General features: G+C 36.4%; 2 protein-coding genes and 3 pseudogenes across 2 annotated transcripts; 2 read left to right on the top strand and 3 right to left on the bottom strand.

Moving 5' to 3' along the window:
• Positions 1-6258: 6258 nt before the first annotated feature.
• Positions 6259-6780, top strand: LOC143576978 (uncharacterized). The gene has a single exon (XM_077060942.1). The coding sequence runs from the start codon at positions 6259-6261 to the stop codon at positions 6778-6780; it is 522 nt and encodes a 173-aa protein (XP_076917057.1).
• Positions 6781-26104: 19324 nt separating this feature from the next.
• Positions 26105-27766, bottom strand: LOC143576983 (actin-7-like; annotated as a pseudogene).
• A 3936-nt stretch (positions 27767-31702) lies between these two features.
• LOC143576977 (actin-103-like) lies at positions 31703-33429 on the bottom strand. The gene is made up of 2 exons (XM_077060941.1): positions 32631-33429; positions 31703-32493 (listed from the first exon to the last, which is right to left on the bottom strand). Exons 1-2 carry the CDS (start codon positions 32947-32949, stop codon positions 31703-31705), a joined length of 1110 nt encoding a protein of 369 aa, XP_076917056.1. The 5' UTR covers positions 32950-33429.
• Positions 33430-43223: 9794 nt separating this feature from the next.
• LOC143576975 (actin-100-like) lies at positions 43224-45052 on the bottom strand (annotated as a pseudogene).
• An 11704-nt stretch (positions 45053-56756) lies between these two features.
• On the top strand, positions 56757-58619 carry LOC143576982 (actin-7-like; annotated as a pseudogene).
• Positions 58620-72089: the final 13470 nt, after the last annotated feature.

Here is a 72089-nt window from a genome sequence, read left to right as displayed (position 1 = left end):
TCAAACCAGATCAGGTGAAGTTGGTCTTGGGCAAACTCATTCCAGGAGAAAGTTCGCTTGGGGCCCAAACTCAAGACTTGCGTATGGCTTGATATTGCAAGAACTGAAGACTACAAACAAAAAGTTGCAAAATAAATTAGATTATTTAATTAGGAGGTCATTAGTGTTTGTCAACAAACGGACCATCTCTTCATTTTGGCTTGTGAATATGAAAGCCCTATAAAAATATAGAGATTAAAATTTGAATTTGAATTGTCTGGTTTTTCAATTCCACGTCTTGAGCCTTCGATTTTATTCGGAATCAAGCCAGAAACCGTTTAATGCAAAAAATGAGAACCAGAAAATTATAAGATAACACACTTTGATGGTTACGATACACTAGTTCGGTGTCGATTACTCAGTTTTGCGGTAAAGAATTGTTTCTTGCTCATTCCTACTCCTCACATGGTATGTGTTAACCAGAGGCGGATGTTGGGTATTAAAAAGGTGCGCACATGCCCACTGTCCGGCTCGTATTCATAGTGTAATTGATATTTCAATTTTTTTTGTTCTATTCCAAGAGCCCACCCTCTAAAACTCAAAGTCAATGCTCAAACCAATCAAAATCTGATTGTAATAATTTTGAATGCATCGTGAAGACGTGAATGTTTTCAGAAACGCCTTCTGCCTCCGAGACATTACCCGTTTTCTTCAATTCTGCCTCCTCCCATTGTACCCTGCTATCTACTGCCGCCTATTGCCCGCTACAACCTCCGGTCGCCACATTAGCCTCCCATTTGTGTGCGGTAAATATAGTTTAGCTAGGACCTAATATTAAATTTGGGTACATGTGCCTTTCTTTTATTTTTTTTATAAATGATTAAATATAATTTAGCTATTTTTATTTGGGTAATTTGGATGACCTATACATGTCTAACTTTTTTTTTTACATAATTTTGTGTAGATCCTTTTGCTCATTTAGAGAATTGATGATTTGATAGTTTACTCATTTATTGAATTTGTAATGTCTATAAATAAAGTAAAAACAATGTGATTATTTTTTCCTCTGTTATATAGTTGTTATAAAATTGTGTTAATAGTTTTGTTTGTGTAAATCTGTTTATATCTGTTATTCATCTAGGGACACTTTAAAACTTGACAATTGATAAAAAAATGTTTCATTTTCAAGTGAAATTTCATCTAGTAGTAATGATAGTCCGAGATCTATCTCTACTCCAGCTATGCCTAAATTGGTTATTTTATCATTCTCTCTTTTTGTTAACTTATTTATAGGCGATTAGTATATGCCCGATATAATGTTTTCTGCATCCACATCTAATAACCGGCTTTCAAAGAACGGCCATTAATAGTTGGGAGAGAGAAAATATTCTTCAACGATAAATAGGAAGAATACTTTCAAAACTAATAAATAACAAATTGTTGATATTTTATTAAAATTTTTGTCAACGACAACAAAGTAGGTACCATATTTAAAACTGATCACATATTATGATCCCCCAATGGTGAGATTAGCCATTTAAATATGTGCCATTTACATATATCACATTCCGATTGATAATTACATATTTTTCTGGAAAAAAATAATTATATATCCCCTCCTTCCTAAATACCATTAGTTACATATTTTTTCAAATCAAAAAGTCAATTACATATTTCCTCTTCATAACACATATAAATTGCATATTTATCCATTTCACTAAAAACATATTAAATAACTATTTTACCCTTTGTTTTAACAAATTACATATACCCGGCCATCCCTAAAACGTATATATTACACATTTACCCATTTTATTAATATTAACATGCACCGAACGAGCAACCGGTCTCGAATCAGTAACTAATGTCGGACGCTTAACTAGTTATCGATATTAGATGTGTAACCGGCTTTAGACACATTAATCGGCATCGGGCGGGTAGCCGGTTACTGTGTCAAACATGTAGCCGACACTTGATGCATCCAAATTGGTTATTGCGTTTACGTATCTGACACTAGTAATGCGTCCATTATTGGTGAATGTGGCCTACTTCGGTAAATATATTTTAGTAACAGTAAGGGTAAAATAGTAAATAAATAGGTTTTTTTGAATAAAATGGATAACTACGTAATATATGTGTTTTAGAAAGAGAAAAGACGTAAAAACTTATTATTAAAACAATTTTTTAATTAATTACTTTTAATGAAATGGATAAGTATGTAATATAAATTGTTTAAGGAAGTAGAAATATGTAATTGATTTTTTGGTTTGGGGAAATATATTATTAATTGTCTTTAATAAAGAGAAATATGTAAATCTTCAGGATATGCATATGTTGATAAAAACTTGTTAAGGGGCTTAATCGACCTTCCACTATAAATGGAAGAAGATGATAGTCTGGGAACTGAGTTTGTAAAATTCATCAAAGACTCATCGATCCATGATAAGATTATCAACATAAGAAAATGGAGCAAAGAATAAATGGTTTTGGCATCATCAGTTCAAGGGGAGATTGTTGAACCTAGCAAAGAACTGATGGCCAAACACCGAACAACTAATGACACAAACATCAGTTGTTCTTCATTATGTTTTGACAAACTGCTGCTCCAAACATCTGATCTTACAAACTGCTAATATGAAAGAACTAAGGAGTCAATACTGATAAAGCAAACTATTGAAGATCCAAACAAACAACTGAAGACTAATAACTTGTGTTACTTAACCTTCTTATCCATATGTTAGTGTTCATATATGTGGATATGCATACCATACTTAACATGTTGCTATGTGCATAACTTACTTAACATCCTTAGCACCGTCTCTTTCACGATATGTATCCGGCCCATCGACCTTCTGCATATTAATTGTTAAGCGATAGGTATAAAGTCCATAACTTTCCATTATATCGACTCTTACTCTTTCACGATACGTGAAATGCCCATTGACCTTCCATATACCGACTCTTGCACTTTCATGTATATATTATGTAAAAGGCTCATAGTCCTTCCCTAGACTAAAGCACTCTCTTTTAAGACACACGTAAGATCCATAGATCATCCAAGCACATACATGATCTTGCAAAAGAGTTCAGTCTCGTAAAATTGATTCATTACATAAAAGATGTTCATCTCGTAAAATAGCCTAGCTCATAGAAAGGCTTCACGCAATTTAGGGGTTTACGCAAAAACGCCCTTTCACGCGATCAACTCACGTTTATGTGATCAAGTCTTTCACCTTTGCGTGTTCCTCTTCAGAACCCTTTCGCGTGATCGGTAAAAAGGTTGTTTGTGTGATCTATCTATGACCCATTTGTACAAGATCCAGTCTTAGAGGTGTATAAAAAAGCCGAACCGAAACCAGGCCCGATAAAAATCTGGAACTAGGTTTTTCTATTACTCGATTTTTCTACTCCAACCCGTACCCGACCTTACATGTAGGGTACGGATAAACTATGTATTTTAATAACAAAACTCGTACCCAGAACTAGAACCGATTTGTACCCGATAATACCAAAACTAAAACATGTTTCATAACTTGAATCGGGATTTTTCAATACCCAAAACCGGGGTTTTCAATGTGTCATTCGTGACAAAATCAGGTATATCCTAACTGTTATGCAATGATTAATCGATTAACCGTACACTACTGTTTATGACTCGGATGAATCACGGGGAAAAATGTAAACTAACATAATGATATTGAAGCCTTAGAATGTAGAAAACTAGTTAAACGTAAATATTTCCGGTTAACAGTACGCTATCGTATTAAACACAAACGCTTGTACCAACACAAACATTGTATCATCCGTCAAGCCAAAAACGACTTATGAAATACTTATTTAAGATGTATTAAGCAAGTTATAATAGGATTTTGAGGTTTTTACAGTAAGATGGTGCGTTTTCTTTAACTAGCAAAATTTAGGCAAAAAACGTCCGTTTTTGCGTTGTTTGCCACACATGGGCTATATTTTTAGCCAAAAACCAAACCCGCGCCTAAAATAGACTCGAGATTGGTTGTACTTGCACGCAAAACAAAAAAAGAAGAAAAGGGCGGCTAGGGCCCCACAAGTAATTCCTATCATAACAAGGGGGATCCCCATCCTTTGTTTTCTTCTCTTTTAAGTATTCCCAAAACCACATATACTCATTTTTCCATGTTCTTATCCTTGATCCAGCTTTCTCTCTACAAATTTCAACCAAAACCAAGGTAAAAACTTGATTTTAAATTGTTTTAATCATGTTTTTTTATGGTAAAAATCAAGGTTTGATGCAAGAAATTGATTTTGACCATTAAAAACCTTTCAAACTGGAACAAAAGTAGTTTTGGAAGCTTAACATGTGTACAAGACTTAACTATAAACTTTTTTTTTTATGAAAAACACGAATTCGAAGGATTTAAACCGCGTTTTACGGTTCGAAAACGCAATTTGAAACCCTAATCGAAACCGTATTATACAAGGCTTGATTACAGATGTTGCATGCTTTGTTTTGTTGTACACGACTTGTAGGTATATTATATAGTTAGTCATAACCCAAGAAACACAAAAACAAAATGGCTTAAACAAGCAAAAAAACGCAAAGATATTAAACAAAAAGCTCGTTTAGGGGTTGTTTGGGTCTACAATCTGACTTGCTTAATGGTAACTAATGTAAATTTACAGGGACATCGGTTACTATATTTGAGAATTTTTCGACAAACTAAGAATTTCTGGAAATATTATTACTATTTATTGGTTTTTTATTATGAAAAATAGCAAACAAGTTGAAAACATCTGCAAATTTTTGGAGAAATCAGGTGAGCCATTGTAAGGTCACACAAAAAATTTAGGGTCTATTGGATAATCGTAGCTATGATTTTGGAATTCCTGTTTAATCGAGTTTAACGATTGTTTGTTGCTCAAAAACTTATGTTAGCTATATAGTTTGGTTCTGAACTGTAAGTCCCGGTTTTGTTTAATTAAGTCTTTCGTATTTGTATCATTTTAGTTTTCGTTTATGTTCGTTTTCGCTTATATGTATTGGGCCCGAGGCCTTGTATACTTGGTGCCTATTGGGCTTGTTATTAAAGAAATGGTGTATAACATACCACACTATATAATGTGTGTGTATGGAATACACCAAACAACTCTTGCATTATCATTCTTCCAAGTAACATACAAAGTAAACAAAACTCTCTCAACTTCCTAACCCCACTCTCTCACTTTCGGCCTCCATTAACCCCACCACAAGATCCAAGATCTCGGTCCTTACTAGCTGTTTCCGCCAACTAGTGAAGAGGTTGATCCAAGACAACTAGTTCTTAGGTTGTTGTGTTGTTTGATCCGGTTTCGGGACCTACAATTGGTATCAAAGCTTTCGGGCTCTACTAGTTGTAGATCTTGGGTCACAACCTTTGATTTTGGTCTTGTATGTGAAAAGACGGATTGTTTTCAAGAAAATAAGTAATTTCGAGTTCATAAGTTCTTCAAGCTTCAAGAAAATAATTTGTTCATGCTAAAGAATTTTAAAAGTTTGTGAAAAGGTGTATTATCATGGTGTAAAGTCTCAAAGATTTGGTGTTTGTGTTGGTGTTTGTGTAGAGTCAAAAGTGTTTACTACAAAAGTTGTGATAAACATGCATATGTGTGTATTTGAGAAAGATGTTGGAAAGTGAGTTGGTGACTTTCCTTATTTGGACTTGATCACATACTTGTTGCAATACATTGAATATTTAGATCACAATTGTAATCTAAACTTTTACATCGCAATTGTAATCCAAACTTTTGATCACAATTGTAATCCTAATATTTTCGATCACATTTGTAATCTAAATATTTTGATCACAATCATTTTCGATTACAATTGTAATCTAACATTTTCGATCACATTTGTAATCTAAATATTTCAATCACAATTGTAATCTAAATTTTTAGATCACAATTGTAATCTAAATTTTTCGATCACAATCATTTTCGATCACAATTGTAATCTAAAATTTTCGATCACATTTGTAATCTAAATATTTCGATCACAATTGTAATCTAAATTTTTAGATCACAATTGTAATCTAAATTTTTCGATCACAATTGTAATCTAAACTGTTCGATCACAATTGTAATCTAAACTCGATTACATCAGACTTAGTTTTTGAACAAGATCTTAAGAAATGGCAAATCCCAATCCCACAATCCCACTGTTGCAAGTGCTGAAGCTGTTCAATGCATGTTGTTCAAGAACATGGCTGGTACGACATCCAAGCCTCCAAAGTTGATGAAATGGGACAACGAATTTGACGAGTTCCAATGAATTTTAAAAACTATCTCAGAATCATTGATCACAATCTCATTAGACCGTTTGAACAAGGGCCACATCGTCCTGTAACCACTAATGCTGATGGTGAAGTTCCTAAAGCTGTGACTGAATATGACGATGATGATCGAAGGATGCTTGCCGAAGATCAAAAGGCTTTTGGTGTACTAACTATCTGTCTCTCACATGAAATAGCCCTAACTTTAAGAGAACACACCACTGCCAAAACCCTTTGGGATGCATTGGTTGCTAAGTTTGAAGGAAACTTGGAGATGAAAAACAGTAGAAAAGGGATGCTGAAAGGTGAGTTCAACATGTTTAACTACATTCAAGGAGAGACCATTGCTAGTCTTATCTCAAGATTTGAAACGTTGATCACTAAAATCAACAGTGCTGGAATTGATTATGATCAAATTGAGATTAATGACAAGTTGCTCAACTCACTTCCCTACTCATGGAGCAGTAGTGTCATCACTATTAAAAGAACCACAAACCTTCAAATTACCCATTCTTAGTGACTTAATCATCAAGTCATTTGAAATGGATGACAAGCTAAGAATGGGTAATCATGTTAGTTCTCTCTCTAAGGCTGGTATGTCAACTGGAACTTGTAAGTTCTGCATTCATAAGCCAAACCAACTCCATTGCTCAGAATTCAAGTTCAACCTTCAAGAATGCTGATTCATCTCATGTTTCATCTAGTTCAAGTTCAATCTCCATTCAATCCGTTGTTGATCAAGCTGTGGCTCAAGCACTTAAAGCTCATGGAATCAAGTCTACTTCAAACACTCCAACCTACACTACTTTAAAGCTGATCTCTACTGATGACTCTACTGTGGCTTTGATTCATGCTTTTCTATCAAGTCATGAGGAGTTGTTACAAGGAAAGCTGCTTCCTCCGTCATTTGAACAAGGAGGTCTTCCCGAGATCAACAAGTATGATCTCAAGAAAATGGATATCAAATATCAGATGGCCATGGCTGTTCATCGGGCCACAAACTTTATGAAGAAGTATGGGAAGAATAGTTTCAGAGACGGGAAGAATTTGGGTTTTGAAAAGGACAAGCTTCGTTGTTACAATTGTGGGGAACCAGGTCACTTTGCTCGTGAATGCACTAATCCGCCAATGGTTATGGGAGACATCAAGATCACCGAAATGTCTGACAATGAGAGCAGCAAGAGGCCAGATAAGAGAATCATCCCAAACTACTCCTCTAAGTCAAGGATTCCCAAAATCAATCATGGAAGCACATCAAAAGGGAACTTGGAGTCAAGCTCAAAGGAGATGATTGCTAGGAATGTCGAGTCAAATGTACATGATTGGGAAGAGGATTAATTTGAAGAATTAAAGAATCCTCTAAACTTTGCTGGGATGGCATTCATTGATCAAGCTGGCACTTCCTCAAGCGCCTCCGATGGGATTCCTACACCTTCCTCGCTCATTCCCGAGGTACACAAACTTTGCACTCAAGAATGTATAGATAAAGTTCTTCATTATAGAAATCACAATGCTAAAATTCTTGAACAAATTCGTAGCATTCAAGTTCATAATGATGATCTTAAGAAAGCTGCAAAGATTTATACCACTAGGATTAACACTCATGGTAACGATATGGAAAAACTTAGGGAAAAGGTCACTATAGCGAAATATTTAGCTCAACATCATGAAAAACATATAGATGAACTAAATGCTAAAATTTCCAAGTTAGAAATTGAATTATCTCAAAAGAAAATTGCCATAGAAAACTTTGAGTTACCTTCTGAAAAGTTGAATAAACTAATTGGGTCCCAAATGGAGTTAAGATTAAAGACTGGAATAGGCTATGATAGTTCGGCTGTTCCACCGCCTTTTAATGATAACTATACTAGCCTTCCTCACTTTGATTTTAATTCTCCTCCTGAGGAAGAAATGGTCTATGGTATTGGTCATGTACCCATATCAAAGACATTTGTTCCTGCAGCTCCCAAGATTGTTATTTCAGCTAATTCCTCAGTTAATTCTGATAGTGATTCATCTTATGTAGCAGGTTGTGTAGAAGAAAATGGGTGTATGGAAACAAACACGGGTTATGGAGATAAAAATTTCCTTTTTGGTTCATCTATTATCAAACCTGTCTGTAATAATTTTGTCTCCAAAAACATTTTGAACAATGATGTATGTGGCGGGATGTTCATGTTGGCACCTCTATTGAAAATGAAAATGATGCTTCTATTTCCGAAAGTGATTGTGAAACTGTTTTTATGAAACCGTTGTTGATAAAACTGTGCATGAAACCGTATCTGTGAATATTAACTTACCTAGTTGTTCATCAAATGATTGTAAAGTGGAGGAACCTAAATCTAATGAAAATCATTTTGAAAAGGAAAAGGTAAGTACTTCTAGTAAATATATGTGCCACCACATAGAAACAATTTTTATCAATCCACAAATCAATATTATCAACCTCAACTGTACAATCAATTTGATAATAGCTACTATAGTTACTATCCATAAGATCATGTTGATTCTTTCTATACAAATGTTTTTGATGATCGAGGTCATAGATCTGACAGGCTGTTTGTTCCCGTACAACCATCTCCTTACTTACCACAACCCATGTATTATCATTCTGACGGTTTCTATAGGGAAGATAGAAGAAAATTGTGTTTTGTGTGTGGCAACCCTTCTCACCTTGCAAAACATTGCAAGAACTGGCATGATATGAAAAGGAAAACTAACAGTCGGTTTAATCAATTTAGATCCAGAGCTAAACCAAGCTCAAGGAATAGAAATGATCAACCTGACAGTTCTGCAAGTGAAATGGACGTGAGATCCAAAAATAAAAGAAATGACAAACCTCCTTTTTGGATAACCAAGAAGGAGAGAGCAAAAAGGAATTCAAAGACTGAAAAGTTTGAGAATTCATCAAAAAGAAAGCAGAAAAGACATCCAAAGATTGAAAGATCTGAGGATGTTGTTTTAAAACCAAGAAGGAGACAGTCTCAAAAATCGTTTAAAAACAGGAAACCTGCTCGTGCATGGAATCCTAAAGACTGTTCTTCTGATTCAGACACGCCCCACAACTTCATAAACAACAATGAGAAAAGGACATTTGACCCTCCCGAGACAACTAAGTCTCGAGAACCTGTATCTAATTAAACTGCTAATGTGTAGGGTCAGCCAAGACGTTCTGTAAATAGTATATGGTATTTAGATAGCGGCTCTACCCGACACATGACAGGAGACGAATCCTTGCTGTTTGACATTAAACCGTTCGATGGCAGATACGTTTTGCTGGAGACATGGGTGGAAATATTTCAAAATAAGGAAAAGTGTCAAATGGAGTCCTGACATTTGAAGATGTCAACTTGGTGGAACAATTGAACCACAATCTTCTCAGCGTTTCTCAAATCTGCGACAAACAGTACTCCACACTATTCACCGAGAATGAATGCTTGATTCTCAAACCAGGTTTTAAGGTCCTAGAAGAATGGATTATGATGCGTACTTCGAGGCACAATGACTCTTATGTGATAGACATGAATAGTTCTTACTCACGTAAGGCTGCCTCTTGTTTATTATCTAAGGCCTCGGAGAACGACTCATATCTATGGCATCGTCGTCTAGGTCATGTTAACTTTAAGAATCTAAACAAACTGGTTAAAGGAGAACATGTGAGGGGATTTCCTGTTAAATCTTTCTCTTGCATTGAAAAATGTCTTTCATGCTCTAAATGCAAACAACACAAGCTCCCTCACAAACCCAAGACGATAAGTTCCATAGATTCCATTCTTCAACTGTTACACATGGATTTATTTGGTCCGATTACTCCTATGGAAATCGGCCGAAAAGCCCATTGCCTTGTGATTACTGATGATTTTTCCCGTTTCAGTTGGACTTTCCTTTTAGGGCTTAAGGATGAAACCACACAGTTTTTGATCAAGTTCATCACTTTGGGGGAGAGACAAACAGACAAGAAGGTGAAATGTATACGAAGCGACAACGGAACTGAGTTCTGCAACCGATCTATAGATGACTTCTGTAGCTCAAATGGAATAGAACGCCAATTCAGTGCACCTTACACTCCTCAACAAAATGGAGTTGCTGAAAGACGAAACCGAACACTGATTGAAGCTGCACGAACAATGCTGTCTGATTCCAAATTACCTCTCTTCTTTTGGGGTGAGGCCATCAACACGGCCTGCTTCATCCAAAACCGTGTGATTATCAACAAGCGTCGGAAGAAAACTCCGTATGAAGTTTACTACAAAACAAAGCCGTTGGTCAACTATTTCAAAACCTTTGGATGTCCTTGCACCTTACTCCATACTGGTGCTCAGCATGATCCTAAGTTTGCTGAAAATGCTGATGAGTGTTATTTTGTTGGGTATGCCTCTAACAAAGCTGATCCTGGAATCCTACAATGTTGACTGGCAAGAGAAAAATCCTACTAACGCTCACACGGGACCAGATTGGTTGTTTGACTATGACAGTCTGTTTAATCAGTTTCGAGGCATGTCTATTCCACATCCTGCTAGTACTTAAGTTCCATCTTCATCACAAGACCCTTTGTTGATGCAAACACTGGTCAGTAGTTTGTTAGAAGTGGATATGTCTGTAATGCCCCCATTGCCTGCACCACCTGTTTTTCAACCTCCTCCTCAAGTAAATAATCAAGCTGTAAATCAAGCTGCTCCACAAGCAGTTCCTCAAGCTGCCCCTCTAGCCGCACCTCAACATGCTCCTCAAGCTGCATCACAAGCTGCTGTTTCGACTAAGATGGTGGTAGTTGAAGATGTGTCTGATTCTGACTCAGATGATTTCTTCCAGTCTGCTGACAATGTTGACCAACATCAGACTGAAGCAGTAGCCGATCCTCAAGTAGCTCCAAGTGTGGTGGAATCTGTTGCCACACCTCCCTCTGCAAATGAAACTGTTGAAATAGCTACTCATGTTGAACCTGCTACTGTTGATTCTGATAACACTGCTTCGACTCCAATCAACACAATCATTGTTCCTTATGGTGAGGAACTTTGGGACGAACCGATAAATCAAGAAAACAGTGTTGATCAAACCGACTCTATTCAATCAATTGCTGATGTTCTGGAAGGTGCACCTCATATCTTTCATCCCATTGATAGTCTCACCGTAAACCTTCAAGCCGAACCAGTGACCATTGTCGAAGACATCCCTCAGACACTCATTCACAGACGTCATCCATCTGAGAACATCATCGGTTCTCAATCTGCCGGAATCCAAACAAGAAGCAAATCCGGTACTATTAACAGATGTTTGTTTGCTTGTTTTATTTCACAGGTTGAACCAAAGGACTACAGGATGGCCCTAAGGGAAAACTCGTGGGTTGAAGCAATGCAGGAAGAACTATTACAATTTAAGAAGCTTCAAGTTTGGAGATTGGTTAAGATGCCGCCAAACAAGAAACCGATTGGTACCAAGTGGGTGTTTAGAAATAAGAAAGATGATAAAGGGGTTATTACAAGAAATAAGGCAAGATTGGTAGTTCAAGGTTTCTCTCAACGTGAAGGCATTGATTATGATGAAACTTATGCACCGGTGGCTAGGTTGGAAGCAATTCGTCTATTTCTATCCTATGCCTTGTACATGAATTTCAAGGTCTATCAGATGGATGTAAAGACTGCATTCTTGTATAGAAAGGTCAAAGAGGAGATATATGTGAAGCAACCACCAGGTTTTGAGGATCCTCATCATCCTGATCATGTTTACCGTCTTGACAAAGCTCTGTATGGCCTGCACCAAGCACCTCGTGCATGGTACGCAACATTAGCAAACCACTTGCTTAAGAATGGCTACAGAAGGGGTGTAATCGATCAAACACTCTTCATCAAGAAGGTAAAGGACGATCAGATCCTCGTCCAAGTCTATGTTGATGACATTATCTTTGGATCTACTTCTGATAAACTGTGTAGAGAGTTCGCCGAGGTTATGCAGAATCGGTTTGAGATGAGTTCGTTGGGAGAAATGAGTTTATTCTTGGGTTTTCAGGTTGAACAAAAGGATGATGGTATATTGATTCATCAAGAGAAATATGTTCGGGACATCGTTCAGAAATTTGGGTTCAAAGACTCATCTCCCTTTCTCACTCCGATCGCTACCCGACCTGTGCTTGCTCCAGATCCATCAGGAACTCCTATTGATCAACATCTTTATAGATCCATGATCGGCTCCCTGATGTATCTCACTACCAGCAGACCGGCCATCATGTTCCCTGTCTGTCAATGTGCCAGATATCAGAGTAATCCAAAAGAGTCTCACTTAATTGCTGTTAAGCGTATCTTCCGGTACCTCAAATGAAAGCCTTGCTTAGGTCTTTGGTATCCCAGAGACTCTCCTTTGGTACTTCACGCTTACACCGACAGTGATTATGCGGGATGCAATCTGGATCGAAAGTCAACATCAGGTGGATGTCAGTTCCTGGGTGACAGATTGATTTCCTGGCAATGCAAGAAACAAGTCACCGTGTCCACCTCCACTGCTGAAGCGGAATACATTGCTGCCTCCGCTTGCTGTTCTCAAGTCATTTGGATCCAACATCAGCTATTGGATTACGGTTTGAATTTCTTAAACACCCCGATTAAATGTGACAATGATGCAGCTGTGTGTATTGTGAAAAACCCGACCCAGCACTCTAAGAAAAGCACACTGACATCCAAATTCACTTTATTTGTGATTGTTATGACCGAAAGCTTGTCACAGTAGAACAGGTCAAAACTGATTACAACTTTGCCGACCTATTTACCAAAGCTTTTGATCATGCCCGATTTTTATTTCTTGTTGAGTCTCTTGGCATGATCTCTTTTGAACAAAATTAAGTTTTATATTTTTTTCTTTTTACTTTAAAATTATTTTAAGTTTAACTTGTTTTATTTTATCTTAGTTTATTTGCTATTTTATCTTAAAAAATTTTTAAAACTTTAAACTTTGGTTTTTATTTTATCTTTATTTTTAATTTTCTTTTTAATTTTCTTTGGTTTTTATTTTATCTTTAATTGACAAATGAGTAAGTTTCATAGTGATATAAACTTAAACATCTGCCTATGCTAGTGGTTACACTCTTATGAAGCGGTTGCCGGCTCCAAATAAGTCATATTAATGAAGGCAGAAATCTTAATAGTCAGTCACACATTGATTGGTCACAATGAAAATTATTTCTTGCTTTAGCTTCAAATATTTAAAAATATCAAAAGTTATTGAAAAAGCAGAAAAACTGCAAAATACTCAAAAAGTATTCAAAAATCAACAACAAAAATGTTGATAATTTTATCAAACAAAAAGGGGTATGTTAGAACCACGTAACGTGGGGTAAACAAGTAAGTCCTAAACACTTTATATGAAGGCATAAGTCAACAAGGCTAGTAAGTCCATGGTTCAACCTTTACATATTATTTGAAAGAAAAGTTTGCAAAAAGTCTATAGAAGCTCAAAATGATTTGATCAATCATTAGGGGGTCGGAGTCAATTCGGGGTGATACTGATGAACACAAAGTATGCACGAGGTATGATGGAGTTTGTAACATGTCAGATTAACAGGGGACCACACAAGTATTGTGCCAAATTGTACCTTAATGTATCATGATGAAATCAAAATACTTGTTAAGTTTAAAGTGGACCAATATATCTACAATCGACTTTGGGTTCTTAGCATAATAATATCTACAATCGACTTTGGGTGAACATATTTCGGTTTCTAAAATGAAAACTTTTTCAAAGATCGGGGTCGGAAGTGAAAATTTATTATAAATTAGGGTAGAAAAGTTTTACCCGTTCATTTTTCATTTCTTTCTCTTTCAAAACCCTATCCTTATCTTCTTCTTTCTCTTTCTGCCTCCCACTCTTTACACAAACCCTAAATCGTTTTTTTAAACATCACAGATCTGATCCATTTCGTCACACTTAATCATCTTCACCATAGATAACTTTCCAACGGTAGGGTTCTTCTTGTCAAGATTTCTTTCGGTTTGTGTCAGGGTTTCTTAAAAACCCAGATCGTCTTCTTTGGTGATTCGATTACAATTCCGGAAGGCTTAATTCGCTTACAATCTGTATCGATTATAAATTGTTATCGATTACAATAGTAATCTCGATTACAAATTGTAAGCGACTTACAAGATGATTGTGATGACTGAGTTACGGGTTTTGAAATTGTAATCGAGTTGTTTGTTAGTTTGTAATCGAGTTCTTTATTTTGATTGTAATCGAATTCTGTTTTTAAATGTAATCGAGTCTGAGAATTTGTTTCCATTGTTTTCGAGTCTGCTCTGTTAACTTTCGTATTCTTTTTCAGATTGTAAGATTGTATTCGAGTCTATAGGGATTCAAAATTGTATTCGAGTCCCTGTGTAATCGAGTCCCAATGTATTCGATTTTCAAATTGTAATCGAGTCTTACTTCTATTTTTATTTGTAATCCAGTTATTGGATCTAAATGTAATCGAGTCTGTTCAGCTTGTAATCGAGTCTGCGTTAAAATGTAATCGAGTTACAGCTTAAATATATGTTATTGTAATCGAGTCTGTCTTCCATTTCATATTGTAATCGAGTTCTGTATTTCAGCTTGTAATCGAGTTCTGTGTGATTTTTTTTCGAGTCTGTGTGAACTGGATTGAGACTTCATTTTTGTAACAGATCTTTACATTCTAACTTGAAGCTGAATTCAATTGACCATTGTATTTGAATGATTGTACTGAGATTAAAATGTAAACGAATCTAATTCAAAGGTCAACTGAGCTGGTTGGGTAATCGGGTTCATAAGGTCTTAAAGGTGGTTTCAATGAGTGATCAAAATTGGTTTTGAGATTGATCTTAAATATGTTTTGTGGACAGTGTATTCGAGTTAGATCAAGATGTGTTTTCTGTTGAGTATAATTGGAGATCTTGTGAAATTGGCCAAGTATAAAGATCTTGTGAAAATTGGCCAAGTATAATGTAGTCTATTTCATTGGAATGTGTATGGTTTATATGAGTTTATTCAAGTAAAAAGTAATCTAAATATTCAAATGGACTTGTGAAAATTCTAAGTTCAAAGTAATCTAATTCACTTGCTTTCAAATATAATGATCTTCAAAATGACAATGTGTACTCAAAGGAGTTGTATTCAAATGCTTTGAATAGAATACTTTTAACTTAGAATTTTTCTTCTAAATTATACTTAGACATTTTTCTAGTCATTAGAATAATTCATACTTAGACATTTTTCTATCCATTAGAATACTTTATACTTAGAAATATTTTTATTTATTAGAATACTTTATACTTTGGAAAATTTTCTAGTCTTGAGTCATTTTTGTAAATAACTTTTGTTAATCAAGTCCCTTTGTTGCAACAAGGCTGTGGTTGTGATGGTGATGACGAGGATGATGATGAGGGAAATGATGACGAGGATGATGATCACGAGCACGATAGTTATGATTAACCTCGTGATGGTGGAAACAATGATGAAATGGAGGTGGTAGTGGTAGTGGTAGTGGTAGTGGTGATGCCACTGAAAATAAGGCGTCTGATGCTGGGGCTGTTAAAGGAGGCTAAGAAAAACGAGGGAAACGGAAACTATGGTGGAGGCCGAGCTCGCCTTTTTATTTAACATTTGTTCTTTTGCAGGAACCGTTCCTTCAGTTTAGAAAGCCGTGGAAGGAAATATAGATGATGATGACGGCATCAACTATTCTCCCGAACCCGACACATCACCAATTGGGAAGAATGTTGAGCCAACCGTTGACAAGCATGATGTCGCTCCTGTTGCCGATCCTGCTAAAGGTCGGTCAAGAAGAGGAATCAAATACTACAGCATGAGCATATTGGGAAACATGCAAGCAAGGTCAAAGTCAAAAACAAATTCGATGATGTCATCATGCATTTCACTCGCAGTCACGAGCTCACGTTCTTTGATGAGCACGAATTAACTGGATTTGGACTCCGCAACCTCAGGAAGCTAATTGAGTTGCCTCTATGTACAGTCGAAGATGTCCGTCGTGACTACACGGACGCCATTGTTGGAAATTTCAACAAGTTTGTCAGATTGAAAAGCAACCTTTTGAAGAAGATCCAGATGGTATATTTGACTTCTAGTCCGAATGCGAGTGGTGAGAAGGAAATAAGACAAATACCAAAAGACTAGAGGGAGATTGTAAGGCCCGGTTTTGTTTAATTAAGTATTTCGTATTTGTATCATTTTAGTTTTCGTTTATGTTCGTTTTCGCTTATATGTATTGGGCCCGAGGCCTTGTGTACTTTTGGTGCCTATTGGGCTTGTTATTAAGGAAATGGTGTATAACATACCACACTATATAATGTGTGTGTATGGAATACACCAAACAACTCTTGCATTATCATTCTTCCAAGTAACATACAAAGTAAACAAAACTCTCTCAACTCCCTGACCCCACTCTCTCACTTTCGGCCTCCACTAACCCCACCACAAGTTCCGAGATCTCGGTCCTTACTAGTTGTTTCCGCCAACTAGTGAAGAGGTTGATCCACGACAACTAGTTCTTAGGTTGTTGTGTTGTTTGATCCGGTTTCGGGACCTACATGAACACGTTTACTCAATTATGCGTGATATTACCTATTTTTGAAACGCTTAAACCAACAAGTTTGCTCGACACATAAATAGTGAAACTGAGCTGAAACCGATTTTGAACTTTAGACATTATACAACGTCACAATCTGAGACTGTTATTGATATGTTTCAGGGTAAACAACTATACCCAGACTAGATATATAAACCAATTTAGTTTAGAAGTTATATTAGTATTAATTGTATAATACCGATCTAAGGAATCATATTAAGGACAAGATACACCAGTTGTTAAAAGCATAGCGTAGACTGTATTTGCTATAATGTAAGTTTCATGACCCCTCTTTCTTTAAAATGTTATCAAATGAATACTTTGAGTGAAAAGCATGTTTACACATATACTTATTGGAACGCACCGGAATGCTTTATAATGTGAATTATCAAAGTTGCGCTAACACACGAAAATTCCACACAAACACAAGTGATTTTCCAATATTTGAACGGTATGGTTTTTAGAGACAATGCCCGGACCGGGCCTAGGAATTGCCATTACACGATTTTCCAATACCTGGTCATACCCAAAACCAGTTCGTTACTGTAACCGGGTATTAGAAGAACTCGATTTGAGCCCCTCTAGCTAGTCTATCATAACTACGTGATCTACTCTATCATAACTACGTGATTCTGTCCATCTAAAACACGTGAACCAGTTATACTACATATTGCATGAGATATGGTCCATCCAATATTACGGGTTTAATTTTCAAAGTTCAGATTATGTCAAGTTTGTTATTTTAGGTAGTGCTTGATATGTAGGAATAGGAGATGGAATGAAATATTACAAAGGAATAAAAAAAATAGTGTTTGGTTGACCAAGGGAATGGAATCATCTATTACTTTGACCACTCCATTCCCTCTAAAATACCCCAAATTCATTTCATCCACCCCTTTTTTTTCTTATTACATCCCATCTTTTACCCTAATTCACCTCCATTATCCTTCCATGACCATTACCACTATCGCTGCCACCAACCACCGTCGCCCACCATAGTCGCCTTGTGCCCACCACCACTCGCCACCGCTAACACCTACCACATCCACAACCCCTGACCCCTTCATTATTACCACTACTGGCGCTACCACCATCACCAACCGCCTCCCACCACCACTACTACCCAATCGCCTGTGGCTCACTAGGGCTGTCACTTTTACCCGAAACCTGAAACCCAACCCTAGAAAACACGTACCCGAACCCGAACTAACCCAACCTGAAAAACCCGAACCCCTGAGAAAAGACTAACACGAACTCGAACTGAAGTAATTCGGGTTGGTTCTCGGGTTTTGATTTATAAGTTTCGGGTCAACCGACTAAACCTTTAGTTTTGAAATTAAATATATTTTTAGGTATAATAGACTTAGTATTAGCCACTAACATTATCAGAATCTGGTCCTGATCGATTGTTATCGTTACAACTTTTGTATATCGATCGTTTATTGTTAATTAATGTTTTCCGTTTGTTACTAATAAAACCATAATCGAACAACCAAATCACGTCCGATTGAAGACGATTATAGTTCAAGTTAGTTTTACTCTTATTTTGGATTGTTATATCAAGTTATGCTGGTTTATTAGTTGATTATTTTCTTACGAGCAAAGAATAATATGTTGTTTTAATTATAGCATTGTAGTTTTTTTTTTAAAAATTGTCTTTTGTATTGTTTTTTAGGATACACGAAACCCGATTAACCCAACCTGAAAAAACCGAACCCGAAAAACCCATGAGAGATTTGGGTTGGGTATCGGGTCAAGATTTATAACTTTATTGCATTAGAAAAGACTATACTATGACTATGTTATTGACCCCTATTTAGTTTTAGTAAATTATTTCAACGCAAGGTTTCATATTTGTTCTATTATGTTGGTAATAATGGAATTATTTTGTTCGTAGGAACAAATAGCAGTATATTTATTCTATACTCAATAAGTACCAATACGCAATGGGGAAGTGAATGTCATTTTATATGAGTGAATGTGCCCATACATGTTCATCATTAGATGACACTATTCGTAAAAATTTTCCCCTTTTTTTTTGCTTTCTTTTTAAAATTTTAATAAATTATGAATAAAATCTTACGAATTGAATAATTTGAAACCCGAAGAACCCGACCCGAAAAACCCAAAACCCGAAAAACGAACCCGAAGAACACCCCTATCACCCACCACTATCTCAGCCACCATCACCGACCACCACTGCCCATCATCGCTACCACCACCGCCACCAACCATTACCCCACCCACCACCATCATCGCTGCTTACCACCAATTTTATTATATTCCTTCATTTTTCTTGCCTACTTGACAATATTAAGTAATAATCCATTTTATTCCTATTACTACATAGTAACTAAACAAGACAATGGAATAATAATAAATCTAAACAACTCGATCTATCTTACTATAGCTTTGCAATCAAAGGTCTAACATAAAAACATCCAAGATCTAACATTAAAACATGACCTTTAATCACATTAAAACATGACCTTTAATCCGAAACATATCTTGAATATTGTTCTTGAACTTAAAACCAAAGAAGATTAATGGTAGATCTTGATTCTTGTGTACTTTTTGTACAAAAGCTTGGTGAGATCTTAACTTTTGCAATACGACTCAGAGAGATTTGGTTTGTGTAGATGTAGATGTAAATGGTGATAGAAATGATTTATGAAGCATGTATCTTAATATTTTTGTTAAGGGTTAAGCCCATTTTTCATAAGCCTGTGCTTATATAACAGTGACTTAATAAATACGGAGTAATCCTTTTATGTATTGTTTTATAGTTATTTTAAGGGATGTTACCAATAATTAATAAAGCGTAATTATTATAAATGTGTTATAAATATAATAATATTATGGTTATCAACACCAAATATAGATTAGCTTTCTCCTCAAGTTTTCCTATCCTATATATATACATCTCTTTATCATATGTTCGGGTATTAGGCTTGTTTCATAACACGTTATCAGTATGAATTGCTTGTGAAGCTGGATCGCATATCATGCACATCCTCAATTTGACCTTCATCCATTGAGGTAAGGGTTTACAACGTTTTATTTCAACTTAATTAGTTTGTACATATTTGCACATCTTGAATAAATTAGTATTACAATTGTGAATGAGAATTTGTTACCGTTAAGTTTTCTCACCGAAAAAAAACCCTATCATACATGATCGATTATTAAAGGACTTAGTAAAAAGTTTAATTGGAGTTAAATGGATATTGATTGCATTCATGAGTCTCACCGCTCACGGTTATTTTTTTTAACATGGATTAGTTAGTTTCAATTTTATTTCAGTCTTTTAAATCTAAACTATTTAGTGTTTCAAATATTTTATTTTATAATTTTATTGCTTTAATTATATTATTGGTTTGGTGATTAATATGAATAAGTCTGTAAGCACAAAAAAGATTTTTATATATTTTGGGTTAGTTAATGTTAATATCACATGCATATATATAGTAATATATAATAGTTATAGATCATCAGTAAATTTAAATTTATTTAGTTTGATTTCTATTTTATTGGTTTGATCGTATTTTTACCATGATGATGAATATTCTTGAAGATAGTATTGTAAGCATCCTCATATGTAAACTTCCAAGTTGTATAAGATTTGAACATGTGAAGGAATTAAGTGAAAAGCATGTGTAGTAAAGATATTTTATAAATGAAATTTTTATATACATTCCCCTTCACAAATCATAAGTGATCTATGTGTTATTAAGTGAATAATAAATTAATGCCGATATTTGTTTATATTTCAAAGTAAATTAAAAAAATTGGGTAGATAGAATATACTTATGGTTGATAGGTAACACTTAAAGACCATGATATAATACAATTTATTTTGTAGCTCCAGGTTTATAAACAATGATTCTTTTAAATTATGATAAGAGTTAGAGGTTTTGGAGATTTGTTTATCATGAATGTGTATTTAACGGCTTTACCGATAGTTGTTTTAAACCAATTACAACATTATTAGTTTAAATATACAGATGTTGATCAAATTTTAAAGATATGTTTCTTTTTATCTTGTTGAATATTAAATCTTGACTATAATTTTTATATGAATATTAGTGAAATTTATTGGGGTGTTGGTAATTAATTATTTTTTCTGATCTTCAAATTCAGTATATATACTTGGGTTGCCTTCATTCCAAATATATATGGGAATTTTAATTGATCCAAATATATATGGGAATTTTAATTGATCTGAGATTCTACATGCATCAAGCTAAAATATGGTTTACTTTTATAATGGATGCAATATTAAATATTTATTAATATAAATTGTGTCCTTGATTTAACGAATAATTATTATTTTGCATGTTGGTTATATTGTTAGATCGATCGAAAAACAAAGTTGCTTAAATCGTTATCAATTTTATATGTTTTAAATTTTATGTGTTTTAATTAATATCCCGATACATGCTTATATTTATATGCGGTAGTTCTCATTGCATACTGTAACTTGAGATGGATTTTAAACTTAACATACAACTTCTACGATCTTAGCATGATAAATCTTTTCATGACTCATTCATGTAATTACTTCTCATTACTTGTTATATGAATAGAAGATTAATTATGAGGAAAAACCGGATAAGACCATTTTCATTTGTCAAACCTCAAATATGCTCCTGAAGTAGCGGGTTTGAAGTGATTTTGTATCTATATCCGAGAAAATTATGAATAAACCATGAAAAGTGTTTGGTTTGATATCATTCCCCGAAGTGAATGTGAATACGCACTGATTGTTGCGATAACGGACATAATAGAATATTGTAAGAATGGTTATATTAATAATGAGATCTGCTATCGAAATTATAATGTTTTTCATGCTAATAATGAGATCGACCACCGCATGTGGCAAATATATTGATCATATATGAAAACAAATTATGGAAATATAAAAGTGAAATCACATGATCACTTGATAAGATGATACAAAATTCTCTCATAAATATAATCTTGTACTAAAGAAGCATGATACATATACGATCATAAACTGAAGTTTATGGATCATGGCGTGACCGGTTAGACCACACCAGGTCAATGATGTGAAATTTATTGAGGAACCAAAAGATTCTTTATAATAATTATACATGTAATATTGCTCTCAAGGAAAATAATTTATTTACCAACTAAAGGAGGGTGTGAATCCCTAGATGTTATGGAATTGAGAAAGGGATAACATGATACCATTTAGTGTTTTTAAAATCGATGCATCGTCTAAATGGTTATCAAGATCGCAACTTCATGTTTGTATGATCTATGGCTTAGCTAATAAGATAGCAAGCATATTATTCCAGATTGGTATATTTACATTCGATTATAATAATGAATTTGATTCCGAAGTTAATAATGATCATTGGAATAAGTGTTGAAGTTAATAACAGATTGTGTTCTTCATAAATTGTTTTGTTAAAGACGACTACTCAACGTCTATAATTGGTTGCAAAGGCAATTATCACAACAACAAATGTTTATGTTTTTATTTGAGTAAATATGATTTTACATGTCTTAAAAACTAATCCACATCAAGCGAACAAGTTATGATACTTCATTCCCATTGTAATTGGTTTTTTGTCAGTAACCAAGGATTTCTTATCTAATGTGTGTTATATACTGAAATTAATCCACCACAAAACACAAAGATAAGGCCACAAAGGAAGTTGGGAATTTATGTCAATTTAGAGTCATTAATGTGATATAAGTTTATATCTTATTAGTTTTCACTTTAGTGAATCAGCATTCCGGAGCATTAGGGGGAGATATAAAGCAGTTGAAAAACGAATTTAGTTGGAATAAATTATCACTAATCCTCAAACTAAATTATCTGAACTAAAAGTTTAAAGGATAATTCATGTATAAAGATTAACGGATCATCTACCAGGCGATTCATTGACCAAAAGAGAGTGTCTAACTAAGACACTTATAAGAACTGCTAATGCTCCAATTAATAAATGTCCCAAAAGGACAAACACGTATTAATAATAAGTCTAACGCACGCATGTAGCGTGGTAGACTGATCGGTTCCAAAGGTAAAATTTCTTCGAAAATTGGAGCAAGAAGTAATGAAGATGGTCAAGTCAAGGTGCAGTAAAAGGTCTCTTGAAAGAGATTAGACATGATGGTTCTTGAAGAACCTTAGGTTCTTGAAAACAAAGAGCTCTCAATAAACTATATTGTATCATGTCTACAAAGATATATGGAATCGAAATAAAGTCGACGTCGCGATACTTATATATATATATAATTAGCGCTTGAAATGATGATGATGAGGATCAAGATTTTAAAATCAGACTATGAAAAATGATTGGCCAAAGCGAAAAGACGCAAACATGGCAGAGTTTAATTCTCGAAATAGAGGAAAGTGTTGGACCAGCACTCCGTACAACTAAAGTTGTAAAATGTGTTAGATACAAACGGGTCTTGTATATGAGTTATAAAAATTCATCAGGTGATATAAGGCAAAATTGATGACATAAGGATTTTGCAAAGACCCATGATTAATTATGAGGAGACACATTCTCTAATGGTGGAATCTATGACTTTCCGATAACAAAACAGTCTGGTAATATAAAGACAGAATTGATATGCGTTTAATAAATATTGTTATTAAGTTGATATTGAAAGTTTACAAGAAAATCTATAAAGGATTTGAATTATCAAATCATGTAAAGTAAGTTCTCGAGAACATAATGATTGTTGTGTATAGAGTCATATTTGAATACGTTACGATTATTGAATATGTTGAACATAAATGGAACACCTGAAGAGTTTCCTAAGGTTGTTGTATACTTGGAAGATTACTTGATACATATTAATGATGAAATTCTTGTGCATCAATAAACATACACATAAAAGAGAATGCACATGATGAGTACAATATCTCAATAAACAAAGAAATTGTACAAAATGGATTTTTGATATGTGACACAAAATTATGTGTTAATGAGCAAGTTTATGCAGCAAAAATCCTGGAAAAGTGAATGTGTATGTATAATTTGTCAAGTTGACAAGAAGTCCGTGATGGATTGTTGAATGCATGGATTTACGCTTATTACGTATGGACTAAATTATTCGAATTGATTTTGGCACAAATCAAGAGATATTTTGATAAATGGGGAGATACTTTGGATATAATTAGTCATACTTTTATCAAAATTTCACTCTTAAAAGGTCATTATAATCACAGTTTACAATGATTTCATTGTACATATCACTAAGAGAAACTTATGAGCTTTTAAAGAGATGTTTCTTTTTGAAAGACATTGACACAGTGTGATTATTGTTCGACTTATAGTTCGAGTATATGTGCAATTATATGTTTATAAATCCATCAAAGTGCATCTAGAAAATGGTGAGACATTTTACCATGGACAAATTTAATCGTTTTAGCATGTTAAAGGATGTCTAACAATGACTCTATATTGGTTCGAAAATACCATAATTAAATGCATATGTGCATTATATCGTGTTAGCTATATATGATTATTATTTTGTTTATTTGTAGTTATCGACATGTGTCCTGCTAAGAGATATCAAAATGTGTTAAAACATATATTTCAGGTATGAAAGATATGTGTTTATATTTTACTAACCCATCAAAACAAGTTTGGTTAGTCTTGTTGATGTAGAGAAACACAACATGATCATAGTGTTTACCAGATGAAGCAATAGAAGTTTTCATGTGAAGATAATACAACATTATTCAACTTAAGGATTCAAATGTCACGGGACGAATACGCAAATAATTGAGTATAAAGTTTTTTTTTGATAGCTTTCACAGAAGATCGATATCTACCATTTTAATGGATATATAAATCAGGGGGAAACAATACGTGCTGCACTCTTTTTCCCTTAGCTATGGTTTTATCCCACTTGGTTTTCTAAGCAGGGTTTTTATGAGACAGCAACTCTAAGCGTGTTAAGTTGATAACCAAGGGGGAGTGTTATAAATATAATAATATTATGGTTATCAACACCAAATATAGATTAGCTTTCTCCTCAAGTTTTCCTATCCTATATATACATCTCATTGTACCTCTTTGTAATACACACCTAATCAATGAAATCTTTCATCTTTCTCCCTACATCTTTTTGTCATATGTTCAGCTATTAGGCATGTTTCATAACAAAATGATTAATATTATGGTTATCTAACCTTCTCCAATACACCTAATTTATGGGTTACTTAGTTAATGTTTCATTACCTACCTGACTATGACGTAACATAACTATTTATTAACTAACCACCATTGACAAGATATAGTCTAAGAACTAACATAATTAAAGCATTTGGTTCATAAATTGGTTGTGGCTCAATGGTAGAGCACTCACTTTACTAGTGAGAGGTAGAAGGTTCAAACCTCACTATCACCAATTTATATGGGAGATATGAGGGCTGACCCTGCAGGGTTCGAGTCCTGATCTCACCCGGTTTTACCGGCTCCTCGCTGTCGTGTCGTTTGGCGAGCGTGAAGGTTGGGTTTTATCCGGGGAATCCCTCAATAGGTGGACCGCTAGGGGCTCTGTCCGTCCGGACTCGTGTCCGGCTCGGGCTACCTTTAGCCAATGAGGGCCGCGTACAGAGTACCCGGCGCTACTTAGTTGGTCGTTGAAAAAAAAAGCATTTGGTTCACATGTTCAAACCCAAAAAACATATGAAATTATACATGAAGTAAATACATTTATCAATAAATCAAAGAAGCTCATTCCTTGGTGAATCACCATCTAAAGTGTATTAACAACTCCAACATAACATGAAAATAAATTATGATTTAATCAAAAACAGTACTCTAGAAAGTCAAAACCCAATATATCTGCTTTAAAATGGGTTCTTGTTGATGATGGATGCACCGTATTCATCATATTTTTCCTTGGTAATCCATTGCTGATTAATACAAATTTAAAAAAAATAAAATAAACAAGGACTCTAAATTTACAAAAAGCTTATATATGTTCTTATACTAAAAAAACAGAAAGCTGATGATTATATAACCTCCTAAATTTATAATTAAAAAATCATAATATACTTTGACTAAGTATTTAGGGTGTATTTGAGATTGCTCATTTAAGTTAAAATGTACTTTTTGTAAAAAGGACATTAATTTATGTGGTGGGAAAAACTAAATTGACCAAAAAGTACAATCTTTTTTTAAAAAGAAGTGTAATGGGTTTTGAACATTTGAGGGGTATAATAGACTAATAGTTTGAGGGGTGTAAATCAACCACAAGTTAATTAGTTACACTTTCCCAACTTATCAAAAGCTCCTTACTTTGCCTTGTTGATAAGTTAAAACCCATAAGTCCTTTTGGTTTGTCAAACAATTTATATAACTCATTAATTGTTTGAAAAGTTAATTAGTTATAAGAATACTCAAATAAGCAATCCCAAACACCGCCTTATTAAAAAGCTTAATTCTTTTGAGCAAAAGTAGTTGGATCGGTAGCAAAGGTCAAGTGTTTTGATCCAAACTAGATCATAAGCTGGTTTTGATCCAAACTCATAACCTGCCCAATTTACCAAATGATAATTACTAAATTACACAAAGAGTTTACCTCTTCGAAGCTGCTGAGATGCGCCAGGATAGATCCTCCTATCCAGGCAGATTGTTTCCGCTCAGGTGGAGTAACCACTTCGATCTTCATGGAGCTAGGGGCAAGAGCCCTAATTTCTCTGCTCATACGGTCGGCAAAACCAGGGAACATGGTTGAACCACCACTGAGCACGATGTTTCGATAAAGATCCCTCCGGACATTAACATCGCATTTCATGACTGACTCGTAGCCAATCTAATGAATACCATCTATTTCCATTCCGATCAAATAAGGGTTGAACAGAACCTCTGCGCAATGGAATCTCTCTGCTCCAACTGTGATCAATTCTCCGTCGGGTAATGTATAATTCTTTTCAACATCCAAGCTCCTTTGAAGCTCTTGCTGAAAGTCTAGAGCCACATATGCAAGGGTTTCTTTCATGGAACATATAATTTCACGGTCAGCCATGGTGGTGAACATGTAACCTCTTTGAGTCAAGATCTTCATTAAGAAATCCGTAATATCACGCCCTCCAAGATCAACACGACGGATGGCATGTCCAAAACTATAACCTTCATAAATTGGGACTACCTGTGTGACACCGTCACCAGATTCCAAAACGATACCTGAGATAATAATAATAATAATAATAATAATAATAATAATAATAATAATAATAATAATATGATTAATTACATGATGCAAAATAAATAAAGTTACAATCAAAAGACATAAGACTAACCAGTTGTACGACCACTACCATACAATGAGAGCAGAGGCTGGGAGGCAGCCTGCATGGCAAGAACATTGAAGGTCTCAAGCATGATTTCTGCCATCTTTTCCCTATGTTCCTTGGCATTTAACACGGTGTCAGTAAGAAGAACGCGATGCTCTTCAGGAGCAACCCCAAGTTCGTTACGGAAAGTATGACGCCAAATTGCTTCCATGTCATCCCAGTTGCGGACGATGCCACGCTCAATAGGATATTTCAAATTCAGAAGACCTCTTCTGCACAGGGCTTCCTTTCCCACATAGGCATCCTTACGTCCACTGCCTATCATAACAGAAGTGTGACGTGGCTTACCTAAAACTGTAGGAAAGACTTCCTTAGGTGCGTCGTCACCAGCGAACCCAGCCTGTAGATTTTACCCGAGAAAATAGTATCAAATGTATTAATCCGCATAAAGTTAGAGATAAAAACCAACCTTTATGATAGCGGTTCCATTGTCAAAGACCACGGTCGGAATTTCCTCAGAGTCCATTTTTACAAAATTAGGTTCACCACACGCATCCAAGTTCAATCAGATTGCAGCTGTAGATTAAACATACTTGTCAAAATGGACCGAATCTAAGATAAACAGATCTAAGTAGGTCAAATTAAAAATCTAAAAGAAGAAAAAACCAAACTCTTTCATATGTCAACCTCGGATACAACGAATATCATATATTTATATTATTATAGAGAACCTCCGATATATACGGATCTAATCCAAAAAAGTAATACAATTAAAAAAACAAATAAATAAAAGACGTTTGAAGTCAATGGAGAATTTGCAGCGGCTTTAGAATTCAACGAGGTTAATTTCAATTTCGTGGGTTTGTATAGATTGGTAATTTTCAGCCTAATTATTATATATAACAAATAAAAAGTTTGGTGCCACAAGCGCCTTATTTGGGTCATTTGGCGGCATTGAACTGATCTGCAAAATTTGTTTATATCTCTTTAGTTCAGACATCGTAAAGAACGTAACGAGAACCAAGCGAACACCAAATTTTTTTTGTGTTTTTTTTGTTTTAGTTCCGGAATCGACAACGATCGGCATTTACCAACGCTCGAGTTTTACCGACTGACGCCACCATTTTGGTCCACATCAACTTTTATACTTTTTTGTTTTGTATTTGGTTTTAATTCCGATACAATAACACACACGTCACCGAAACCGATCGAATTCACCGAACTGATCAGCGAATTTGTTTTTATTTCTTTAGTTCACACATCGTAACAAAAACAGAGCGAACCAATAAAACTGGTCTAGGAGACATTCAAATGTTTCAACAACCATCGAACCAACAAAACTTCATTGATTGTCGATGCCATAGCCCGATACTCAGCTTCAACGGAAGTCCTGGATATAACAGATTGCCTTTTTGATTCCTAAGAAATAGGAGCACCTCCATGAAGCAAAACATAACTAGGTCGTAATCGTCTTGTATCTTGACACCCAAGCCAATCAGAATCGGTATAGCCAACGAGATTCACCCCACCACTCTTTGGAAGTAAAATACCATGACTAGGAGTGGACTTCAAGTATCTAAGGACTCTTATAGTTGTTTCCATATGATTTTGTCGAGAATTAGCAATGAAATGACTAAGAATGTTGACATAATAAGTAATGTCGGGCCTAGTGGCTTGTAAATAGAGAAGTCAACCCGTTAATCGTTTATACTTTCCAGCATACACACACACTTCTTATTCATTACCGCCAACCACTACCAACGCCACTCTCCACACCACTTGCCACCACCAACCACTATCACCGATCGCCTCTAACTACCGCCAACCACCATCACCAACCACCTCCCACCATCACTACCACCCACCATCGCCTGTCACCCACCACTACTACCACTACCTTCAGCCACCATCACCGACCACCACTGCCCACCACTACCGCCACCACCACAGCCACCAACCATTACCACCACCTACCACCAATTTTATTTTGATCTTTCGTTTTTCCTGCCTACTTAACAATATAAAGTAATAATCCATTTTATTTCTTAGTCTTACATGATAATCAAATAAGACAATAGAATAATAATAAATCAAAACAACTGGATCTATCTTACTTTAGCTTTGCAATCAAAGATCTAACATAAAAGCATCCAAGATCTAACATTAAAGCATGACCTTTAATCCGAAATATATCTTAAATATTGTTCTTTAACTTAAACCCGATGAAGATTAATGGTAGATCTTGGTTCTTGTGTACTTCTTGTACAAAAGCTTGGTGAGATCTTAACTCTAGTAATACGACTTTTCAAAGAGATTTGGTATGGGTAGATGTAGGTGTAAATGGTGATGAAATGGTTTATGAAGCATGTTTCTTTGAATGTATATTAAGGTTTCGAGTGAGTCCTCACCAAGCCCATTTTTCATTTTTTTTAATGGCCAACAAACATAGAATGACTAGGTACTCTGTACTAGGTGACCTAATAGCAAAAGGTCACCGCCAGCTGGCCTAACCAGCCGAACGGAGCCCTTAAACGACTTCAAGTTATCTCCAGTTCCGGGGAAAATCGACCCGCCCTAAGGCCCACTGATAGTAAAACCCGGCCACCCTTAGGATCGAACTGGAGATGATCTCAGTCTTCCTTCATTGAGCCACTCATGTCCCACTAAAATGTTGTAAGTGTGGTTTGAACTTGGGTCTCCATTGAGAAACACATGCTCTCTACCACTACGCCACAATGAGAAGGACCAAACCCAATTTTCATAAGCCCGTACTTATGTTCTTTAACAATAACTTAATAAAATACTCTTTTTATTTATTGTTTTAGAGTTATTTTAAGTTATTAATTCTTTTATTTATTGTTTTACAACTATTTTAAAGGATGTTACAAAATTAATAAAACATTATTATTATAAATGATTAATATCTTGGTTAACTAACACCCATTCAATACACATAATTTATGGGTTAATTAATTTCTTAATACCTACCTGACAATGTTATTTCATATCTATTATACCCCCTTCGTCCATTATAAGTGTCCTAGTATGATTTTTTAAGTCTTTCTTGTTTAACTTTGATCGAAAATATTTTTGTTTGTGTTATATAATACTTGATGTAAAATATATGAATGGATTGGGTTTTAAATGTATTTTACATTGATATAATTTTCATCTATGACATGAACAAAAATATTTACGGTCAAGGTTGCAAAAGATAGACTTGAAGGTCAAACTAGGACATTTATAATGGGAAGGAGGGGGTAGTTAATTTTAAGTTATTAATCCTTTTATTTATTGTTTTATAGTTATTTAAAGATATTAATTCTTTTATTTATTCTTTTATAGTAATTTTAAGGGATGTTACAAATAATTATAAAACATTATTATTATAAATAATTAATATCTTGGTTAACTAATCCCATCCAATATACATAATTTATGTGTTAATTGATTTCTTATTACCTATCTGACAATGATATAACATAACTATGTATTAGAGCATTCTCAGCATATCTTTTATTCTTATCTCTATAATTATATTAAAAAAAAACTCTACATCTCTTTATCATGTTTAATTAAATAATATTTTTATACTTTTATCATTACAGTTTTTTTTTTGCTTCTTTACTCACAAACAATTCAACAAATATTAAAAATTTATAAGGACAAACTACGTTTTTCCAAATTTACAAAAAATCACTACATTTTCTCTCTTTACCATATAATTTACACTCACAACCACTCAAAACCTCATCATATAATTTGCAAACCCCCTCACATAATTTTGAAGGATAGAATAAGAATGCTCTTAACTGACCATCATTCACAACATATAGTCTAAGAACTAACATAATTAAATCATTTGGTTCACAGGTTCAAACCCAAAAAAAACACATCAAATTATACATGAAGTAAATACTTCTATCAACAAATCAAAGAAGCTCATTCCTTGGTGAATCACCATGTAAAGCTTATTAACCACTCCAAAAGCAGCACTCTAGTCTCCAGATCCCAAAAATCTGTTTTTAAAATGGGCTCCTGTTGATGATGGATGAACCGTATTCCTCATATTTTTCCTTGGTAATCCAATCCTGATTCATACGTACAAATTTAAAAAACAAACCAAAAAACAAACAAACAAACATGAACTCTAATTTATTTTAAACTAGAGATGGCAAAAAAACAGAAAGCTTATGTTCTTATATTATATAACCTCCTAAATTTACAATTAAAAAATTATAATATATTTTGACTAACTATTTAGGGTGTGTCTAGGATTGCTTATTTAAGTGAAAAAGAACTTATTAACTTATGTGGTGTGAAAAGCTAAATTGACCAAAAAGGACACTCTATATAAAAAGTTAAAAAAAAGTGTAATAGGTTTTTAAATGGATTTGAGGGGTGTCATAGGTAATTAAACACAGTAAGTTAATAAGTTACACTTTTCCATCTTATCAAAATCTCCTTATTTTGCCTTGTTGATAAGTTTCATAATCTTTTTTGTTTGTCAAGGAATTTATATAACTTATTATTTTTTTTAAAAGGTAATAAGTTATAGGAGACTCAAATAATGAATCCGCAACACCACCTTATTAAAAAGCTTAATTCTTTTGAGCAAAAGTAGTTGGATCGGTAGCAAAAGTGAAGTGTTTTGATCCAAACTAGCTCATAACCTGGTTTTGATCCAAACTCATAACCTGCCCAATTTACCAAATGATAATTACTATATATATTACACAAAGAATTTACCTCTTCGAAGCGGCTGAGATACGCCATGACTGATCCTCCGATCCGGACACAGTGTTTCCGCTCAGGCAGAGCAACCGCTTTGATCTTCATGCCGCTAGGGGCAAGAGCCGTAATTTCCCTGCTTAAACGGTCAGCAATACCAGGGAACATGGTTGAACCACCACCGAGAACAATGTCTGTATAAAGTTCTTTCCGGATATTAACATCACATTTCATGATTGACTCGTAGACAATCTCATGAATACCATCTATTTCCATTCCGATCAAAGAAGGGTTGAACAAAGCCTCTGCGCAACGGAATCTCTCTGCTCCAATTGTGATCAATTCTCTGTCGGGTAATGTATAATTCTTTTCAACATCCAAGCTCCTTTGAAGCTCTTGTTGAAAGTCTAGAGCCACATATGCAAGGCTTTCTTTCATGGAACAGATAATTTCACGGTCAGCCATGGTGGTGAACATGTAACCTCTTTGAGTCAAGATCTTCATTAGGGAATCTGTAATATCACGCCCTCCAAGATCAACACGACGGATGGCATGGCCAAAACTATAACCTTCATAAATTGGGACTACCTGTGTGACACCGTCACCAGATTCCAAAACGATACCTGAGATGATGATAATAATAATAATAATAATAATAATAATAATAATAATAATAATAATAATAATAATAATAATAATAGTACGATTAATAATATGATGCAAAATAAATAAAGTTACAATCAAAAGACATAAGACTAACCAGTTGTACGACCACTACCATACAATGAGAGCAGAGGCTGGGAGGCAGCCTGCATGGCAAGAACATTGAAGGTCTCAAGCATGATTTCTGCCATCTTTTCCCTATGTTCCTTGGCATTTAACACGGTGTCAGTAAGAAGAACGCGATGCTCTTCAGGAGCAACCCCAAGTTCGTTACGGAAAGTATGACGCCAAATTGCTTCCATGTCATCCCAGTTGCGGACGATGCCACGCTCAATAGGATATTTCAAATTCAGAAGACCTCTTCTGCACAGGGCTTCCTTTCCCACATAGGCATCCTTCTGTCCACTGCCCATCATAAAAGAAGTGTGACGTGGCTTACCTAAAACACTAGGAATGACTGCCTTAGGTTAGTCGTCACCAGCAAACCCAGCCTGTAGATTTTACCCAAGATAATAGTTTCAAATGTATTAATCCGCATAAAGCTAGAGATAAGAACAAACCTTTATCGTAGCTGTTCCATTGTCAAACACCAGGGTCGGAATACCCTCATAGTCTTCCATTCTTTTGGAATCTTTTATGCTTCAAAAGAGCTTCAAACTAGGTCTACCACACACATCCAAGTTCAATCAGATTGCAGCTGTAGATCAAACAACCTTGTCAAATCAAAAATATCATTACGTGCAATTTACCAGATCGATCAAATAATCAGACAAAACCAAACACTTTCACAAGTCAAACTGGGATACAGCGAATATCATATATTCATATTATTATAGAGAACCTCCTATATATACGGATCTAATCCAAAAAAGTAATGGAATTTAAAAAAAAAACAAGTCAATGGCTTTAGAATTCAACGAGTTTATTTTATTTATTATTATTATTATTATTATTATTATTATTATTATTATTATTATTATTATTATATAATATAATAATAATTAAGAAGTTTGGCGACGCAATCATGTGATTGGTCGCCAAACATCTTATTTGTTTTTAATTTGATTTCCGTTTTCAAATTCGTGCCGGGTTGCTACCGTAAAATACGAGTTTTTTCTTTATCGTTGATACCGTCAAATGATTCACGCCAAATTTGCGTTGGCTCACAGTCGCAACTCTAGGTTTTTTTTTCCTGTGAGTTATTTTAGTCCATTGATTCTGGACGAACCCGCGTCAGGTCAAGGCCACAACTCGTCTAGAGTTTTGGTTTTCACCACTGTCTTTTTTATGCAAATACGTTAATTTGTTGTACCTTGACTATGGACGAATTAACTTATTGCTTTAATTACGTAATCGTAACCTGATACCAACCGAACCTGTGTCGGTTCACCACCAAAAAACATGGTTTTCTATGTACGATTTAGTCTCGACAACGTCGATACTAAATTCATGTTATTTCACAAACGCAACGGGTAGGTTTTTTATCACTTTTTTTGCCCATCGATTCCATAATCAACGAATTTGTATCAGCTCACCACTGGAACGTGTGTGATTTTTTTTGTTCGCCACATATATGTTAAATTGTTGTATTTAAGAGTGGACAAATTTATGTTAGTTTTATTTTATGGGTCGTAACAAGATATCAACAAAAGTGTCATTGGGTTGTAATCGCAACACGTGTTTTGTTATGTTAATTTATTGTATATTTGCGTTAACGAGATTTTTTTTGGGGGGGGGGTGTTAATTACTGGTTTCGTAACCTGGAACCCATCGAATTCACCTCGAATCGCAAACGCAGTGCACAATTTGATAAGTTGTACGAGTACGACTGTCAATACATCAACCCGGCGCGACGCGGAGGGAATCGTCCTAGTTATATATAAATGGAAAGTTTTGTGACGCTAAGCAGCCATTGGGCCACTTGGTGACACCTTACTTGCCCATATCATTTTGTTTTTTTTCTTGGTTTTTTTTTCCGTACTGTTATCGTAACGAACATAACGGAAGCTTACTGATTGACAATTTTGTTTCTTCTTTTGTTTGTTTTAATTCCGATATCATAACGAACATGATGAAAACCGACTTAATTCGCAAAGACTCAACGCCTGAACAGTTAGGACCGACAACGCCCGAGTTTACCGACTGACATCACCCACTGAGTTCTTATATTTTTTTTACGATGTGATGTCTATATCGTAAAGAAAGAACGTAAACTGTACTAACTGAATTCGCGTCAACTCACCGATGCAACGCATGGGCTTTACCAACGCTCGTAGTTATTGCCAACACCCATGTTTCAACATTAGGATTGCCAACACCCATGTTTCAACGTTAGGATTTAACCAATTACCCAGGCGCAACGCGCCGGGTGAAAATATAGTTTATAAAGCCGGGTGAAAATATAGTTTATAAATAAACAAAATTTCATTTTTAACGGTTTGATCAAATTTGGTGTATACTGTCCAAACATATATATGTGTGCGTGTGTGTGAAAACAAGTGTTTTGTTAATCAATGGAATGAAATCAACCATATTTAAGAAATCTCATTCTATCAAAACTATTTCATTCCACAGTGTCTCTAAACAACGCCACCTAACGACCACCATCACCACTGTTGCTACCATGTGACTACCGGGACCATCGCTGCCACTGCCATACCGTCGCCACCACCTGGCTGCCACCACCGATGCTTCAACCACCAACACCATCACCGCAACCGCCGCAACCACCCCGATGCCACCACTATCAACTCCACCACTGTCATTGCCACAACTCACTACAAAAAAGGTTATCCCTTGACATGCACCCAATGACACGTGTCGATTTATGACGCGCAATGGCAGTTTATTAAATGGAAGTCATAATTTTTTAAAATTAGAATATTTACGACACCATTTTTGTGTGTCATTGCACAAGTGTCATAAATCATAAAAAAAGTATGGGTTATATATGCGAGTCATCTTTCACTCAAAATAAAAAAAAATACAATCCCCGCCATATATGTGTCATATATCATGCCCCAATATTATATTTGACCTAAAACTGCCCTACTTCATCTATATCTCGAAATATCATACCCCCTACTTCTCTCTAAACCCAAAACTATCGGCCATCGTCACCACGAACGCCAACACCACCACGTACGCCATCACCACCACGGTACTCCGACACCACCACATGCAAATGCCATAACGACCACGAAATTCAGACACCACGACCAGATTTTTGAAGGATTGAAGCAAGAATTTTGAGTGTATTTAATGACTTTTTTGAAGGATTTCAACTTCTTTGAGGTATATGCCTTCAATTTTACCTTACTTTTAATTGGCTAGGGTTTAATGGAGTGTTATATAATCTGAACGTAATTGAATAGTTATATAATAATAATAATACTTGATCTATTATATAATAATCTGTTATATATTGTGAACATAAATGAACTGTTATTTCTTACAAAAACCTGAAACGATAGAACAGTTATATATTAATAATAATCTCAAACATTAATGAACTGTTATATAATAATAATAATTTGAACTGACCTACCAAAATGTTTTAAGTTTTTTAATCGAATCGATAAAAAAATCAAGACGAGCTGACGCCGAGCTTCAAATAAAGCTTATTTACTTATCGAGCTCGAGCTAAATGGGAAGCTCGCCGAGGGCTTAACGAGCCATGTATTAACTATTGAGCTCGAGCCGAGCTTTCGCTTGTTTACAGTACTACACAAGCTCGAGCCAAGATTAGGCTCGTTTATGTTTTTCTCAAAATATATAAAATTAATTGAAAACGTATATTATATAAATCAATTACTAAATAATAAATGACACATATTATATAAATTAATCACTAAATAATAAAGGACCCGGGCCCGAGCTTGAAAAAACAACTAACGAGCCGAGATCGAGCATATTTGAGCTCGAGCTCTAGTAAGTCCAAACGAATTGAACTGTTATATATTAATAATAATCTGAAACATTATTGAACTGTTATATAATAATAATAATAATAATAATAATAATAATAATAAAATAATAATAATAATAATTTGAACTGACCTACCGAAACTTTTTAAGTATTTTAATCGAATCGATGCCGAGCTTCAAATAAAGCTTATTTACTTATCGAGCTTGAGCTAAATGGGAAGCTCGCCGAGCCTCTTAACGAGCCATGTATTAACTATTGAGCTCGAGCCGAGCTTTTTCTTGTTTACGGTACTACACAAGCTCGAGCCGAGATTAGGCTCGTTTATGTTTTTCTCAAAATATATAAAATTAATTCAAAACGTATATTATATAAATCAATTACTAAATAATAAATGACATATATTATATAAATTAATTACTAAATAATAAATAACCCGGGCCCGAGCTTGAAAAAACACTCACGAGCCGAGATTGAGCATATTTGAGCTCGAGCTCTTGTAATTCCAAACGAGTAGCACCCGAGCTCGGTTCGACTTGTTTACCCCTAAGCTTATATCATTCGGCTGTACCACACATTTGTTTCAGTATTGGCAACTTATAAAGTAAACTTGCAAATTTATAAAGTTGTAAATAGTAACAATAATAACAATTCTTTTACCAACAACAAACATAATAATAATAATAATAATAATAATAATAATAATAATAATAATACAACTACTTGACTAAACAAAATAATAATCAACTACTTAGGAATAAATTTTGATTTCGTTTTCTGTCATGGTGTCGAAGTAGAACCAAATGGGCATCAAATAATGGATTTCATCTAATTGAGTTTGCGCGAAGCAATAATCCAATATCAAATGTGATACCATGTATTTGTGTAAAATTTATCAATTTGTGTCATCACTCTATTATTGTTGTCTGTTATGTTCTGTTTGCCCACTGTTTCAACAAAATTTACAAGGTTTCGTCTTTCCACCGACAAAATCTTCAAATAAATCAAGGCCTCCGGACTTTAATTATAATTATAAAAGTGATTATGATTATACAAAGGAAATGCTACATGATGCCTTTGCTTATATGTACCAAGCACCTAATTCATTGAATTTAGTTCTTGAAGAATGTGATAAGCCACTTTCTGTAGGTTCAAAGTATAATGCACTTAGTGGATGCCTGAGATTACGACATTTAAAGGGTCAATATGGATGGTCTGATTCTAGCTTTGATGCATGTCGGGCTCCTTAAAAGATGTTTTACCATTAGATAATACAATCGCTAGCTCAATATATGAGGCCAACTAAAAGGGGTAGGTCTACAATATGAAAAGATTCATGCATGTGCAAACGGTTGTGTTTTATTTTGGAAATAACATAAGGATGCTTCTCAGTGTCCAACTTGTGGTGCATCCCGTTGGAAGAATAATACCAAAAATGTTCCTTCAAAAGTTTTATGGTATTTTCCATTCATAACCCGAAATCGCACATGACTTAACTTGGCATGCACGAGGCCGGGTAATAATGGTAAGCTAACTCATCCTCATGCAGTTTCTTCATAATCACATAAGAGATGAACCTAGTGATTTTATAAGTTGTAATTGTAATGGAATAACAAATTCTAACAAAAGATGATTAAATGCTACATTATAAATGACATAAAAAGATAACATCATATATAAAATTAGCATGACTAAAACACGCTTTTGTATTAAAGATTTGAAAGAGATGGATGAGAACTCAATGGAACCATGGAGGTTTAATGAATACGTGAGAATAAAATTACTATTTATTCATAATTTCTTTTTGTTTTTATCTTCTTAGGCCTAAAAATATCGTTCATTAACTTTTACCACATTCATAACCTACACTAAAAAGTGTTTATATATTGATTAATATAACAAAAGCTCGATATGATTTCATTAAAAATATAAATGCTATTATTATACTGACATAAATACCCGCATATTTTTAATCTCTTTAATTTAGATAATTAGTTATTCGATTAAATAATGGATTGATATATTTTGATTACAACAACGTATTAAGTTTTCATTAAAAATAGGAAAATAGTTTGAGCGGGTAATTTTGGCTAAGAACAAATGTTCAAGTTATACGTGTTTCTAGTTATTTTTCTTTATTATAATAGATAGATTGGAATGAGAATGTAGGCAAGGAATCAAACAAATAATATATTTTGACTGTAGGCCCACGACTTAAGTTTGTTCCATCTTCATATACACGTTTAATTAACCAACTCTAGTTTTATTTATGTTCAACATAACGAATTTTATAACTATTTTTATAATATATAATAGAAAGCACGGACCCAAAAATATTTGGAAAAGGGCCACAATGGTTGAGCCGCCCCTATTATTTGCATTAACACCAAAAAATAAAAATCACTATGTGTTCATCGTGTTCAACTATATACATCTCCATATCGAAATGGAATTAAACATTAAACAATAGTACATCGTGAGTATTTAAAAGAAGTGGATGTTTCCGCTCAATGAGTTACCTCTGCATTATCGTTCTAAATCCCATAAATAAGACAATTACAAGTAGTTAAAAACAACCTCCATATTTGATGCTAAAATCAAGTAATGTGCAACAAGTGAATAAAAAACTGAATACATAAAATATTATAAGAAATTACAAATTACAAGGAAGTGTGAATGTAGAAAAAAACCAGGCCATGTGATGCAGCGGTAAAACGATAACGAAGACCGAATCTCGTTGATTCAAAGAATACCCGTGATGAACTTCCCAAAACCCCCAATTCCCACCCAAAGGTCAAGGAAAATAAAGAGAAAATACTTTATTGATAATATTTAAGTATGTCTATTCACATTACATAAACCCTAAAAAACGAAATGAACCCAAAAAAGACCATAGGCCAAACACAAACCCTAAAATAAAAACGTAAAAACTGACGAAAAAACATAAAATGGCCCATAAACTTATTTATGAGGTGTTTTTGGGCTTCAGACAGGGGACAAACCGCCGTAGGCGTTTGCCACAATGTACTCCTCGTCTCAAGCTTCGATTTGACTGGTCTAGGGCCTGAAACGGAGCTTCGTAGGCTAAGTTATGCCCGTTTTTGTGGGTCACCTTTGGAAGCACGATCATCGGCCTCTTGCAAACTTTTCAATACTTGGGCCTCATCATTCCCTCCTGGATAGACAAAATTCGACCTCGAATATGCAGTGAGCTCATCATTAGACGAATCCCCATGAAACGGTAGCAAGTGTTTGACATTGAAAACATCTGAACAACGAATATGGCTTGGTAACTTCAGACGGAAAGTGTTAGAATTTATTTTCTGCACAATCTCCACTGGCCCGATTTTCTTGGCTAACAATTTATTATATTCCCTAACTGGAAAACGATCATTAGTCAAAACGGCCCAAACAAAGTCACCCACTTCAAAATCAACTTGGTCTACAGCTTGCTTGTACTTTGAATTAGCGTGGGGTAAGTTTTCCTGCACAGCTGCATGAACTTCATGCAACCCCATCACAAACTCTTGTACCTTCTTGGGAGCAGAACCTGGGACAGGAAGTGACATCAAATCGAGAGGACCCCGGGGCTTAGTAGAATAGACCACCTCAAACGGGCTAAAGCCAGTACTACGATTAACAACATGATTATGAGCAAACTCCGCCTGACATAACTTTTGATCCCAAGACTTCACATGATCACCCACAAGACATCGTAAGAGATTACAAAATGATCGATTAACAAACTCTGTTTGCCCATCCGTTTGAGGGTGGTAGGCACTACTGAAGTTAAGCTGAGTGTTCACCATTTTTCATAGGATGCACCAAAAGTGACTCAAGAAACGAGCGTCCCGATCATAAACAATTGAAGATATATAGTAAACCATGCAAATGATAGAAATCTCGAAAAAATAACTGAGCCACATTAACTGCATCTATCGTCTTCTTGCAAGGAATAAAGTGCACCATTTTAGAGAACCGATGAACAACAACAAAGATCGAATGTTACCCCTCTGAGTCCATGGTAACCCAACACAAAATCCATACTAATATTAGTCCAAGGCTAATATAAAGACCTGCATTAGTAGCTGCGCCCTTTGAAACTTGGCAAATTCGGCACCTTTTAACATAACGATTTACCTCTTTCCTCATAGTAGGCCGGAAATAAGAGACCGTACCAACTGTAAAGTACGATCACGACCAACATGACCCTCCCCGTGTAACTCTTGAATAATTTTCAACCGAAGACGAAGACTGGAGTTAGGAATACATAGCTGATTCCCCTTGAACAAAAACCCGTCATGCAAAAGAAAGTCTGATTTATGACCCGCTGCTACTTTAGACTCATCCCCCTGTATCCCATCACCAGTATTAACATACCCAAGAACAAAACTTTAGGGGTCATGAACACACATTTCTTTGTTGCTGTATAGAAATTGTCTATGCGAAGTAAGGCCAAAACCTTCCTGATATGCACGAAGTGCTCACTGAAAGAAGCACTATAAATAAGAATATCGTCAAAATATACCACCACAAACTTCCCAATAAAAGGCCTGCAACTGATTCATCACACACATAGAAGTACTGGGCGCGCTTGATAAACCAAAAGGCATCAACAATCACTTGTACAACCTTTAACGAGTTTTGAAGGCCGTTTTCCACTCATCCCAAGGTCTGAGACGAATCTGGTAATAACCACTCTTCAAATCCAACTTTGTGAAACTAGTAGCACCACTAATCTGGTCAAGCAAATCATCAATTCGAGGAATAGGAAACCTGTACCTTCCAGTAATTGTTGGTGGCTCGACTATCAACACACATCCGCCAAGTGCCATCCTTCTTTGGAGTTAACAAAGTAGAAAAACACAAGTAGGGGTGTTCTTCGGGTTCGTTTTTTGGGTTTTGGGTTTTTCGGGTCGGGTTCTTCGAGTTTCAAAGTTTTGAATCTACACAAGGGATCATACTTTCACGAACATGCCCTTAGAAATCAAATCCTCAACCTGTCTACGCAACTCTTCATGCTCTCTCGGGCTTATCCTGTAATGTGGCTTATTGAGCAATTGTGAACCAGGCTCCAAATTAATATGATGTTGGATGTCACACAAAGGTGGCAGCCCATCCGGAAATTCATCAGGGAAAACACCAGAAAATTCCTCAAGTAAAGAAATCATAGCTTCAGTAATCTCAACATTCTCGGGCACCGGTTTCCCTATCAAAACAAAAACATTGTCCGTCCCCACTAACTCATCTTCAAACTGACTAATGGTCAATAGGTTACCCAAATGCCCAACAGGAAGCTACAAGAATTGGACCGCCCGTTATGTTTAATACTTCAATCATACTCCCAAGGTCTACCCAACAACAAGTGACACTCATTCATAGGAACCACATCACACACAACATCATCTTTATATATGGCCCCAATAGAAAAAGAAACAACGGCCTTCTTAGAGACCGTTACCTATCCCCCTTTTTAAGCCATTGGAGACTCTCCGTCTTCAAGGCCAACTTTTGGACTGCCTCTTCAGAAATCAGATTATCACAACTTCATAACAAACGTGCAAACCTTTCCCAGAATGGTACATGTGGAGTGGAAGATGTTATGCTTAAGCCATCCGTCCCATCAGCCTTCGGTGTATAGCAAAAACGCCTAACCAGCAAGTTTACCCCACATCACCGGTTACAATCTCTTCCTCATACTCAGTTTCTTCATCATACTCTTGAGCATTTTCATATTGCTAATCCTCAGATTCAACAAACAAATGCCTCTTACCCGTTTGTTTACAGTCAACTTGTCTATAACCTGACTCACCACACTTGAAACTCTACTGATGCAACGGTAAAACGATAACGAAGATTAAATCACGTTGATTCCAAGAATACCCATGGTGAACTTCCCAAAACCCCCAATTCACACCCAGAGGTCAAGGAAAATGAAGAGAAAATACTTTATTGATAATATTCAAGTCTGTTCATTCACATTACATGAAATTCATATAAATAGACCTAATACGAAATGGACCCGAAAAAGGCCACGGGCCAAACACAAACCAAAAATAAAAACATAAAAACTGACGAACAAACGTAAAAAGACCCATAACTTTATGTAGCAGCAATTTTTGGGCTTCAGATAGGGGACAAGCCGCCGTAGGAATTTGCCACAACGTGCTCCTCATCTCAAGCTTCGATTTGACTGGTCATGGGCCTAGAACGTAGCTTCGTAGGCCAAGTTATGCCCGTTTTCGTGGGCCATATTTGAAAGCACAATCATGGACCTCCAAATATAACATGACACACTCTTCAATACTTGGGCCTCCATCACCATGGTATCCAATATGTAAATGTGTCAGCTACCTACAATTATTAAATAAATAAGAAAAAGTTGTCTTCTTCTCTACCAATGCTACCACCATATTTTTAAACTTTCAGTTGCAGAAAGATTCAATATCTTCTCTTTATTTTTCTTTTTGTTCACTGATCTAATGAATTAATATTTACACTTCTAAGCAATAGAAAGGTTCGCCCTTAAATCAATGAGTTCGAATAGTTCTTTTTAGTTATAATGGGTTCGCTCGTCGAAAAAGAATGAGTTCGCTCATTAATACGACGCTATATGCTATATATAAAACCGAAAAAAGATTGGTTTCGGCCAAACCCGGTGGGTTGTCTGTACCTCGGCCACTGTCACATGAAATAAATTACACTTTTAGAAGCATCTCCTGTGAACTATAGCTGCATCAGATTCCTCATACTGAGCTTTTGATTTTAGAAGCATCTCCTGTGAACTATAGCTGCATCAGATTCCTCATACTGAGCTTTTGATTTCAAAAGCTGATTCATGTCAATCATGTAAAAGAAAACGAAACAAATTAGTCATGAAATACATCTTAGGTGATTGTCCTGTGCTCATTACCAACAAATGAGTTGATTTAAATGATTATTATCTCAAACATGTACACCTTTATTGAATTACTCCAAGATTTCAATATCTTGAAGTATAATTTTCGTAAGAAATTCTTTTTGAAGGTTATCCTCGTCCTCGGATATCTTGGTGGAGTAATGATTTAAAACTAGTTAATAGGAACAGATTAGGTGATGTTAAAAGAAAGATCCTAGGAAGACTGTCTTGTTTCCACCCATTCAGCCAAAGTAACAGATTTAATTACCTCTTGGAAGCTGCTCAAAGATGTAAGGATTGATCCTCCAGTCCAGGATCCATACTTTTCTAAAATTTTCCGCATGCACCTTGGCATGCATGCTAGTAGGCGAAAGAGCCGAGATTTCCTTGTCCAATCGGGCAGTAAAACTAGGGAAAAAGGTTGAACTGCCGCTGATCACAATGTTGCTGTAAAGATGCTTCTATAAATTAACATGACATTTCATGATGGAATTGTAGGTAGTCTCATGAATACCAGCAGCTTCCGCTCCAATCAGGTCTGGCCGGAAGAGAACCTCTGCACAACCAAATCTCTCTGCTCCAAGTGTGATAACATTTCCATCAGGCAAGGCATACTCAGAGGAACTCCTTTAAGCAGATTCAAGCTCTTGATCATAGTCAAGAGCCCACGTGTGCAAGCATTTCTTTCATATATCGTACATTTTCTCTGTCAACATGGGTGACGAAGTGGTAACATCTTTCGTTCACAACCTTAGTTAGGGAATTTGTAATGTGTGCTCCAGCAAGATCAACACGGAGGATGGATTGGGGATTGGAGTAACCTTCAGTTATTGGGACAACCTGTGAAACACCTTCTCCAGACTCCAACACCACACCTGTCATAGTAGTTATAATAATAAGGAAAATTGATTTTAAATAATCTCAACTATGCCTATGTTAAATAACAAACTCAGCTTCACGTTTGACTTGTGGCAGTCCCAACTAAAGATGTATTTTTTTACCAACGGTCTGCAACTAACGGAGTTAACCATCCTTTAGTCTGCTGTGTACGTGACACACTTAGTTGTCAATAAAAGAACACTACCAACACTATAGGAAAACCCGTTGATACCTCAAGTATCAAAAGCCTTAACCATCACCCCATGTCAACGAACTAGAACCCCAATTACATTAAAATTATTATTATAATAACAAAATGTGAGCAATGCATAGATTATACCAAAAGTATTGAAGAAGCTAACACCAGTGGTACTATCATGTGTATACAGAGAAAGTACGGGGGTAATGGCAACATGCACGGCTAGGACATCGAAGCGCTGAAAAAGGATTTCAGCCATCTTCTCTCGGTTTTCCTTAGGATTTAATGCGGCCTCCGTAATAAGTATAGGGTGATCTTCAGGAGCCACGCGAAGCTCATTATAAAAAGTGTGATGCCATATCTTTTCCATATCGTCCCAATTTTTGACAATACCATGCTCCATTGGGAATTCCATAGTTAGGACGCCTCTCATCGACTGGGCATGATCTCTGATGTAAGCTTCTAAGGTTCTACCGTGCCAATGCCTACCATCATATTAAGGTGACGTTTCTTACCAACACAAGAATTAAAACCAAAACATAGGCATAGGACGACAATACTGACCTTCATTACCGCACTCCCGTTGTCCGAAACAAGGCTCTGAATATCCTTGTTCATTTTCTGAACCAAACTGTACTCAGAGATGAAAGAATTACTGGGGTTTTCAGAAGAAGAAACTCAGACCAGAAACTTCAACAAAACAAATAATCAAACCAAACTTTAATTTGTAAAGACACGAACTGTATGCTAATATTTTTCTTTATATACATTAGGGATTTAAATACCCTTATATGATTACAAAATTTCTTGTTTAAAATGAGATTACAAACACTTTACAAAAGCTAACTAAACTATTAGTTATTTCTAGTGCCTTTAGATCTTGACTTTCGTTGGCATACTCTTGTCTACTTCTATTCTTGATTTTCGAATGCTTATTGTGTGTTCAATATATTCATTTTAGTTTTCCTTTCTTAGCACTGCTTTCATTTGCGTTGTTTGTCTTATTTGAACATTCTGAGCTAAAGTGTCCGTTTTCTGCACAGCTAAAACATACAACTGTTTTCCTTCTGCAATCGTCTTCCGAATGACCGAGTTTCTTGCAAAAGTTGCATGTAATTAATGGAATATTTTTGGGGAAGTTTGTTGGTCTTAAACATTTCCCGTGATGTCTTCTACCACAACTTTGACAAATTGGTCTTGTAATTTTAAAAGACCATTCCTCATTTTCTTTGATGTTTTCTTATCCACGGTTTCTTCTTTCTTTCCTTTGTCATTCTTATCCTCTTCTAGATTTCTGATAAGACCATTCATAAAATAACCGGCTAATTTCATGGCTGAATCAGCAGTTTGAGGCAAATGAGATCTTACCATATCTCTAATTTCCCGAGGTAAACCCCAAATGTAGCGGGTTACTTTGTTGGATTCGGGTATTACCAAATGTGGTACCGATCTACAATACTCATGAACCTTAGTATTGTATTCTTTGAGATTAGTGCTTTCCACCTTGAGGTTCAGAAACTTAGTTTGAATAAGATCGATTTCATGCATGGGAGAGAACTTTCGTAACACTAATTCTTTGAATTCTTCCCACTTCAATTGGTACATAGTTTCTCTACCCTTTGACATGATCAGGGTATTCCACCATTATAAGGCTTCACCTTTAAAGTATTGAGAGGAGTATTGAATCTTTTGAATCTCAATACATTTGCTAATGATAACAATGGACTCGATTTCTTTAAGCCATCGTTTAGCTGATATGGCGCCTTTATTGCCATAGAATTCTTTTGGTCCAAATTCCTTGAAGTTCTTAAAACTACTGCCTTGAATTACTAGTTGTTTCTTGAATTTACGATTGAATTTGCTCTCAGCGTTGGAGCTATGAACACTTTCTTCACGATGAGAAGGATTTTGATATGGACGACTTTTAGAAGATTTATTTGAATGCACTATTTTATGTTTGTGTGACCCTTCTTTCATTGCATCGATGAAGGGAGTCATTGCATTTTGAATCATGTCTTGGATTTTGACCAGATACTGCTCAGGAATCTCCAATGCAGGTTTTGTTATATCCTTGTTGCTTCAATGAGTTAAAGCTTCATCATTATTCTCTTGATTGTTTGGGTTCGACATTCTGTAAAACAGAATAAATTTTAGTATGAATGGAATTCTTATTTATATAGTAACGATAAAATGTTTGTTACAAGACTATGACATTCTTATTGATTTATTTATAGAATGTTGAATCAAGTCTGTCATATTTCGAGTATATTTCTTTCTAATCTTTCTTGAGATTATTTGTCTCGTAATGACACAATCTAATTGTTTATTCTTTGTTTTGAGAATTTTGATATTTGAGATAATCATATGAAACGATAATTATTTTATATTATTTTCCAAGTATATTAATGACAATAGTCGATGGGTTCTTAGAGGCATCGATATTTTCTAGTTTGTATATTCTTGAAATAGTTAGTAAATACCTTGTGTACAAATAGACCCCAAGAATTTTCTAAAATTCTTATTTCTAGGTCATGTTTCATTTAATCCTTGCTAGTTATTTCATGTAGCGTCGACTTGAGTTTAGTCATCTTTTCAGACTTTGTTCACCTGGACATTTTCTTTATTTTCTAGCTATTACTCTCTTACTTCTAGATGTACTAGTAGAATTATCTTTAGAGTTTGTGCAATCTTTTCTTAACATAATTCTTTAAAAGATACATTACTAATTTCGAGGAAATTTAAATATATCTCTTATTTATGTTATTACAAGGTTGCACGACTTTTATGACAATTGCATTGTTTACAACTACTATGATTCTTATTTCTTCCATCGAATATTAAGCTTCTTGATCTTGTCGTCCTTCTTAACATTTTCTCCTTTCTTCTTTTCTTTTCGTCCTTCTTCAGCATCCATTTCTTCCTTGAGCATTGCTTCAGCTATTTTAGTGGCGTTGATTTCATAATGAGTTGAATAATCTTCAATGTCATACATTTTTATGTTTTGACGTTCACCTTCGGTGTGGGTAAAGTAAAGATTGTGTGGGTAAAGTAAAGATCTTGCATTGTTGAATAATATTCCTGTCCCTTAGGATTTTCTTCTGGATAAGTCATTACTTCCTTTCCTTTTGACACAATTGGTTTCTTGGATCTACTTGATACGTCTCCATACGTACTCTGATTTGGAATAATCTGAGCTAGTGGGATGTTAGAATCAAACGAATCTGAATCTTCCCCATTGCTATTTGATATGAGCTCTCATCACTAGATATAATAATTGGGAGAAAAGATGTTCCCATATAGCCTTTCCCTTTACCAGATCGAAGCTGAACGGATTCTTCGCTAGATTGACGATCGAACATCTGTACGAGGTTATATTAAGGATAGGAGTGCGTTTTCCTATCTTATCCGTATTTGTTTATATCTTATTCGCATTTAATTTTTAATCATTCAATTATTTATTTGATATCCTTACTTGGATACTAATGATTATTATAAAATTATTTCTGATCGAAGCCTAGGTATGATTAAATACCTAATTCGATAAGATCGATGACTCTGATACCAACCTGTCACACCCTCATATAGGGCCTAGGAGTGTGACCAATAGTTGGTACCAGTTTTGTAAATATATAAGAGTTTAGCAGAAGTCTTTAAATTTTATTAAAATATTAATATATCTTTTTGAAACATTTGTATACTTATAAATATTTAATTTGTTTAAAAATCTTCTCGGATAATAAATACCTGAGTGTTTAATTTATAAACCTCGTTTGATTTTACAAATCATATTGTTTACATTATTTTTAATAATATAAAACTGAGCCATCTCTATCTTGCGAGCGTCTATCTTCTTGGATAGCTGTAATTCCTTGCTACCTGTACTATCTTTATTTCCTAAAATGTTGGGGAAAAAATACGTCAACGATATGCTGGTGAATCGTTGACTCTAAAAACATTTTATAAATCTTTCTTTGACTAACAAGATAAATTTCTGGAACACCCTCAGCAGAAACATCTTTATTTATGGGATTTGTACCACTTGTCATACACTTACAATTACGGTTCTCCGATAACTGACGCCCATTGGCTACTGATGCCCATTGGAGAACTTTTATTATGATCTCTAGTCTGCGGCCACGTAGCCTTGACTGATAGACTAGATTAATTGTGTTTGGATCAAGACACATGTGTACTCGTTCTGAGTTGCTTTTATTTTCTATCTTGTAAATAACAGGGATCATGTAATCCCTTAAATCTTTATTTGACTGTCTTTGTTTAAGATAAACAACCCGTTTATCTAGACTGAAAAAGGTTTAGCATATTCACCTGTGACTGTCTGTTCTGAATGATGTGGTGATCTCGTTTGAAAACCTTTGTGAATGAATGAATGATTGACCTATAATAAAATAGGTTTATATAAATATCCGGATCGTCTTTTAATCTGGCTACAAACCTTTAGTCCGATTTTGATAGCTTTAAACTTTGATTGATCTTTTATTTGAATAAAACATTTTGGACATGAATTCCTTTCTCTTTATTTGCCAATCATGTACTTTGTTTCTTCTTCAAGATGAAATGTTTATGATATGTTTCTTCTTCAAGAAGAAACGTCATTTATCAATAACCTTTGTATGTTAAGTCTTATGTTTCTTAATCATAAAGAAACATTATTTTGACTATAACCTTTGTATGTAAACTTTTACTTTTCTCAATAGTTCAACTATACCAATTGTAAGTAAAAGCTTAGGTTTCTTAATTATGAAGAAACTATATTTTTGCTATAACATTTGTTTATATTATATTGTATTTCTTAATTATAAAGAAATCTTATTCAATTGTACCCTTTTATTTTGATCAAGGTTTAGGCTATACCCCTGACTAGGGCCTAAGTCTTTATTATTTTATTAACATTTTATTCGGGCATTATTGTCACACCCTCAAAATCCACTAACGGAGTTTTAGGTGTGAACTAACAGGATCAGATTCATTAGTTATAATCAAACCATAAAACAAAGTTTTCAAACCACAAAACGTTTACGAGTAATTAATGCGGAAGCGTAAAAACCATAAAACAAATGTTGCGTCACGCAGGACGACTTAAACCCAATGATAACAGTTTAAAATAGTTTGCATAAACAAAAGCGTTTTCAAGCAATGCATGATCCTATACCGCGCGCCCGCCTCGGCTACCTGAGAATAACATACTAAAAGTGTCAACACGAGGTTGGTGAGTTCACAAGTTTATATAAAATAAAGCGTTTAGCGTTTTGCGTTCAGCGTTGTGCGTTCAGCGTTTAGCGTTTACCAGATAGTGTTAAATCAATTATATATCGATAGGTAGCTAGCCTATACAACAAGTATTACTAAGTGTTCGACACCGAAACTGACTGTTTATCAAGTGCCTTGCCACCAGGTCATCCAGACCATGGTAATGTGTTAGCTAAAATTACACCCACTCGACCTCTAGTCGAGTTTAGCGTTGGGTGGTCAAACCCAGTAGTACTACTCAACAGTGACTCGCTATTATCCAATATTAAACGGTTCGATATGTAGGACTTCAGTTGTTTCGTTTGCCACTTAGCCTTTACAAGTGATATATAATCTAATAACAAAATCTAAAAGCGTTTAGGAGTATGTTATCTCCCCCAAGTGAAAAGCGTTTAAAAAGTTTAAAAGGGGAAAGTGAAACTCACTGTTTGCGAAGATTACTAAAAACCAAAGTCCGAGAGATGTGCGTCACAGAAAAATCCTCACTCGCGTTCTAAGACACAAAAATGAGATTTTTCTAAGTATCGGAACTATTATCGAGTCTCTAGACCCGGCACATAACTCCTAAGCACAAAAATACGTTTCGTGTTCGTTTGTGAGTCGTGTGTGAATTAACAAGCATATTTGTGATACGTTACACGTGTGAGTAACTACTTACGTGTCAAGTGTTAATAGCGTACGTATCTAGCAATTATTCCCCGCAAGAGCAATTTGGTCAAAACATAACAATTAACTAGCAACTAGCACTTTTCATGTATTTTCACAAAGTTCAGCAGCTAACTTTACCGAGACAGATTACTACTAGTAAAGATTACTCTAATTCACAGATCATAACTCATAATTAATTCATCAAAAATCATCACAAGAGCACACATGTGTTAGGTTTCCAGAAAATATTTTATTGTATTTTTATTCCACATAAACTTCTCACAATGATCAAAACATTACAGCAAACTCACAACAGTCAAATTCATGCGCAACAGAATATTATTTGTAATTCCCGTTAAATGAAAAATCCAACAAATGCAACACCAATTGGGTTAGGTTCTTAACTCAACAAGTTGACTTCCAGAAGTGGAACCAACCCATTTAGTCTTGTAGTTCATGAGATATAATATTTACAAATCAGCCTATCAGCAGGTCTCACAATTCAGATTTGCACAACGTTTTTGTAAAATCATAAAAGTTAACTTTTTCATGTTCAAAAATTGCAAATTTATATTCTTTAGAAACTAGACTCAACCTAGTTCACTGTAGTATCAATTATCTCGACCAATTTTCACATTCACACCCCGTTACAGTCAATTGAACATCAATAACACAATCTGTCCAGAAACTGTTTGCATCCAAACTCAACATATTAACTATCTATGGACCATAATCCGTTCATATGACATTCCAGACACCATAACCACTATCCATGCACATCAATTACACACTACATACATGATTAGGGTTTTATTTGAACTCAAAATCAAAGACACCAACGATTAACACGTAATAACACCAATTCTAGTTATCAAATCACAATCAATACATCATCAAATCAAACAAAACATATGAACACTATACATATGATTTTCGGACCTAGGGTTTATAATTATACCTTCAAAAACACCAAAGCAATCAAGAGGAAGGTAGAAGATGGCTAGAAACGGGTGTAGGATGCTTCAATTGAGAAAGACAAGATCAAAAATCAAGTAATATGTGTGTGTGTGTGAGCCGATCGCAAGGAGAGGGGAGGGGGGGGGCTGGCCGTCGGCTTTGGGAAGAGAGAGGGAGAAGTGATTAGGGTTTATTATTATTAATAATAATAACATGTTACACTTTAGTCCCTCAACTTCTAGTTTGTACTTTTCTAGCTTATTTTAACTAGTTCTTGTTTCTTGTCTAGCATCACACATAATATAATCAAGTAACACATATGTTAACACATAATTATCACATAATTATTGTTTTGACGTTTTTCGTTTATTCACCAATCGTTTGTGTCAACTCGTTTGCGTTTCGGTGCAATTTCCGAAAGACTACACATGTAGTAATTGTTCAAGCATTATTTAAACCCTAGTTTAAATGTACTGAGGTGTGCGTTATAGATTCAATGATCTTTAAGTTTGAATTGACGGAGTTGAGTTAACGGGTTTAACCAGAAATTGACGATGTCACAATTATGCCTACCTTGTTGGGCTTATTATTTTCTAAACTCTCGGGCAGCACTTCGACACTTGTACGTATATTGAGAATCTTGATCAACAACTCCTAAGAACGTAAATCAAGACACACCGGTATTCAAAACTCATTGGTACGCACTTCGAGGCGGTACGTCGGGTCGTCTCGTGTCGGCACGGTTTATGTGGTTGTCACGTGTTACAATGTCGGCACACAAAACAAGGTGCGCTGGCCGTCGGGATTGTCGGCACAAACTTCGAGGTGTCGTCGGTATATGGTACGGATTACGAGGTGAGGATTGTCGGATCTATGGCACGGAAACCGAGGTAGAGAGAGTGTGGGGTTTTGATTTTTGGTGTGAAGAGAAATGAGCCAAAAACCACATATTTATAGATGAAAATCGGTCCCATCGCGATATGCGATGGAACCTTTCTTTTTGGTCATCGCGTATCGCGATGACACATGTTACTCAGAGAGCGCTACGTGTCGTCACGTGGGCTGACACATCTGCCACGTGTTGCCACGTGGTGGACACGTGTCATCTTCTTAGACACCTCTGCCACGTGTTGCCACGTGGTGGACATGTGTCATCTTCCCATTATCCTTGTTATCGCGTATCGCGATGGCTTAATGTCTTGGGCCGTAGCGTATCGCGACACCGCCCTTTTTGGGTTTCTGTGACGGTCACGTATCGCGATGTCTCCTTGGCTATGCGGTTAATAAATCAAAATTTTTCATTTTCAATCCCTTTTATTCTATTAACTTGTCATATTTGGATCAAAATTTTGAGGATGTTACATTTATTGCCTTTATTATTGAGTGTTTTCTAGTTGTAAATAACCACGCAAGGGGAGCTCACCTTGGGTGGAATTGTTTGGATTAATGTTATGAATCTTTTATTATTATCGGTTATGGAGTCGTTAAATATTTGATTTATATTATATAATTCAATCGTTTGTTTATACCGCACCCGTCTCTATCACTTATCAACAAAAAAATCCGTTCGTTGTCGGATCCAGTGTTGGGACCTACATTAAGTTCGTTAAAATACCAAACTTAACTTAAAGAAAATTATTTCGTCAACGCACAGACCAATAGCGACACTCCTATAACTTATGTAAAACTTAACATATTAAAAAGTTCGTAATGGTAACGACACTGATTCTCCCGTGTGCGTGCACAACATATTTGGTCGGTAAAACCCGGCTGTTGCAGCACCGAGTCAACATGAATTCGGTCAGTACTGGCTACGTTTCTTACGGTTGAATGATGTCGAAAGGTAAATAAAAAATATTTATAAAATTACTTAACTAGCAAGTCAAGTAAGGTGCCGAATCCACAAGGAATCAGTGGAAAGTGCTTGTTCAGTTTAATACTTTTTAATTAATTATGCTAGGAAGGACAAACGATGTCAAGCGGTTTAAAAGTGATTTGTAAAACAATAATGGAAAAATAACAAATCTCCATGTTTCAGGTTTTGAAACAAGTCGGACAATTAATGAAACATATTTGGATATAAGTCAGAACTCAATCAATTGATTGACACAACTTAATAATGATCTAATTGATTATCAGTTATAAGTTTTTGACGCATGAAATCAATTATATGGTTAATGATGAACGGTTCAATGACTATAAGAACTCAATCCTAATTGTTGATGACCTCAAATCGATTAACTGATAAAAGATTAAGCATTCAATATTGAAAAAAACTGTTTAGAGATGGTTACGCAAACCTATGCTCAGAGATGGTTACGTGATCTTCAGGTTTGCATCTAGATCTTGAATCTCTTGATTATGGTGTGGAAGGTTGATTGCATGAACTATTATGATGATTAGGAGGTGTTATGGTGGTGGAATATATCCCCAAAATCACCCCTTTGTGATAGATAACGAATGAATATCGATCTTAAGGTTTTTCTCTTTATATATGCAAGAAAACAAGCCAAAAACAAAAATCCTGTCAGACCAGGCCATAGCCTACGGCCTGGTCACCGTAGCTTACAGCAGAGCCGTCAGCTACGGCCTTCATGTTCTGCCTTACGGGGGCACCATCAAAAATACCCAGACCGTAGGCTACGGTCTAGCACTTGTAGCCTATGGTGGCTACAAGGTCCATCACACCCATTTTCCGTTTTCTTGACTTTTAATCATCCGATTAAGCCCTCATTTACTCCTCTTCTTTCAAAATTGATTTCTTCATCCTTAAACACTCCAAATTAACTCCGCTAAGCTCCGATGTAAGCCCGGTCCCGGTTTCCTAATTTAGCGTTGGATTTACTCATAAACACAGTTCTAAATATCATAGTTAATTAAACACTTTTCATGGAATAATAAAGTAAACCATTTAATACAAAACATTCAAATCTTGTCTTAAAATATAACATAAAACATAGTTTAAAACATAATGACATTTCTTCTTCAGATGTCAGCCTCTTCAGTTCATGCCATGTGTCTCCCTCAAGCCAACTCATTTAAATAATTTACCTGCGTGCATATTAAAAGTCAGCTACGCTGCAGATAACATACTTCACATATACGTGCCCGAAGGTACCTATTACATACTTAACATGTTTATCATTCTTCCATATATACATACTTTCATTCTTTAACATACGCAGTTCATTCATAACTATTCTTACATTATAGATAGCATTTCGCCATACATACCTCGGATATTATTAGGGTCCGTACCCTCCATCCTCGGATATTATTAGGGTCCGGTACCCTCCTTTCCGTGCAACCATAGCTTCATACATTCATTATTACTTTCATGTTCACGTACTCTTAACATTTCCTAAGTCATTCATATATCATTCATGCCACATTCATATATCATTCATACATAACACAGCATATACTATACATACATCATTCATAGCATTTTCATATATCATACACTTACCACTTAAGGTAAGTGTATTAACTAATCACATCGAGTATGCACACAGTCCCGAAAACATAACAAGGAAATGGGCTAGAAACTCACATGTAAATGATTCCCGAATTTACAATAATGCCCTTCTTGAGCTGTGCACGGCTAACAGTATAGCAATTAACAAGCATCACTTAACTACTCCTAATTATATCATATCTCTAGGTCATTGAAACCCTTAGCTAATAGGGTCCGGGGTAGCGCCTGACAGCGGGGTCTAGGGGCGGCAGCCCCTAGCAGGATCCAAGGGGCAGAGCCCCTTGCTGGGGTTAAGCTGCCAGGTCAGCTTGGAAAATTTTTTATTTTCCTTAATAAGCCTTTACCAAAAACCTCATCAGAAAAACAGAAGTTCAATTATTTAATCAAATCAACTCTTCATTTTAAGTTTCTTTTCTTTTTACTTTCTTTTATTTTTTTTTAATTTCTTTTAACCATGTGATTTTAAAAGCTAAGTTTCTATTCCTTTTTCTTACTTTTATTCTTTTTCATTTCTTTTATAATACATTGATCGCGGTTTGACAACTTGAACGGGTAAGTGAGGTTGCTAAAAAGATGGTGGAAACATAAAAACAAAGTGATTTCCCGTTGCTCTATTGTTTAATAAGGTTATCGTTAGTTTTACCGGTTGCAACGACGAGTGTTGAAAGAAGTTTTTTTTCAATGAAGCACGTGACGGAACTGCGTTGGATGGGGGATGGATACTTGAATGATGCTTGCGTTTGTTACATTGAAAAAGAGTTTTTTCAATAGGCTTCGGTCGAAGATGTAATGCAACGTTTCCAAAAGATGAAAACTCGTAGAGAATAACTATAAGTAGTTCTTTTAGATGAAAATGACAATCGTGTCTATTTTATGTATGCTTTCGTTTTTATGACGATGTCTGTTTTTTTCTTAATTTATCATGTTTTTATTATGTAATGAAACTTACATCACCAAACCATTGAATCGTCTCGAACCATTAAACCGATCCGAACCTTACCGAAAGTTTTTATGCTCGGTCGTACACAATTAGAGCATCTAAAAACAGTTAACCCACTGGAAAAATCCTAGATCCGCCACTAGTGGCGGCAGAGGTGGTGGCGACGGTGGTGGCGGCGGTACCGGTAGTCAGATGGTGGCGGTAGTGGTCAGGTTGTGATGGTGGTTGAGAATACTTTAAAGAGAAATGAAATGAAAATAAAGTGGGTGGAATGAAATAGTTTTGATGGAATGAGATTTCATCGTGTGTGGTTGATTTCATTCTATTGCTGAACAAAACACATTTTTTTTATTCTTACACAATGATTAAACGAACGTTCATGAACATAAATGAATGATCAAAATATGGTCAGTTGTGATGGTTGTTGTTAGGTAGTGTTGTTTATAGAGTACTTTAAAAGACAAATGAAATGAAAAAATAAATAATAAGTTGTTGGAATGGAATAGTTTTGATGAAGTGAGATTTTATGTAAATTTATATGGACCAAATACACCAAATTTGATCAAACATTTGAAAATGAAATTTTGTTTAATTATATATTAGGCTGAAAATTTTCAATCTATATAAACCCACGAAATTGAAATTAACCTCACTGAATTCACCCTTAGCGTCAAACATCTTTTAGTTGTTTTTTTTATAATTGAATATATTACTTTTTTGGATCCGTATATATCGGAGGTTCTCAATAAAAATAATATAATAATATGATATTCGGTTTATCCCTGTTTGACTTATGAAAGAGTCTGGTATTGTCTGAGTATTTGATCGATCTGGTAAATTGCACGTAATGATAATCTATCAGATTTTTAATTTCTTTATATGGTCGATCTACATATATTTGTTTATCTTAGATTCTGTCGATTTTGACAAGTATGTTTCTACAGCTGCAATCTGATTGAACTTGGATGTGTGTGGTGGACCTAGTTTGAAGTTCTTTTGAACCATAAAAGATTCCAAAAGAAGACGTTTAGCTTGTAAAAATGGCAGACTCTGAGGATATCCCGACCCTGGTCTTTGACAATGGAACCGCTACGATAAAGGTTGGTTCTTATCTCTAACTTTATGCGGATTAATACATTTGAAACTATTTTTTCGGGTAAAATCTACAGGCTGGGATCGCTGGTGACGACGAACCTAAGGTAGTCGTTCCTACTGTTTTAGGTAGACCACATCACGCTTCTGTTATGGTAGGTATTGGACATAAGGATGCCTATGTGGGAAAGGAAGCCCTGTGCAGAAGAGGTCTTCTGAATTTGAAATATCCTATTGAGCGTGGTATCGTCCGCAACTGGGACGACATGGAAACAATTTGGCATCATACTTTCCATAACGAACTTGGTGTTGCTCTTGAAGAGCATCACATTCTTCTTAGTGACACCGTGTTAAATGCCAAGGAGAATAAAGAAAAGATGGCAGAAATCATGCTTGAGACCTTCAATGTTCTTGCCATGCAGGCTGTCTCCCAGCCTCTGCTCACTTTGTATTGTAGTGGTCGTACAACAGGTATCGTATATGAATCTGGTGATGGCGTCACACAGGTAGTCCCAATTTATGAAGGTTATAGTCTTGGTCATGCCATCCGTCGTGTTGATCTTGGAGGGCGTGATATTACAGATTTCCTAATGAAGATACTTACTCAAAGAGGTTACATGTTCACCACCATGGCTGACCGTGAAATTATATGTTTCGTGAAAGAAAGCCTTGCATATGTGGCTCTAGACTTTCAGCAAGAGCTTCAAAGGAGCTCGGATGTTGAAAAGAATTATACATTACCCGACGGAGAATTGATCAAAATTGGAGCAGAGAGATTCCTTGCGCAGAGGTTCTGTTTAACCCTTCTTTGATCGGAATGGAAATAGATGGTATTCATGAGATTGTCTACGAGTCAATCATGAATGTGATGTTAATATCCGGAAGGGTCTTTATACAGACATTGTGCTCGGTGGTGGTTCAACCATGTTCCCTGGTATTGGCGACCGTATGAGCAGGGAAATTACGGCTCTTGCCCCTAGCGGCATGAAGATCAAAGCGGTTACTCTGGCTGATCGGAAACAATGTGCCTGGATAGGAGGATCTATCCTGGCGTCTCTCAGCCGCTTCGAAGAGGTAAACTCTTAGTTATGAGTTTGGAACAAAACAAGGTTATGAACTAGTTTGGATCAAAACACTTGACTTTTGCTACTGTCCAACTACTTTTGCTTAAAAGAATTAAGCTTTGTAGAGGTGGTGTTTGGATTTGCTTATTTGAGTCTTCTTATAACTATATTAACTTTTCAAAATATTAATAAGTTATATAAGCTGTTTGGCAAACCAAAAGGACTTATGGGTTTTAACTTATCAACAAGGCAAAGTAAGGAGGTTTTGATAAGTTGGGAAAGTGTAACTAATTAACTTATTATGTTTGATTTCCCTATTAGTCTATTACACCCCTCAACCGTTCAAAACTCATTACACTCCTTTTTAAAAAAAGAGTGTCCTTTTTGGTTAATTTAGCTTTTCCCATCACATAAGTTAATAAGTCCTTTTAACAAAAAGTCTTTTTTAACTTAAATAAGCAATCTCAAACACACCCTATATAGGTAGTCAAAATATATTATGATTTTTTAATTGTAAATTTAGGAGGTTATATAATATAAGAACATGCCGTTCGAAGAAAATATAATATAAGAACATAAGCTTTCTGTTTTTTTTAATATAAGAACATAAGCTTTCTGTTAATTTAGAGTTCATGCTTGTTTTTATTTTATTTTTAAATTTGTGTGAATCAGCAATGGGTTACCAAGGAAAAATATGATGAATACGGTGCATCCATCATCAACAAGAACCCATTTTAAAGCAGATGTTTTGGGTTTTGACTGTCTAGAGTACTGCTTTTGATCAAATCACAATTTATTTTCATGTTATGTTGGAGTTGTTAGTAAACTTTACATGGCGATTCACCAAGGAAGGAACGAGCTTCTTTGATTTTTTGATAAATGTATTTACTTCATGTATAATTTCATGTGTTTTTTTGGGTTTAAACATGTGAACCAAATGCTTTAATTAAGTTAGTTTTTAGACTATATATTCACTGAATGATGGTTAGTTAATAAATACTTATGTTACGTCATAATCAGGTAGGCAATGAGATATCTAGGTAACCCATAAATTAAGTGTATTGGAGGAGGTTAGTTAACCAAGATATTAATCATTTATAACAATTATGTTTTATAAATTATTGTAACATCCCTTAAAATAACTATAAAACAAGAAAGAAAATTAGCCTCATATAATCCAAACTATGCCCATTGGCAAATATAAGTCCTCACTACTAAAATGACAAAATATAATCCCAACTACACATGTGGGTTCAAAACTTACGGAAACTTAACCAGCCTGTTAGTTTGTCTGACATGGAAGCTGAGCTGTCTTATAAATGGCTTACGGGGATGCTGACGTGGCCCTTAATCTGTCTATTATAAAGCTGACAGGGACGTAGAGACGGCGGAGAGAGAGGCGTCAGCGTCCTTGACGGAGGATAGATGGGAGAGGAGGTCATCGCGGCGGGAGAGGACTTCAGAACAGAGTTGTTTATGAAGGAGGCAGATTTCGTCTTGGATCTTCATGATGTGGGCAGCGACGGTGCCGGAGGAGAGGGTGTCAGCGGAGAATTGGGTGGAGTTGAAGTATAGGGAGAGGAATTTGGAGAATATGGGGTCGGAGGAGGAGTCTAGGAGGGGGATGTGGATGTGGTGGTGGTGGTGGGTTTGAAGGTGGGGAGGCGTTGGACGGAGGTGTGTTGGACCGCCGGAGATGAAATGAAGTTGGACGAAGGTGCGTTAATTAAGTTTGTATATAACTAATTGATTATTATTATTATTATTATTATTATTATTATTATTATTAGACAGCCCAGCGGCCCCGTCAGCATCCTCGTCACTCATTTTAAGACAACTCACCTGCCACGTCAGGCAAACTAATGGGCTAGTTAAGTTTTCGTTAGTTTTGCACCCACATGCGTAGTTGAGGTTATATTTTGCCATTTAAATAGTGGGGACTTAATTTTGCCAATTGGGCATAGTTTGAATTATATGAGGCCAATATTTCAACAATAAATAAAAAGATTATTTATTAAGTTATTGATAAAGGATATAAGCACGGGCTTATGAAAAATATGCTTGGTTAGGACTCAATCCAATCCAACATAAATATTAAGAAACATGCTTCATAAATCATATCATCACTATTTAGAGTATTTCCAATGGGTTCTTCATCTCTATCTTTAAAATTTAACTAAAAAACACAATTTTTTTAATTTATACATCATATTCTAAAAACCTCCCCCAACCCATTCTTCATTTCCATCTTTATTTTTTTTCTCTTTCTTCAATTTATAATTTTAACTAATAACTATTTTGTCTTATTATCATTTTCAATATAAATCTATTTCTAATATATTTTTATAGAAGGGTAGTTGGAAATGGAATGTTGTGGCAATGCTCTAAGTTTGGAGTTTTTTTTATGCAATTTCACTAAAATTTATAAATGAAGTTTGTAGATAGGGAATGGGTTGGGGTGGTTATTTAGATGATTTTTTTAAAATTTAGAAATGAATATGGTATGGAGAACACATTAGGAATGCTCTTACACCTACATATACACAAATCAAATCTCTCTGAGAGTCTTATTGCAAGAGTTAAGATCTCACCAAACATTTGTCAAAGAAGTACACAAGAATCAAGATCTACCATTAATCTTCATCGGATTTAAGTTCAAGAACAATATTCAAGATATGTTTTGGATTAAAGGTCATGTTTTAAGGTTAGATCTTGGATGTTTTTATGTTAGATCTTTGATTGCAAAGCTATAGCAAGATAGAATTGAGTTGTTTAGATTATTATTATGTCATAGTCTTGTTTGGTTACATGTAGTAATAGGAATAAAATAGATTATTACTTTATATTGTTAAGTAGGCAAGAAAAATTAAGGAACACAATAAAATTTGTGGTGAGCAGCGATAGTGGCCGGGTGGTGGGTGGGGGTAATGGTTGGTGGTGGTGGCAGTAGTGATGATGGGCAGTGGTGGTTGGTGATGGTGGCTAAAGGTTGAAGGTAGTGCTGGGCGACATGCGATTGGATAGTAGTGGTGGTGGGAGGCAGTTGGTGATGGTGGTGGGTGGCAGTAGTTGGAGGCGGTCAGTGATGGTGGTTGCGGAGGCATGTAGTGTGGAGAGTGGCGGTGGAAGTGGTTGGCAGTAATGAAGGGGACAAAGGTTGTGGCTGTGGTGGGTGTTAGCGGTGGCGAGTGATGGGGGGCACATGTCGACTATGGTGGACGATGGTGGTCGGTGGCGGTGACAGTGTAATGGTCGTCGAATGATAGTGGAAGTGAATTAGGGTGAAAGATGGGATGGAATAAGAAAATAAATAAGGAGTGGATTGAATGAATTTGTGGTGTTTTAGAGGAAATGAAGTGGACAAAGTAATAGGTGATTTCATTCCCTTGATCAATCAAACACTTTTTTTTTCATTCCTTTGTAATAATAGTCCATTTCATCTCTTATTCCTACATACCAAGCGCTACCTAAAATAACAAACTTGACATAATCTGAACTTTGAAAATTAAACCCGGGGCCATGGATCATGCAATCTGTAGTATAACTAGATCACGTGTTTTAGATGGACAGAATCATGTAGTTATGATAGAGTAGATATCATAAAATAGTGGGACAAGCTAGAGGTGCTCAAATCGAGTTTTTCTAATAGCCGGTTACGGGCAACGAACTGGGTTCGGGTATTTTCAGGTATTGGAAAATCGGGTATTCGCAATACCTGGGCCGGGACCAGGCATTGTCTCTAAAAACCATACTGTGTGCACCGTGTTCGGGTCAAGTATAGAAATGAGTATTTGAATACCCTATTACTGGGTATTGAAAAATAAATCCTATTTGCGGTTTTTTTCAGCTATATATTGGGTTTATCAGAGGTTGCACTTTTTAGGTTATTTTCACATATGTTTCATGTATTTTCAGGTTATTTCGGGTATTTGAATGTCAAACCACGACTAGCAGTAGCGGAAGCGTAAAGGAGATGTAATAGACACCTATGATGTCAATGACATTGTTTATAAAGAACATTAACACATTAATTTACATCATATTATATTATTTGAACTTCAGTTACATACTAGGCATGTCATAACATAAGCCGGTTCTTTAAACCTCTTTATCTTCTAATAGTATACTTGTATCAATCTACAATTGTATTGAACACAACTGGACCACATAGCACACAAGCATCTCATTCCAATTTAGTTGTACCTGAAAAGCATATTAAAAATGGTCAACTATGAATAGTTGGTGAGTTTCACAAGTATTAAACATAATAAAATAAGTGCATCCATAATAATTATAATATACGTGATGTAATTATAATAAGCCCACAAGTGAACCATTGACAATGCGTTTCTATCTCGTGGCCTCCACTAGCCAAGTCCTGCCCTTAGTAGCTATTTCTAACACTACATAGCGTGTATGCTATATATATGGTCATGTGAAATTGCAGTAGAACTTTGGCAAATGTGCCATCTCAACAACTGGGGTTGTCAAACCAATTGTACTGTTCACATGCCACCGGCCCATAGTTAATCACTTGTGTTTGTGGGGACTTTTCGTGTGTTAGCGCAACTCAAATAATTCACATTATAAAGCGTTTACATGCGTTCCGGTATGTATATATGTAAAGACACCTTTTACCCCAAGTATTCAGTTAAAAACAGTTTAAAGAAAGAGAGGTCATGAAACTTACATTATAGCTATACAGTCTTCATAGTATGCGTTTAACAGCTAGTGTACCATGTCCTTCATCTGATTCCTAAGATCGGTATTATATGGTTAATACTAATATAACCTCTAAACTAAACAGGTTTATATATCTAGTCTGGTTATAGCTGTTTGCCCATAAACACATGTAAGGCCTCGGTCCCGGTGCCCTACTTTAGCGTCGGATTTACTCATAAACACAGTTTTATAATCAGAGTTAATCAAAACTTTCGCGGAATAATAAAACTTCAATCATTCTTTACAAAACATTACAAACTTGTCTTTAAATCATAACATAAAACATCGTGTTAAAACATCATTTCTTTTATCATTAGATGCCGGCCATTCAATCGATGCCATGTGTCGTCCTCATGCTAGCTCTTTTAAACCTATTTACCTGCGTGCATACTAAAAGTCAGCTACGCTGAGTGAATTCTAGTTAATCAAGCAACTTACCATACAACCATTTCATGCAATTACATACGTGTCCGAAGACACATAGTCTACTGTCTGACCTGTTCACCTTACCGTTTAACCACTTAACTGTCTTGTACGTCTTAGCCACTTGTTTTACGGGAGCACATAGAGGCATTCCCTCCCGCGCGCACATGTTATGCCACTTAATAACGGAGGCACGTATAGGCTTGCCCCACCACACACTCACGTTATGCCACTTTAATAACGAAGGCACATATATGCTCACCCTACCACGTACTATCGTCATGCCACTATCACTCTTACTAACCCCTCACCACTTCTATCACACTCTACTTCTACTTGTATATCACACACTTCCTATCATTACATCATTTACATAATAATCAAGTCACATCATAGCATTCATACACACTATTAACTACTTGGCAATCATTCTTCTTGGCGATACGTGCAATATCCGAAGATCGTTCACGCACCGACAAACATTCATAATTAACTCTTATATCATTTATAGAATACACTTACCACTTAAGGTAAGTGTATTCACACTTCACATCGAGTATGCACACAGCCCCAAAAACATAACAAGGAAATGGGGCTAGAAACTCACCTGAATGTGGTTACGTTCACCATAAATGATTATCCCTTTCTTTAGCTGTGCGTGACTAACTGTATAACAATTACACGTATCAATTAACTATCACTACTCTTATCGTTCTTTCTAGTTTAATTAAAACCCTCAATAAACGGGGGTCCGAGGGCAGCGCACCTGGCAACGGGGTTCTAGGAGCGGAAACCCCTAGAAGGGTCCAAGGGACAGAGCCCCTGGCTGGGGTCGAGCTGCCAGTTCAGCTTGAAAAAATTATATTTCCATTAACTATCTTAACACATTTTTCATTAAAATTCTAAACTTTATTTATTTGCTAACTCATAAAGTTCGAGGGCTTCTTTGTAATTAATCCATTTTATTATAAGTTCAGGGGCCTTTCTATCATTCTTTCAAACTTCTAATTCATCCCAGTCCCTTAACGAATGGGGTTCATAACGAATGAACCCATTCAATACTTCCTAACGAACTGACTATTATAACGAATCAACCTTCATGACGAATTTGCTACTATAACGAATTGGACCTTATAACGAATCGGTCCTCATAACGAATTGGACCTTATAACGAATTGGTCTTTATAATGAATGACCCTTTTATAATGAGTGGACCTTCTAACGAATGAGGGTTCATTCGTCATTCCCCCATAACAAACTTCTTAACGAATTGCTTAACGAACGAAGCTAATTCGTTATTCTTCCTTACGAATTACTTGTTAGTTCATTATGTCCCCGCTAACGAATTAGGGTTAGGTCTGTAACATCCTAAATACTAAAATGTTGAATAAAGAAAGTTGTGTAAAGTTGTCGGGTGCTAAATTATTAATTAGTATTAAATAAAGAAAGGGTCATAGACTTGGATTAATTAAAGTGGATTAAAGGGTAATGGGCCTTAGGTCCATGGGCTTTAAGGGATATAAATAACCCCTTAAACCATCCTACAACCCTAATCCTCATTCTATCCTTCCATATTTGCCTACACACTCCAAACACACACATAGCCACCGTACTGCTGAGAGAGAAAGAGGGGAAACGAGATCGAGCGAACATTGGTTTCTGGTAGATCTTTACTACACGAGCCATATACAAGATTTAGAGTCCATAAACAAGCTAACAAAGACCAAATGAGCACGTAAAGGTATGTTTTTTATCTTAAAGTTTACGTTTTTATAAACGTTTAGTCTTGAAACTTAGAACGAGAATAGACCGGGTGTAAATGAAACGTAAAGTTGTAAACTTGATGCTAAAACGAGCCTAATGGACCTCCAAACATGTGTGGCTCGTCTAAAATGAACCATAGATCTAGTATTAAACGTTGAGCCTTGAAGGTTCATGCTTTATGTTACAAACGGGTCAAGTATGGTGTGACAACTGCCCGAATCCGACCCGACCCAGGTACCCGTTTCTCTGATCCGTTTCTTTTTTTTATGATTTAAAGTTTATTATTAATCTTTGTAAATTTAACTGAGTAAAATTTAATATATTTATTTTTATTTGTTCTTTCCCGCCTCTCTCTCTTCCCCTTTCTTTCCGCCGTCCCGCCTTCCTTTCTTGTCGTCCCGCCTCTTTGTCTTGTCGCCATCCCGCCCTCCTGCTTAACCCTTAAGCCTTGAACCCTCCTTTGCTTGTCCTTTGGTTTTTCCCGCCTAAGGATGTCTGCAGCTCCACGCGCTAAGGAAGCCTGCGCGAAGACATCTTGTTCCTGCAATGCGTGAAGAGAACTCTTCTCGCAGCGCGCTAAGAATGTATGTTCTTCCCGCGATGCGCTAAGAATTCTAGTTCTTCACGCAGCACGCTAAGAATTTGTAGTTCCCGCGGCGCGCTAGGAATTTATGTTCTCGCAGTGCGCTAAGGAGTTGTGATTCTTCCCGCAGCGCGCTAAGGATTGTTGTGCCAGCCTTCGCGCTCGCGCACTCAGCCTTCTCGCGCTGAACCCTTTGAGTTCTGTTTAAATCTAGCCGTTTGCTTTTGTGTTGTCTTATCTTCTGAGCTGTTGACCTAACCTATCTAATGTCTGAATAGTTACTTTCGGCGCAGCATGCGTACCAACCCCATTGGTTGGTAGAAAAAGTGACTGACATTATCTTTTGAGATCTGCTTTTGCCATGCTTGACCTGTACCTTTTTCTGTCTCCACCCATGCTTTTTACTGTTCCCTGACAGCTTTCCCTTTTGCTTTTCCTCTTTTCCTGCTGCCATATCTTTTGAGATCTTTTACTTTTTGCTTTTGATATCTTTTGAGATCTTGCTTTTGGAATCTTTTTGCTGTTATCTTTTCTTTTACTTTTGGAGATCTTTTCTAGGGTTTATGTCCCCTAGGGTTTGCCTATAAATAATAGTAGTATTTTCTTAACACTTCACACACTACACTTATTATCTCTTCCTCCCTCTTGCTCTCTGCCGTTGTCCTCCTGCCGCCTCCTCTCTTGCCTCCGTCTTCCTCCTTGTTCTTCCTGCTTTTCCGGTAATATATTATATATAATAATTTACTAACTTATTACCTAGACCTAAAACCGATCGTTGAAACATAATCTTTAATTATAGGTTAACTTTGCTTGTTTAAGAGTTGGTTCTTGCATTATCTTACATCGCATCTTTATCAAGTGAGTAATCTCGTATCTAATCCCTTTTTGTTTTAATGTTTTGGGATGTTCATGTGTTCGTACAAAACTGAGTCTTAAACTGTATATGAAGTTTTAGTCGCGCAGTATCCCATGTGTTATGGATATTTACTTGGCTGTTATTTGTATGTGTGTATCATTAACCGCTTTGTTCGGCCTATTCCGAAGTTCTCATGGATCCATTGGTAGACACGGGAGAACCTATCGTTTATGTTTTCTCTTTTGTTTACACTTGCACAGTTTTCTTGTTTTTGTGCTCAATTGGGAGTACGGATTGAACTATGAGCTATGAATCTAAGGCTTGGTCACAATCTGAATTCACCCTTGTTAGATACCAGATTAACATATGTTGCGCGCAGATTTACTATTATTATCTATGATTATCTATGATTATCTATGGTTATCTATTAAACTTGATTTCTCACCAACACGCAAGTGTTTGACATTTATTTTAACACATGTTCAGGTTTGCAGTAGCTGCTTTGAAGCTTGAGGACACATAGGATGTTTACTTTTGTTTTGGACCTAGATTTAAAATGTAACAAGACAAGTTTATGTTATTTGAATATTATGCTTTATAAATATATTGATTTATGTTGATTTATGTTGATTTATATTCTTTATTTTCCCCGCTGCGCGTGCGCGATAAAATGTGTATTAATAAATATTGACACCAATAGTGTCGCGAGTAATGAAGCAATATGTGGCGCCCCGATGTATAATCCGCCTTCGGTCGGGGTGTTACAGATTGGTATCAGAGCTCGTTGACTTTAGGATAGGTGGTTAGACGTAACGACCTAGAAAACCTAAGAGTCCCCTCTCGCGCATGAGAGAAATCTCATGTTTGCGCGCTTATTGTTAATTACTCGTTATTTATGAATATGCTCGCGCTTGTGCAGTATATGATTTTATGTTTTATTTCACGATATTTCGATTTTTGCTAAATTTCGATTTTTATTGATTTTTCTTGCATATTCGTTTGTTGGGATTGAAAATCCGAAAAGTCATGGTGATACATGAATAGTTGATTTTCAATTTCCATTTACGATTATGTTCTGAGGTTGGAGACTTGAAAAGTCATGGTGATACATGAATTGTCAACCTCCAATACTCATTTTCTTGTATATTTTATATTGAAGATTGAAAAGTCATGGTGATACATGAATCGTCAATCTCCAATACTCGTTTGCTCGTATATTTTAAATTGGGAATTCGGAAAGTCATGGTGATACATGAATTGTCGATTCTTGATTCGAATTTGTTACCTTTATTAAGTCTGCAATTAGGGTCATTTATTTTACTTTAACTTTTGACAGCATCTAACTCCGTGAAACCAAGCTTTATAAGATTAAAACTTTGCGCTAAAACCAAGATATTAACTAAAATTTAAAACTTTTATAGAATGCCTCCGCTATCTCGCCGATTTCAGAGAAGAGAAGCCTCGCGCATGCGTAGACAGCAACGTTCCCAGGAAATGGCCGCCGCAATAGCCCAAGCCTTAAACCAAAACAATGCTAATACCTCCAGCTACAACATTAAATCCTTCAATGCGGGTAAACCACCCAAGTTCACAGGTCTCGAGGGAGCCACCGTGATGCTCCAGTGGCTGGAGAAGATTGAAAACACATTCCTCCATACCCAATGCCCTTCAGACAGACGAACCCTCTATGCCTCAAGTGTCCTGGAATCTAGGGCGCTTACATGGTGGAATGGAGTAGCTCATGCGCGTGGCGCAGAAGCTGCTTCTAGCATACCTTGGGAAGAATTTAAGGATCTCCTAATGCGAGAATTCTGCCCTCCCAACGAAGTCAAGCGCCTGGAAGAAGAATTCTGGAACTTGAAACAGTACAGCGGCGAAGCGCGCGAGTACGCGACGCGCTTCCACGAGCTAAGCTTACTGGTCCCTCACCTTGTTACCCCTACCCGCCGAGCCATCGAGAAGTTCCTTGGGGGTCTCCCCATGGAAATTCAAGACTCCGTATGGGCCAGAAACCCAGCAACCCTCTCTGACGCCATCGAGTTGGCCGCTGTGCTCAGCGACAACCATGTCAGAGCAGGAACCCTGTTCCTGCGGGGAGCTGAGAAGACCAAACCCACCAAGACTGTCCCTGAACCATCAAAAACCAAACCAGAACCCTCACACCATAATAACCCCAAACGCAAGCGCAGAGCCTATGCGCTTACCAACCCTCCCATTGTCCAGCAACCCATTTATCAATCCCCAGTTTACGCGCCTAACCCACTGTCAACCTACCCAGCACCTCCTGCAGTCCACAACTATGCCTTAACCACTCCAGCACTTCCTGCCCCGCCAACTAAGAAACCTTACACAGGAAACCAACCCTTCTGCCCAACCTGTAGACTTCATCACCCACCTCAAACCCCGTGTCGACAATGTAACCGATGTGGCCGCGCTGGTCACACTACTGAGTACTGTAGAGTCCCTCCCACCAATCCAATTGTGCAAACACCACCAGCCTACCCACATAACCCACAACCAACTTACCAGAATCCACGACCCAGGTCGTGCTATAACTGCGGTGATCCCAGTCATTTCCGGAACGCGTGCCCGAGGCTACAAGTCCAGATTACTCAAGCGAATCCGGTGAACCAAATTTCGAACCAAGCGGCGCGAGGCCGAGCCTTTAACATAACAGCGCACCAAGCGCAAGCAAATAATGACGTAGTTAATGGTACATTTTTACTTAACGGTCACTATGCATCTGTACTTTTTGATACTGGCGCCGATAGAAGTTTTATTTCTCGCGCCTTCGAGCAGAAGCTTGCGCGACCGCGCAGCGATTTAAAAGAAGATTTTTCAGTTGAATTGGCTAATGGTGAAACTATTTTAATAAACGCTGTGATTAAAAATTGCACGCTTAACCTTAACGAAAACGATTTTCTAATTGACCTCATTCCTATGCCTCTTGGAAGTTTTGATGTTATTATTGGTATGGATTGGCTCTCGCATAATCGCGCCGAAGTTATTTGCGCTAAGAAGTTGATTCGCATTCCTCGTGAAGATGGTGATCTTCATATCTTTGGCGAGAAACCCTCCCGCGGTCTTAAGCTTATGTCTTGCGCTGAAGCCCGGAAACTCATGCGGAAGAAATGTGTTGCATTTTTAGCCCATGTGGTTAAACCTGATGGAGAAAAGAAGAAACTTCGCGCTATCCCTGTTGTGCGTGACTTCCCTGAAGTTTTTCCTGATGATCTTCCTGGTATCCCTCCCGCTCGTGAAGTCGAGTTTCGTATTGATCTTGTCCCTGGTGCTTCCCCCGTAGCTAAATCTCCTTATCGTCTTGCACCCGCTGAAATGCAAGAATTGGCAAGCCAACTTCAAGAGTTGACAGCTAAAGGATTCATCCGCCCTAGCTCTTCGCCCTGGGGTGCTCCGGTGTTGTTCGTTAAAAAGAAAGATGGATCGTTTCGCATGTGTATTGACTACCGCGAGTTGAACAAACTCACCATTAAGAACCGGTATCCCTTACCGCGTATAGACGACCTCTTCGATCAACTCCAAGGTGCCTCTTGTTTCTCCAAGATCGATCTCCGTTCTGGCTATCACCAGTTGCGTGTTCGTGATGAAGATGTTCCCAAGACTGCTTTTCGTACTCGTTATGGCCATTTTGAATTCTTGGTCATGTCCTTCGGTTTAACCAACGCACCCGCCGTTTTCATGGATCTAATGAATCGGGTGTGTAGGCCTTTCTTGGACCGTTTTGTGATTGTGTTTATTGATGATGTTCTGGTGTATTCTAAGACCAAGGCCGAGCATGAGCAACATCTCCGATTGGTATTGCAAAAGCTTAGAGCCGAGCAACTCTTTGCCAAACTCTCCAAGTGTGATTTCTGGTCGGATGAAGTACAGTTTCTTGGCCATATTGTGAACAAGATGGGTATTCATGTTGACCCATCCAAAATTGAAGCAATCAAGAACTGGATTACGCCATCTACTCCAACCGAAATCCGTTCCTTCTTGGGCTTAGCTGGTTACTACCGGCGTTTTATTTCGAATTTTTCAAAGATCGCTTGGCCTTTAACAGCTCTAACGCACAAAGGTAAGCCGTATATTTGGGGCTCGAAGCAAGAAGAAGCCTTTCTAACGCTCAAGCGGTTGTTGTGTGAAGCTCCTGTTCTAGCGCTACCTGAGGGTAATGATGATTTTGTCGTGTACTGCGATGCCTCCAACCAAGGTCTCGGTTGTGTTCTTATGCAACGAGGCAAGGTTATCGCTTACGCATCGAGGCAACTTAAGGTTCATGAAAAGAATTATACAACTCACGATCTCGAACTTGGTGCAGTTGTATTTGCCTTGAAAATCTGGAGACACTACCTTTATGGTACTAAGTGTATCCTCTACACTGACCATAAAAGCCTGCAGCATATCTTTGATCAAAAGGAACTTAACATGAGACAACGCCGATGGAACGAACTCATCAGCGATTACGATTGTGAGATCCGGTATCATCCTGGTAAAGCTAATGTGGTAGCTGATGCGCTCAGCCGTAAACCCAGCCAGCTTAACTATATCTTGCCGCGCACCCAGCTTCATTTCGCGCCGATCCTAAACGATCTTGAATCGCGCATTCGCGACTCGCAGCGCGCATCCATCAGCAATGGCAACCTTCGCGCCGAGTTAGCGTGTGGCGCGGAAGCGCATTTTGTCCCTAATCTGAGTGGAATTCTCTGCTATCTCAATCGCATCTGGATCCCTTGTGATGAGAATCTTCGCGCTGATATCCTTTGTGAAGCGCACAAATCTCGATATTCTATTCATCCTGGCGCTGATAAGATGTACAAGGATTTGCGCATTACTTATTGGTGGCCTGGCATGAAAAAGGATATTGCTGTGTTCGTAGCTAAGTGCCTGACTTGTTCTAAAGTTAAAGCTGAACACCAACGCCCCTCTGGTTTGCTCGAACAACCAGAAATTCCTACATGGAAGTGGGAAGGTATAGCAATGGACTTTATTACCAAGTTACCTTTGACAACAAGCAAACATGATAGCATTTGGGTAATAGTGGATCGTTTGACTAAGTCTGCTCATTTTCTGCCCATTCGTGAAACCTACCATGTTGAGCATCTCGCGCAGCTTTACGTCAAGGAAATTGTCTGCCGCCATGGTACTCCTTTGAGCATCATATCCGATCGCGATGGCCGTTTTATATCTCGCTTTTGGAAATCTCTCCAATCTGCGCTAGGAACTCGTTTGGACATGAGTACAGCATATCATCCTCAGACTGACGGACAGTCTGAGCGAACCATTCAAACCCTTGAAGATATGCTTCGATCTTGTGTTCTTGATTTTGGAGGTAATTGGGATTCACACCTACCTTTGATCGAGTTTTCTTATAATAACAGCTATCATTCTAGTATTGGTATGGCCCCATTTGAAGCACTTTACGGTCGAAAGTGCCGTTCACCGATTTGTTGGAACGAAGTGGGTGAAGTTCAAATCACAGGACCCGAACTAGTTCAAGAGACAACCGATAAAATCGCCAAGATCCGTGATCGTCTGCTGACTGCCAGAAGCCGGCAGAAGAGTTATGCTGATCGCAGGCGAAAGCCTCTCGAATTTCTAGTTGGTGATCTTGTTCTCCTCAAAGTGTCGCCTTGGAAGGGTGTTGTCCGCTTTGGGAAGAAAGGTAAACTTGCGCCTCGTTATGTTGGGCCATTCAAGATTCTCGCGCGTATAGGAAAAGTTGCCTACAAACTTGACCTGCCGCCCGCGCTCAGCAATGTGCATCCAACGTTCCATGTATCCAATCTCAAGAAGTGTTTAGCTGACGAGAACCTTCACATTCCTCTTGATGAAGTTCAAGTTGATGAATCTATGC

The sequence above is a fragment of the Bidens hawaiensis genome, unplaced genomic scaffold (genome assembly GCF_021521415.1).
Source record: "Bidens hawaiensis isolate Kalapana, Puna unplaced genomic scaffold, B.hawaiensis_p1.1 tig00028452_1, whole genome shotgun sequence".
Taxonomy (NCBI): Eukaryota; Viridiplantae; Streptophyta; class Magnoliopsida; order Asterales; family Asteraceae; genus Bidens; species Bidens hawaiensis.
The sequence above is the reverse complement of the archived record's forward strand: the minus strand, read 5'-3'. Positions and strand labels throughout refer to the sequence as shown.

Coding starts and splice junctions, on each gene's coding strand:
- LOC143576978 (XM_077060942.1), top strand. CDS start 6,259: ATGAATTTTAAAAACTATCTCAGAATCATTGATCACAATCTCATTAGA.
- LOC143576977 (XM_077060941.1), bottom strand. CDS start 32,949: ATGATGGGCAGTGGACAGAAGGATGCCTATGTGGGAAAGGAAGCCCTG. Junction 32,494..32,630: donor TGGTAGTGGTCGTACAACTG/GTTAGTCTTATG, acceptor TCATCATCTCAG/GTATCGTTTTGGAATCTGGT.